Below are 72,089 nucleotides of genomic sequence, written 5' to 3'. Positions count from 1 at the left end.
TTCAACTTCTTTAGTAAACCACGGCTCCCTCGCTCGACAACTTCCTCCCTGCCTCACAGGTACATACTTATCAAGGACACGCAGTAGCTGCTCCTTGAATAAGCTCCACATTTCGATTGTGCCCATCCCCTGCAGTTTCCTTCCCCATCCTACGCATCCTAAATCTTGCCTAATCGCATCATAATTTCATTTCCCCCCGCTATAATTCTTGCCCTGCCATATATACCTGTCCCTGCCCATCGCTAAGGTAAACCTAACCGAATTGTGATCACTATCACCAAAGTGCTCACCTACATCTAAATCTAACACCTGGCCGGGTTCATTACCCAGTACCAAATCCAATGTGGCATCGCCCCTGGTTGGCCTGTCTACATGCTGTGTCAGAAAACCCTCCTGTACACACTGGACAAAAACTGACCCATCTAAAGTACTCGAACTGTAGTATTTCCAGTCAATATTTGGAAAGTTAAAGTCCCCCATAACAACTACCCTGTTATTCTCGCCCCTGTCGAGAATCATCTTCGCTATCCTTTCCTCTACATCTCTGGAATTATTCGGAGGTCTACAGAAGACTCCCAGCAGGGTGACCTCTCCTCTCCTGTTTCTAACCTCGGTCCATACTACCTCAGTAGACGAGTCCTCAAACGTCCTTTCTGCCGCTGTAATACTCTCCTTGATTAACAATGCCACACCCCCTCCTCTTTTACACTCTTCTCTGTTCTTACTGAAACATCTAAATCCCGGAACCTGCAACATCCATTCCTGACCCTGCTCTACCCATGTCTCCGAAATGGCCACAACATCGAAATCCCAGGTACCAACCCATGCTGCAAGCTCACCCACCTTATTCCGGATGCTCCTGGCGTTGAAGTTGACACACTTTAAACCAAGTTCTTGCTTGCCAGTGCCCTCTTGCGTCCTTGTAACCTTATCCCTGACCTCACTACTCTCAACATCCTGTACACTGGAACTACAATTTAGGTTCCCATTCCCCTGCTGAATGAGTTTAAATTCCCCCGAAGAGCACCAGCAAATCTCCCCCCCAGAATATTGGTACCCCTCTGGTTCAGGTGACGACCATCCTGTTTGTAGAGGTCCCACCTACCCCAGAATGAGCCCCATTGTCTCAGCTTCCACAGCAGCACAGACGGCAGACACCCAGCGTCTCAGTGATCCGGTAGGTTACATGGATTGCTGAGGTGTCATCAAGTGGGATTTACAGTCGCTCCGTGGAGCATGAACCTGCTGTCCTCTCTCAGGATGACAGTATTTGTTCTCCCTTCACTGTCACTCCACCAATGTCCTTGCTGTTGCTCATCAGCCATCCCAGGCTGCTGCTGCCCATATTGAGGTGGTGCAGTCTGAATCCGAGCCCTCAGTGCCCAGAGCCGCTCGAGGACGTTCTCCAAGGCAATCTGCAGTCACCCCCCCAGTGAAAGTCAGCAGCCTTTCACCAGCCATGCTGCAGTCACTGGAGAAACACTGTGTAGGAGCACAAGGCAGGTCGAGGGAACTCATAAGACAGGCATCAAGGGAATACACAAGTGTGAATAGTTCAGTTTTGTTTGTTTAATTGGTGATAGATAGAGATGTTAATGAAAAGGTTTTTGTTGGTGGCTTTTATTGCAGGATGGTGACCAAGGGGACGCTGTCACGGGGCGTTCAGATGGGTGTAATGGTGGAGAATAGGGGGGATACATGGTGGGACAGGGAAGTTGTCCTGTGGGATCTGGAATCTTGGCAGGGACTCTCCAACAGCCTGTCCGGGTCGAAGGCAACCAGGAAATATCCTCCCTGCCTCCTCCTCTTCCTCCTGAGGGAGCCTCCGGATTCCTGGTGCCAATGACTGTGTCCTCATGATGGTGATGATATGAAGGGTGCAGCAGAACACCATGAACTTGGACACCTGCTCCAGTGTGTACTGGAGGGCTCCCCCCGAGCGGTTCAGACATTGTAAGCATTGCTTCATCACACCGATGGTCTGTTCCACTGTGTTCCTGCTGGAGTGTTTGTTTGACTGGCAGTGGAAAGTGGGTTTGGGGGTGTAGGAGGTATAGCCATGTCTGGGGTGCGGGGGAGGGTCCATTGTCTCTGAGGAACCGCATTCCGGTTTTCCATGGAGCTCCGAAATATTGGGACTGGCTGACTGCTTCAGAATGAAGGTATCCTGGCTGATACCAGGATAGTGGACATTCACCAACATGATGCACTGGGCATGCTCACACACCAACTGTACATTAATGGAGTGAGAGTTCCACCAGTTCCTGTATCTCTCCCCGTTGTCAAGGGGACCCCACAGAGCCACCGACACCATCACGAATCCCGATATCCTGACAAAGCCACAGGACCTTTCATCCTGCTTCTCTCTGCTGAGGATTGGACACAGGGCAGTCTTTGAGGTGGACAGGGGTAGACACTGAATGAGGGTCCACTGATACCCCACAAGCCTGAGGATTGGACACCGGGCAGTCTTTATAGATCCAACAGTTGGATACAGAGACTTACCAGGTACACCAAAAATAGCGAGGATGGGTTCGTAAATCGTTTCAATCATCTTCAGTGCAAAATAGATCCGCCATTTTAATGTTATCCAAAAATAATCTGCAGTAATTTCGCCAAGCCAATAGGAGAAACTCCTGCTGCCCATTGTTGTAACATTCCAATCTATTGTTCTCAGATTCTGACCCATTGTTGCAACATTCCAATCTATTGTTCTCAGATTCTGACCCATTGTTGTAACATTCCAATCTATTGTTCTCAGATTCTGACCCATTGTTGTAAAATTCCAATCTATTGTTCTCAGATTCTGACCCATTGTTGTAACATTCCAATCTATTGTTCTCAGATTCTGACCCATTGTTGCAACATTCCAATCTATTGTTCTCAGATTCTGATCTATCCTCTCCATCTCACTGCAGCCACGGATCCCTGTTCATGTCAGGGTTGATGCTCCAACTGAAACTATGGGATAGCACTTTGAATGGAGCCCATTATTAATAGAAGAGGGAAACCCTCCAGTGACGCAATTAGTGTCCATAGTGACTGACATTAATTACAGTCACTGAACAAACAGGTTCAGTCAACCCCTTTCAATCCAACACTTTTTGTACCACAATAAAGTAAAAGATTTACCCGGTTTAGATAGGATATATGATGTTTGTTGAGGGAAAGAATGGTGGACATAGCAGGGGCACTGGCCAGAATCGTACAATCCTCCTTAGATATGAAAGAGTTGTCAGAGGACTGGAAGGCTATAAATGTCACACCCTGTTTCCAAAAGGAGAGATTCGATAAACCCTATAACTACCGACCAGTCAGTGTATTTTGGTGTTTGGTAATTTCTAGACGCCGTAGCCCAGTGCAAATAGATATCTTGCTTGGGAAAACAGGGTATAATAAATAACACGTGCCAGTGAGGATAGAAATAGGAATATGGTGCAGTTAAACACGTGGCTGAACGGCTGGTGTAGAAGGGAGGGTTTCTGATATCGAGACGATTGGGATCTCTTCTGGGACAGATGGGACCTTTACAAGAAGGACGGGTTGCATCTAAACTGGAGGGGCACAAATATCCTGGCTGCGAGGTTTGCTAGCGTCATTCGGGAGGGTTTAAACTAGTGTGGCAGGGGGTGGGAAGCAGAGCAGAAGGACAGAAAGTGAAATAAATGAGGGGGAACAAGTAAATAAGGCCTGTAAGACGAAGAGGAAGAGCAGGCAGGAAGATGTTGCGGAGCACAGCGGGACTGGCAGTCTGAAGTACATTTGTTTCAATGCAAGAAGTATAACAGGTAAGGCAGATGAACTTCGAGCTTGGATTATTACTTGTAAATCTGATGTTGTTGCTATTACAGAGAATTGGTTGAGGGAAGGGCAGGATTGGCAGCTAAATGTTCCAGGCTTTAGAAGCGTTAGGCGGGATATACGGGGTGTAAAAGGGGTGGGTGAGTTGCATTACTGGTTAAGGAGAATATCACAGCTGTACTGCGGGAGGACACCTCGGAGGGGGCATGCTGCGAGGCAATATGGGTGGAGCTCAGGAATAAAAAGGGTACAGTCACGATGTTGGAGGTTTACTACAGGCCTCCCAACAGCCAGTTGAAGGTAGAGGAGCAGATATGTAGACAGATTTTGGAAAGATGTAAAGGTAACAGGGTTGCAGTGGTGGGTGATTTTAACTTCCCCAATATTGACTGGGACTCACTTAGTGCTCGGGGCTTGGATGGGGCAGAATTTGTGAGGAGCATCCAGGAGGGCTTCTTGAAACAATACGTAGATAGTCCAACTAGGGATGGGGCCGTACTGGACCTGGTATTGGAGAATGAGCCCGGCCAGGTGGTCGAAGTTTCAGTCAGGGAGCATTTCCGGAACAGTGACCATAATTCCATAAGTTTTAAGGTACTTGTGGATCAGGATAAGAGTAGTCCTCGGGTGAAGGTGCTAAATTAGGGGAAGGCTAATTATAACAATATTAGGCAGGAACTGAAGAATTTAGATTGGGGGCGGCTTTTTGAGGGTAAATCAACATCTGACATGTGGGAGTCTTTCAAACGTCAGCTGATTAGAATCCAGAACCAGCATGTTCCTGTGAAGAAGAGCGATAAGTTTGGCAAGTTTCGGGAAGCTTGGATGACAGGGGATATTGTGAGTCTAGTCAAAAAGAAAAAGGAAGCATTTGTAAGGGCTGGAAGGCTAGGAACAGACGAATCGTTTGAGGAATATAAAGACAGTAGGAAAGAACTTAAGCAAGGATGCAGGAGGGCGAAAAGGGTTTATATGAAGTCATTGGCAAACAGGATTAAGGAAAATCCCAAGGCTTTTTATACGTATATAAAGGGCAAGAGGGTAACCAGGGAAAGGGTTGGCCCGCTCAAGGACAGAGAAGGGAATTCTACGTATGGAGCCAGAGGAAATGGGCGAGGTACGAAATCAGTACTTTGCATCAGTATTCACCAAGGAGAAGGACTTGCTGGATGATGAGCCTAGGGAAGGGAGTGCACATAGTCTCAGTCATCTCATTATCAAAAAGGAGGAGGCGTTGGGTGTCTTGCAAAGCATTAAGGTAGATATGTCCCCAGGGCCTGATGGGATCAGGCCCATAATACTGAGGGAGGCAAGGGAAGAAATTGCTGGGGCCTTGACAGTAATCTTTGCATCCTCATTGGTGGCAGGTGAGGTCCCAGAGAACTGGAGAATAGCCACTGTTGTTCCTTTGTTTAAGAAGGGTAGCAAGGATAATCCAGGAAATTATCGGCCGGTGAGCCTTACGTCAGTGGTAGGGAAATTATTAGAGAGGGTCTTCGGGGCAGGATTTACTCCCATTTGGAAACTAATGGACGTGTTAGCGAGAGGCAGCATGGTTCTGTGAAGGGGAGGTCGGATCTCACTAATTTGATTGAGTTCTTGAGGAAGTGACGAAGATATTTGATGAAGGAAGGGCATTGGGTGTTATCTATATGGACTTCAGTAAAGCCTTTGACAAGATGGCAGACTGATACAAAATGTGAAGTCACATGGGATCAGAGGGGAGCTGGCAAGATGGATACAGATCTGGCTCAGTCATAGAAGACAGAGGGTAGCAGTGGAAGGGTGCTTTTCTGAATGGAGGGATGTGACTAGTGGTGTTCCACAGGGATCAGTGCTGGGACCTTTGCTCTTTGTAGTATATATAAATGATTTGGAGGAAAATGTAGCTAGTCTGATAAGTGCGACACAAAGGTTTGTGGAGTTGCGGACAGTGATGAGGATTGTCAGAGGATACAACAGGATATAGATCGGTTGGCGACTTGGGTGGCGAAATGACAGATGGAGTTTAATCCGGAAAAATGTGAGGTAATGCATTTTGGAAGGTCTAATGCAGTTGGGAAGTTTACAGTAAATGGCAGAACGCTTAGGAGTATTGACAGGCAGAGAGATCTGGGCGTACAGATCCACAGGTGACTGAATGTGGCAACGCAGGTGGATAAGGTAGTCAAGAAGGCATACGGCATGCTTACCTTCATTGGTCGCGGCATAGAGTATAAAAATAGGCAAGTCATGCTGCAGCTGTACAGAAATATAGTTAGGCCACACTTACAATATTGCATGCAATTCTGGTCGCCACACCACCAGAAGCACGTGGAGGCTTTGGAGAGGGTACAGAAGAGGTTTACCAGGATGTTGCCTGGTCTGGAGGGTATTAGCTATGAGAGGAGGTTGGATAAACTTGGAATGTTTTCACTGGAACGAAGGAGGTGGAGGGGCGACATGATAGAGGTTTACAATGTTATGAGCGGCATGGACAGAGTGGATAGTTACAAGCTTTTTCCCAGGGTGGAAGAGTCAGTTTTTGGGGACATAGGTTTAAGGTGAGAGGGGCAACGTTCAGAGGGGATGTGCGAGGCAAGTTCTTTACGTAGAGGGTGGTGACTGCCTGGAACCTGTTGCCGGGGGAGGTGTTGGAAGCAGTTACCGTAGAGACGTTTAAGAGGCATCTAGACAAATACGTGAATAAGATGGGTATAGAGGGATCTGGACCCCGGAAGTGCAGAAGGTTTTAGTTTAGGCAGGCATCGTGATCGGAGCAGGCTTGGAGGGTTGAATGGCCTATTCCTGTGCTGTACTGTTATTTGTTTGTTCTTTGACATTCAGCACTGATAGGGTAATGGAAAATCATGTCTGATAATCTTAATCAAGTTAGTTGATGACATAACTGTGAGTGTTGATGAGGATAATGTGTTTTGTCTTATGTATATGGACTTTCAAAAGGCCTGTGATCAAATGACATTTCGTTGACTTGTTATGAAAAATGGAAGACATGGATTAATGTGACAGTGATATTGTGGATATGACACTGACTCAGGGACAGAAAGCAGAGAGAAGTGGTGAACAGACATTGTTCAGACTGGGGGAGGGGGAGTATACAGTATTGTGTCTCAGGGGTCCGTATTGGAACTAGCGCTGTTCCTGACATACAAATAGATATATGAATGACATAGACCTTTATGTAAAGAAAAACATAATTTCATGTCTTTCAGATGACATGAAACTCATAACTAAGGGTGGCAAACGCACAGACCACAGAATCATCCAATCTCACAGACCTTGTTTTTGAAAGAATTATTCCGGATTCATATCCAACCACAATTTATTTCTCATTCTAATTTATTTGTGTGTGGTTCTCGTGTCAGTGTCTGCGTGAATGCAGTATATTTTAATTATTTTATTTAGATTCAATTAGAATTTTGAAATGTAATAAACTTACTTCTAGTTTAATCTCAAGAAAACCTGTCTGATTGGTTCTTTCACGATCACAACAAACACTCACTGAGGTGTTAAGCACGTCCACTGTTAAAAATGAATAAACCTTGTTGTGATCAAATAAACACGAAGACAAATGGGGAGACTGGGACCCATCCTCATCTGCTTTCGACAGACATCTGGAAGTTCCAGTGACCATAACCCAACAACAAACGAGAAATTGGAGTCACAGGGTTACACATCATAGAAACTGTCCCATTGGCCCACCGTGTCCACGCCCGCCATCAGGCCTATCTATTCTAATCCCATTTTCCAGCACTTGGCCCGTAATCTTGTACGGTATGGCGTTTTAAATGCTCATCTAAATACATCTTAAACGTTGTTGTGAGGCTTCCTGACCTTCACCCCTTCAGGCATGTGTTCCAGATTCCAACCACCCTCTGGGTGAAAATAATTTTTCCTCAAATTTTCTTTATACCTCCTGCCCCTTAATTTCAGTCTTTTCCCCCCTAGTTATTGACACTTCTGATAAGGGAAAAGGTTTCTTCCTATCTCAGTCCTTATAATTGTGTGCACCTCAGTCAGGTCCCCAGTCAGCCATCTCTGCGCTAAGGAAAACAACTCTAGCCTATCCAGTCTCTCTTCATAGCTGAAATTCTCCAGCCCAGGCAACATCCTGGTGAATCTCCTCTGCAGCCTCCCCAGTGCAATCACATCCTTCCTATAGTGTACTGACCAGATGTGTACACAGTACTCCAGCTGTGCCCTCACTAGCGATTTATACAGCTCCATCATAGCCTCCCTGCTCTTACATTCTATAACTTGGCCAATCAAGGCACGTGTCCCATATGCCTTCCTAACCACCTTATCTCCTTGTACTGCTGCTTTCAGTAATCTATAGACAAGTACACCATGGTCCTTCTGACCCTCTGTACTTCCAGGGGTCCTCCCTTGCATTGTATATTCCCTTGCCCTGCTATTCCTCCCAAAATACATCATCTCACATTTCTCAGGATTAAATTCCATTTGCCACTGTTTGCCCATCTTAATAGCCCATCTATATCGTCCTGTTATCTAAGGCTTCCCTCCTCACTATTTTCAACACCGTCAATTTTCGTGTCATCTGCGAACTTACTGATCATGCCTCCTATATTCACGTCTAAATCATTGATGCATACTACAAACAGCAAGGGTCCCAGCACCGATCCCGGTGGTACACCACTGATCACAGGCTTCCACTTGCAAAAACAGCGCTCAACCATCACCCTCTGCCTCTAGCCACGAAGCCAATTTTGGATCCAATTTGCCAAATTACCCTGGATCCCATGGTCTCTTACCTTCTTAACCAATCTCCCATGCAGGACGTTATCAAAAGCCTTACTGAGGTTCATGTAGACTACATGAACTGCTTTATCCTCATTGACACATCTAGTCACCTCCTCGAAAATTCAAGCAAGTTTTTTAGACACGATCTCCCCCTGACAAAGCCATGCTGACTATCCCTGATTAATCTCTGCCTCTCCAAGTGGAGATTAATCCTGTCCTTCAGATTTTTTTCCAATAGTTTCCCAACCACTGATGTTAGACTCACTGGCCAGTAATTACCTGGTATATCCCTGCTACCCTTCTTGAATATGGTACCACATTCGCTGTCCACCAGTCCTCTGGTACCCCTCCTTTGGCCAGAGAAGTGGCAAAAACAACTGATCCTGAGAAAACAATTACAAATTTCAAAGCAGTTTTATTGTGTTTCCACTGCTAGAGCACTAAAATATCCACATTCGAAGCCAGTACCCTCCGAAGCCAGCGCAAACGAACACGTGAACATACGAATTAAGAGCAGGAGTAGGCCACTCGGCCCCTCAAGCCTGCCTTGCCATTTAATAAGATCATCGCTAATCAGATTTTAACCTCAACTTTAACTTCTCACCTACCTCCGATAACCTGTTACCCCCTTGTTTATCAAAAATCTATCTACCTCTGCTTTAAAATATTTAAAGACTCTGCTTCTACTGCCTTTTGAGGAAGAGAATTCCAAAATCTCACAACCCTTTGACAGAAAGAAATTCTCCTCTTTCCTGTTTTAAATGGGCGACCCCTTATTTTTAAATAGTGACCCCTAGCTCTAGATTCTCTCACAATGGGTAACATCCTTTTCCACATGCACCCTGTCAAGACCCCTCATGATCGTATATGTTCCAGTCAAGTCGCCTCTTACTCTTCTAAACTGCAGCGGATACAATCCTAGCCTGTCCAATCCTTCCTCCTAAGACAATCCACCCAATCCAAGTATTAGTCTCGTCAACCTTTTCTGAACTGCTTACAATGCAGTTACATCATTCCTTAAATAAGGAGACCAGTACTGTACACAGTACTCCAGATGTGGTCTCACCAATGCCCTGGACAGCTAAAGCATAATCTCCCTACTTCTGTATTCAATTCCCCTCATGATAATCAATAACATTCTATTAGCTTTCCTAATAACGTGCTGTTCCTGCATACTAACCTCTTGCGATTCATGCAGTAGAACACCCAGATCCCTCTGCATCTCAGAGCTCTGCAATCTCTCACCATTTAGATAATATGATTCTTTTTTATTCTTCCTGCCAAAATGGACAATTTCACATTTTTCCACATTGTAGTCCATTTGCCAGATCTTTGCCCACTGACTTCACATATCTATATTCCATTTTTAACCTCCTGATGTCCTCTTCACAACTTACTTTACTGCCTAACTTTGTGTCATCAGCAATTTTAGCAACTATACCTTTGGTCCATTCATCCAAGTCATTTCTATAAATTGTAAAATGTTGAGGCCCCAACATTGATTCCTGTGTCACACCAATCATTTCACCTTGCCAACCAGAACATTACCCATTTATGCCTACCTTCTGTTTCCTGTGAGCTAGCAAATCTTCTATCCATGCCAATATGTTACCCCCTACACCATGAGCAATACCGTTTGATGTGACACCTTATCAAATGCATTCTTGAACTCTAAGTACAGTACATCCACCTGGTTCCCTTTCTCCACAGCACATGCTACTTCTTCAAAGAAATCGAATAACTTTTGTTAAACATGATTTCCTTTTCAGAAAACCATGTTGACTCTGCCTGATTATCTGTCTGCTATTACGTCTTTAATAATAACGTCTCACATTTTCTGCAAGACAGATATAAAGCTAACTAGCCTGGAGCTTCCTGCTTTCTGTCTCCCTGTCTTTTTGAATAAAGGAGTTCCATTTGCAATAAAGGAGTTACATACAGAGTAAAGTAACTCGGTACAGGTTAACATCCTATCAGTTGAAAAGTTGAGTAACAAATTAAAAGCAAAATACTGCGGATGCTGGAAATCTGAAACAAAAACAAGAAATGCTGGATTCACTCAGCAGGTCTGGCAGCATCTGTGGAAAGTTGAGTAATGTGGCTGGACAGTTAGGGGTTACTCTCCGTCCAAAAGCTCGGAAACCCGAAATCCTAAGACCCGTGTGCAACCATTTTTCACTTGAAGCTGAAGACTCACACAGGGTTAGAATTACTAACAGATAGAGTAATGTTAGCTATGGTAAAACTAGAACAGAAGAGACGAGAATTAGAATTCCAGAGAGGGCGAGAAAGAGCAAAGTGAAAGGGAAAAAGTAAGAGTATTCCAGAAGGAGAATGAAGAAAGGGAGTTGAGGTGGCTCAAACAACTAGAGAAGACCCAATACGCCCAGTGAAGGCACAGCTAGTGAGGGAGCTACCCCGAGATCAGAACCATGCGCCGAGCTCTTAAAGTTCTCCCAGTTCATGAGAAAGTTCAATGAGGAGGATGGCAGAATATTTTGTCACTTTTGAAAAACTTGCAAAGCAGCTGAAATAGCCCGCAGAGAGATGGACACTGTTTTTGCAAAATAAAATAACAGGAAAAGCCCATGAGGTTTATTCACTGTTGCCAGATGAAAGTTCATCAGATTTTGTGATGACTAAAAATGCTATCCTGGGTACATACGAGATAGTACCAGAGGTGTACCAGCAAAAATTCTGAACCCTTCGAAATCGGCTTGACTAAACTTACCTCGAGTTTGAAAGAGGTAAGCAGCTTCGGAACATAAGAGCTGGAGTAGGCCATTCAGCCCATCGAGCCTGGCCCGCCATTCAATATCATAATTGCTGATCATCCACTTCAATGCCTTTTTCCCTCACTATCCCCATATCCTATTATGTCACTGGTATTTAGAAAACTGTCAATCTCCACTTTAAACATACACAATGACTGAGATTCCACAGCCCTCTGGGGTAGAGAATTCCAAAGATCACAACCTTCTGAGTGAAGAAATTTCCCCTCATCCCTGTCCTAAGTGGCTTCTCTGTTATTTTAAAATTGTGTCTGCTGGTTCTAGACTCCCCAACCAGAGGAAACATTTTACCAGCATCTACCCGGTCTAGCCGTTTCAGTATAATGTATGTTTCAATGAGATCATGGTGGGTGTGTGGAATGCGCTGCTAGCGGTGGTAGTAGAAGCAGATACATTAGTGGCATTTAAGCGACTCTTGGCTAGGTACATGGACGATAGTAGAATGAAGCGTCGGTAGTTACTTAGATCTTGAGTAGATTAAAGGTTCGGCACAACACCGTGGGTCGAAGGGCCTGTACTGTGCTGTACTGTTCTATGTTCTATGACCTCTCGTTCTTTGAAACTCGAGAGAATACAGGCCCAGTTTCCCCACTCTCTCTTCACAGGACAGTCCCGCCATCCCAGGAACAAGTCTGGTGAATCTTCATTGCACTCCCTCTATGGCAATAATATCCTTCCTGAGGTAAGGGGACCAAAACTGCACACAGCACTCCAGGTGTGGTCAAACCAAGGTTCTATACAATTGAAGCAAGGCTTCACTACTCTTGTACACAAGTCCTCTTGTGATAAAGGCTAACAGACCATTAGCCTTCCTAATTGCTTGCTGCACCTGCATGTTAGCTTTCAGTGACTTATTGACAAGGACACCCAGATCCCTTTGTACATCTACACTTTCTAATCTCTTACCATTTAAGAAATGCTCTGCGCATCTGTTCCTCCTACCAAAGTGGATAACCTCACATTTGTCCACTTTATATTGCCTCTGCCATGTTCTTGCCCACTCACTAAGTCTGTCCAAATTCCCTTGAAACCGCTTTGCATATTCCTCACAGCATGCATTCGCACTTATTTTGGTATCATCTGTGAACTTGGAAATATTACGTTTGTCCTCATATCCAAATCATTGATATATATTGTAAACAGCTTGGGCCCAAGCACTGATCCCTGCAGCACCCCACTAGTCGCAGCTGGCTAACGCAAGAATGCGCCATTTATTCCTACTCTCTGCTTTCTGCCTGTTAACCAATCCTTAAAGCATACACATATATTATCTCCTATTCCATGTGCTTTAATTTTGTTAACCGATCTCTTGTGGGAGACTTTATCGAAAGCCTTCGGAAAATCCAAGCATACCACGTCTACCGACTCCCCTTTACCAATTCGGTTAGTAACATCCTCAATAAAAACTCCAACAGGTTCGTCAAGAATGATTTCCCATTCATAAATCCATGTTGACTATGCCCAAACAGATCATTATTATCCAAGTGTCCATTTATCACATCCTTTGGAATAGATTCCAGATTTTTACCAACGACTGATGTAAGGCTAACAGATCCTTAATTTCCGGTTTTCTCTCTCCCTCCCTTCGTAAATAGTGGAGTGACATTTGCTACCTTCCAATCTGCAGGAACCGCTGTGGACTCTAGAATTTTGAAAGATGATCATCAATGAACCCACTATCTCCATAGTTATCTCTTTCAACACTCTGAGATGCAGGATATCATATCCTGGGGCCTTGTCAACCTTCAGCCCCATTATTTTCTCCAATGCAACTTTCTTACTAATACTAATTTCCTTCACGTCCTCATTCTCCCGAGTCCCTTGGATCTCTAATTCTGGGAGATTTCGTGTATCTCCCTCATTTAGGACAGACACAAGATAATCATTTAGCTTCTCTGCCATTTCTCTGTTCCCCATTATAAATTCTCCTGACTTTGCCGCAATGGACCCACATTTGTCTTAACCAAACGTTTCCTTTTTATGTATCTCTAGAAGATTTTACAGTCTGTTTTTATGTTTTCTTTTGACCAGTAGATATTGACACTCAAGATAGAGCCCACATATGTAAACCTCAGATCGTTCCCGAGGAGTTCAAAAACTCGCTCTCCCTCCCATTAAAACCCACAAAGAGGGGCAAGAGGTTCAAAGAGCCAGGCTGGTTGCTTTGCAGGCTGATGAATTTCCTCTTGTACACAAGGCCTTAACACCAAAGGGAAACACGTCCCTTGTATCCCCGAATACCAGAGAATAAAAGGAGGATGATTGGATCCCGGCTAGCCATGGGCTAGAAGGAAAAGCTGGACACACGAGGGCCCATCCTCAAGCCAAATAGGACGGTACTGAGAGCTGGAGTAATGGCCGACGATCTGTATGTTTCCACTGTAATAAGGCAGATCACCATCGAGCTGAATGATGGAAATGACGGGGAAAACCTGTAGGATTAATCAGAGTCCACTAGATCAGTGCAGGAAAACGGGCCCCGATGGAAAGCACGGCAGATCAGGCTGTGCCTCTAACTGCGGCAGTCAGACCCAGTACACCTACCACAGAGAGTGCGGGAAAACTTAACAAAATCACCGAGAGTTACCTGGAATTTGTATCCCAAGAAAAAGTGCTCCCACACTCCTCCAATGAGGCAAGCAAGCCCGTAGTCAGACTGAGGGATAGAGCGGCCACCCAATCCCTTCTGCTGGGAAAAGTCATGACCTTCCTCCGAGCGTGCAGTGAATGCTCGAGTGTTAGTGAATGGTATCGGAAGATGGTATATGTCCATACTTTTATATCGGGTGCAGTTGGAGTGTGACCTAGTTTCAGGACCGCTAACCATGGGGATTGTACCTAGTTTACCGGTGGATGGGTCGACCTACTCCCAGGTAATAATCTGACAGGGGAAAAGGTGCAGCTTCCCAAGTAGTTCTCGAGAAATCAAAAGAGGTCAGGGAGAAAGAGCAGTTACAGGGGAAGGTCCCTGACATTCTCCCTGATTGTGTGGTGACTCGGTCCATGGCCAAACAATCCTTTGAACTGACACTGCAGATGGATTATTCTACTGGCTGGTTGTCTGAAACCTTCTTTCGGAAGGTAATGGACCCAAAGGATGTGTTAAACAGATCTTCCTTAGTTGAGGCTCAGCAACAGGACCCAGTGTTAAAAATATATCACAGACTGTCCAAACCAAAACTGAAGCAGAGGGAGTTTCAGAGTGCTACTATTTAAAGAATGAGGTGCTGATGAGGAAGTGGAGACCTCCTCGCAGTCCTGCATATGAAGAGTGGACAGTGGTTCACCAGATAGTGGTGCCGCTGAGGTCCACTTGAAGAAATATTAAGAATGGCCCACGAACTTCCAATGGCTGTACATGTCGGTGTATGAAAAATCGAAGACCACATAAGACAGCATTTTGACTGGCCACAACTCCACAAAGATGTGGTGGAGTTCTGTAAAACTGGTCACACGTACCAGGTTGTGGGGAAGCCTCAATTTGCAGTTAAACCTACACCCCTAATTCCCATACCAGCTTTTGGGGAACCCTTCAGCAGAGTGTTGGTGGATTGTGCAGGACAACCGCTGAAAACAATAGATGGATTACCAGTATCTTCTCACCATTTTGGATGTGGTGACCCGATTCCGAGAGACCATTCTCCGGAACAACTATCTCTGCCAAGGTAGTTGTGGAGGGGCTAACCCAATACTTTACCCGATATGGGCTGCCTGCTGAGATCCAGATGGACCAGGGTAAGCATTTTATGTCTAATCTTTTTGAAACGGTCATGGGTAATCTGGACATAACCCAAATAAAGTCCAAGGCTTACCAACCACAGTCACAAGGGGCTTTGGAGCGGTACCACCAGAACCTAAAAACAATGATCAGGCCATACTGCTATGAGAAACCCCATGACTGGGACAGAGGGCTGGGATTTCTCCTGTTGCCTATCAGGGACTTAACCAATGATTCCACTGGCTCTCGTCTCTTTGAATTAGTTTTTGGACACGAGGTGGGAGGTTCTCTTAAACTAATCAAGGAGAAGTTTTTGGGAAAGAGGAATGAGTCTTCCGTGTTAGACTACATTTCCATGCTCTGGGAGCGGCTCAGGGGAGCCTGTGCAATGGCTCAGGAACACCTACAGATCTCCCAGGCAGCTGTGAAAATGTAAACATAAAGAAATGTCAAGGTTAGAACATTTCAGCCCAGAGACCATGTATTGTTACTACTCCCAATGCAGGGGGAATCCCTGAAATCCCGGTTCAGTGGTCCATATCGAGTGGCAAAAGGAACAGTCAGGTGAATTATTTAATTGACACCCCAGACCAAAGGAAAAAAAAAGTAAAGGCTGTGGAGGGGACAGACAACTACAGATCTGTCAGACAGTCAGGAGGGAAGGATTGAAAAGAATCGTGAGGACAGGTTAGAGGAGGGCCAGGAGGAATACCAACTGGAATTTCCGATTCTCCGATTAGTCAACCCTGAAATGTTAGATAAATTAATCCCTACACTCTCCTCCTTAAATGCAGGTCCAAGAGGCACCCTAAATAGGCAAACAGCATTTATATAAACATGCAATGGCAAGGAAAGGTCCCAAACATGCAAGCCAATGGTGAGGGTGATGCCTTACTTAGTCGAAGTGCCGCAGGAGAGTGCAGTGAAAGCTGGACAGACATCTGCGAACACTAATATCCCAGAGAATATAGGGCAGATTAGAAAAAAGGATCCTCCCCATAGTAAAGGGAAAAGTGAAGGGAAAATACCCTCAAGTAACCAGCACTTGTGTACCTCACCAGAAAGCTAAAAGTGTGCTCAGTGTGGATCTACCCACTGAAGAACCCAATGATCAGATCCCAAACCCAAATCTAATCAAACCCAACAATTTCAAAGCAGAACTCAGTAAGAACAAAGGCCCAGAGGAAATCTCAGCCACCTCACTGGGGTTAAAGAAACTACTTATTACTCACTGTCGGTTTAGGGAGAAAGATTATCAAGGTGCAGGAACCTGAATGGTTAACGCTTCATTGCAGGAGAGAGAAAAAAATATATAGTAGCTGTTGATACTTTGTCCAGGGTCGAACCCGACACATAACCATCCCAGAAAAAAACTCCAACTCAATTAAATCAGCACAACTGTAACAGAAAATGTCAGCTGCAGTAATTCTAAGGTTAATGTGTGAATTTGAGAAGTGATTATTGGGAATAAATGTGTGTTTCCATCTATTTCTTCCCACAATTCTGCAATGAAATGCTCCTATTATCACATTTGCAGTGTCAAGGTAACACAATATGCCAAATGATGAATTTTAATTCATAGATTGGAAACTTACACTAAATATTTAATGGAAAAATCCGACAGTTAAACTTGAAAAAACAGGCAGCCAAGATGGCCACCGCAATTGGCATCTGAAATACTTTTTCACATTCCAAGGCCTACAACAGGAGACACGTCTGATGAGCCTGGACCCAAATCACTGGCTTGTTCCAGCGATTGAATTACCTAAGCTTACAATCATTAACATTGCATACAAGGCCACCCTGACACACGGACTTTGAAAGAGCAAACTCCTCCAAGTGTAAATACTGGTATCCTGAACCCTGGGGAGATACAAGTTTCCAACCTTGAATCTCATTATAAGGGTCTAGAGAATACAATGAGGCAGTCATGAGACCGTCTGCACATCTCTGTGAAAGCTGTTAGTTTCCGCTGGACAAAGACAGACAAGCCAGTGTTTCAAATTGTGCAGAAGCAGAAGGGTTGTGTCCCTTCTTTCTCTTCAGATAACATCACAAGTTTGAAAACCACATCCGACTGCGGTCCCTCCAAGTCTATATATTACTACAGACAGAGACATCAGGGAAAGGAAGACACCTACAAGTCTGCCTCCAAGAAATCCCTGAGCCATGTGGGCCAGCCACAAAGGACACTTCAAATAGCCAAAGACTTCAAGAATACAACTTCAGCCAGAAGACCTCCGAATCGTCCAACCTCACAGAATGAGTATTTTATTTTTATATTTATTCTGGACTCCAATCCACCCAATAATTTACTTCTCACTCTGTAATCTATTTCTGTGTGATTCTCGTGTGGATGTGTTTTATATTGTTAAGTATAATAAACTCACCTCTTTCGTGTTTCAACTTTCTGAACTCCTCTCAACTTTCTGTAGTATTGAGTTCTCAGTGTCGGATGTATGCTTTCCTTTTCTGTCTTATCTTACCATATAGGATCCTTGACATCCATGGGACTCGAGATTTGGCCGCCTCACCCTTTTTCTTTGTGGGAACATGTTTACCCTGAACCTCTTGAATCTCCACTTTGAATGCCTCCCAGTGCTCTGAGACTGATTTACCTTCAAGTCGCTGTTTCCAGTCCACTTTCGCTCCTCGGTTTAGTAAAATTGGCCTTGCACCAATTGAGAACTCTAACTCCTATTCTATGTCTGTACGTTTCCATAGTTATGTTATAACTGACTGAATTATGATCACTCCCACCAAAATGCTCTCCCCTGACATTCCATACACCTGCCCATCGTCATTTCCTAAAACAAAGTCTAAAACTGCACCCTCTCCTGTTGGACTTTCTGCATGCTGGACAAAAATGTTGTCCTGAATGCACCTCAAGAATTCTGCTCCCTCAATTCTTTTCATACTAAAATTATCCTCGTTAACATCGGGGTGATTAAAATACCCTACTGTTACTGCCCTATTGTTCTTGCACTTCTCAGAGACTTGCCTACGTATCTGCTCCTCGATTAACCTCTGACTATTTGGCTGTCGAGATCACAGTCCCAGCAGTGGTTCCTCAGCTGAATCCATATGGCCTCACTTGATGAACCTTCCAACATATCATCCCTCCTCACAGCTGCAAAAGATTCCTTGACCAGAATTGCCAATCCTCTCCTTTCTTAACCCCCTCCCTATTGCGTCTGAAAACCCGGTAACCAGGAACGTTGAGTTGCCATTCCTGTCCCACCTTAAGCTATGTTTCTGTAATAACTATGATATCATACTGCCACATGTCTATCTTTGCCCTCCGCTCATCTGCTTTATTTGCAACACTCCATATATTGAAATAGATACTCTTGAGCACTGCCAAACCTTTTTTTCATTTTCTCACCCTCATTTCCTCTGTCTTCCAGACTCATCCATTAATTTGCCACCTTCCATTTTCATTTCTGATTTTGTCCCAGCTGAGTCTACCCTCAGGTCCCGCACCTCCCTGCTAAACTAGTTTAAACCCTCCCCAACAATACTAGCAAAACGTTCCGCAAGGAGCCCAGTCCTGGCTCTGTTCACGTGCAACCCGTCCGGCCTGTAAAGGTCCAATCTCCCCCAGAGCCGGTCCCAGTATCACAGGAATATGAATCCCTCCCTCCTGCATCATCTTTCCAGCCACACATTCGTCTGCCTTATCTTTCCATTTCTATACTAAGTTGCACCTGGCACTGGGAGTAATCTTGCGAATTCTACTTTTTGACTATGTTTGAGGTCCTGCTTGCTAATTTCTTCCCTAGCTCCCTAAATTCTGACTGCAAGACCACATCCCTCTTTCTACCTATGTCGTTGGTTCCCATGTGGACCACGACTTCTGGCTGTTCCCCTCCTCCTTCAAGATGCTCTGCAGTCGCTGAGTGACATCCTTGACCCTGGCACCTGGGAGACAACACACCATCCTCGATTCACGTCTGTGGCCACAGAAACGCCAGTCTGTTCCCCTGACTATTGACTTACCTATCACTATGATTCTTCCAGTCATCCCTGTATGCCGCTCTGCAGCTTAGCCACCCATGTTGACATGGACTTGCTGTGGCTGCACTCCCCAGGAGAAGCATCACTTCCCTCAGTATACAGAACTGAATACCTGTTGGAGAGTGAGATGCACTCAGGCGTCTCCGGCACTACCTGCCTGATAATTTTTGAATGGCTGCTGATCACCCATTCCCACTCTCCCTGCATGCTCTTCAGCAGTGTGGTGACCACATCTATGAACATGCTAAAGCTGAATAAACTGGTATATGAGAAGGAAGAACGTGCAGGGTTCCGGGAAGAAGACAGGGAATGGGATTAGGTGAATTGTGCATTCGGAGAGCCGGTGCAGACACGACTGGCTGAATAATTCCATCTGTGCTGAAAAAACACTGTGATGGGGCATCTCAGATGGGTGTAATGGTGGAGAATGGGGGATCCATGGCGGGAAAGAGAAGTTGTTGTATGGGAACCGGTATCTTAGCAGGGACTCTCCGACAACCTGTCCGGCTGGAAGGCATACAGGAAATATCCTCCCTGTCTCCTCCTCCTGAGGTCGCCTCCGGATTCCTGGTGCCAATGCCTGTGTCCTCATGATGGTGATGATATGAAGGATGCAAAAGAACACCATGAACTTGGACACCTGCTTCAGTGTGCACTGGAGGACTCCACCTGGGCGGTTCAGACATCGGAAGCATTGCTTCATCACATTGATGGTCTGTTCCACCATGTTCCTGGTGATTCCATTGCTCACATTATACCCATGTTAATTTTGTGAGGTTGGTTGGTGGTGGGATGTGGTTTGGGGGTGTAGAAACATGAGCTGTGTCTAGAGGAGTTTCCTTTGCCTCCGAGAAGCCATATTCTGGTTCTGCAAGGAGCCCCGGAGTATTGGGACCGACTGACTGCTTCAAATTGAAGGTATCCTTGCTGCTGCCAGGATAGTGGACATTCACCAACATGATGTACTGGGCAGGCACACACACCAACTGTCCATTAATGGAATGAGAGTGCTTTAGGTTCCTGTACCTCTCCCCGTTGACATGGGGGCCCCGCAGAGCTACCTACACCATTAGGAATCCCGCTATCCTGACAAAGCCACGGGATCACTCATCCTGCTTCTCCCTGCTGAGGAAGAAAATGATGACATAGATGGTCACCCTCACCTCCCTGAATTATCAATGGACAACACACAGGCCTCGTAACTACTGGTCAGTTAGTTTAACATAATTGGTGAGTTAAGTTTTAGAAGCAATTATCAGGGAAAAATCAACACACACTTGGAGAGGTTTGAGTTATTTAAGGATTGTCAGCACGGATTTCTAAAAAGGCAGATCATGCTTGACTGAACTAATTGAATTTATTTCGATGATCTGAGAAGGTTGATGAAGGGAATGTGGTGGATGTTGTATGCATGGATTTTATGAAATTGTTTGATGAACAACCACACAAAAGCTTGGTTAACAAAATTGAAGCTCAGGAATAGCATCCATTTGGATCAAAAATTGTCCAAATGACAGAAAAAAGAGAAATGTGTTAAATGGTTGTTTTTCAGACTGGAGGATGGTAGACAGTGAAGTTCCCGAATGGTCAGTGCGAGGAACACTGTGCTTTTTCTTTGCTATATATAAATGACAAAGATCTTGGAATAATGAGTAGAATTTACATTTTTTTCTGATGATTGCAATCTTGGAGGCGTGGTAAACAGTGAGGATGTCACAAACCACCTACAACATGATGTAGATCGGCTAGCAGAATGGACAGAGAAGTGGCAGGTAGAAGTTAATACAGAGGAGTGTGAGGTGATGCATTTTATCAGATGGACGAGGAAGGCAATATAGACATAATGACACAGTTCTAAAGATTGTGCAGGAACAGAGGGACCTGGGGCTCCATATGCATTGATCTTTGAAGGTGCGAGGACATATTAGGAGGGTGCTTAGTCAATCATATCAGATCTTGGGCTTCATCATTGGAGGCAAAGATACAAAATAAGGGAAGATATGCAGAAACTTCATAAAGCTTTGGTTGGACCCCAACTAGAGAACTGTGTACAGTTCTGGTCACCACACTGTAGGAAGGATGTGACAGTCCCTGAAAGGGTGCAGAGGAGATTTACCAGAATGATTCCAGGGATGGGAGTTTAGTTACAAAGTGAGTTCGGAGAAGATGGAGTTGTTCTCCCTGGTGTAAAGGAGATTGAGAGAGATTTGATAGAGGTGTACATGATTATGATAGACTTAGAAAAGATAGACAAGGAAAAACTGTTCCCATTAACTGATGAAACAAGGACTAGGGGACACAGATGGAAGGTTTCGGGAAAGAGATACAGGGGGAATATGAGGAAGAACCTTTTTACACAGTGGATGGTAATGAGCTGGAACTCGCTACGCATGAGGGTGGTGGAAGCCAAGACAATCAATGATTTCAAAAGGAAACTGGATGGACACCTGAAGGAAATGAACTTGCAGGGATACGGGAATTGAGCGGGGGAGTGGAACTGACTGGATTGTTCCACAGAGAGCCGGCATAGAGTGGCTGAATGGCCTCCTTCAGTGTTGTAAATGACTCCATCGATTTCTACCACTCTATGTTGGATATGTCACCTGCTCCTGCCTGGAACCATCCAGATACATAGAAGTTCAATTAAACTGTGACCTGAACGGCCACTGACAGCTCCGTCTTCACCCTGGTGTGAGGCTCCAGGTTGTGTTACAGGAGGTGACACAGCTCTGTGACCACCTCCTTATTGAATCAGAGTCACCTCACACACTGCTCCTGGGTTAAGTGTAGGTAGGAAAAGAGCTCTTGGAACACCCGGGGTGGGTAGGGCAGAGCCCCCTGCTCCTCTATATTTACAGAGCTTCCCTCTCTGCAGCCTCTGCTCCATTTGTTGGTCATGTGACAGACCCAGGGACACTGTAACCACAGTCCCAATACCTCTTCCAGAGTTGGGTCACCAAATCTTCTGTCCTCCCTGAATGTCTGCAGCAGCTCCCAACACAACCTCCAGAAAACCATCCACAGCACCTCCACTAACTTTACAATAGCAGAAGTAAGTCAAAAGCCCCTCACCTGTATGTTGGATGCCTGGTCCTTTTAAATAACACTAGAGGGGGTTCCTCCTGCTGCTGAATGTATTTTCAGCTGTGAGTGACTAACACAGGCGGTCAGTGGACATGCACAGACCAAGTTTCAGAGAAGTACATCAAAGCTGCTGCTATGGTACATTGACATCACTTTCAAATCCTCCCTCAAAGGAACAACACATACAAGGTACAATTGAGCTAGAGCTCTGCCCAGCTTGGGACAGTGTGCAGGCCACAGTAGAAGTGGCCGGCTGTGAAGACCACGCGAACAGCACATAGATGATACGACTGGGCTGGAGCCCCGTCCAGCATGGGATATTGTGCAGACCGCACTGGAAGTGGCCGGCTGTGCGATTCACATCTCTTTATGAATCCCAGCTTCTGTACCGTCAGCAGCAGTCTTGCTGCGGAGTCTATAATCCTGTCTCGGGACACATACAGATAAAGAAATTCACTTTACAAGGAGAACTGAAAAAAGAGTGAAGTCGAAAGATTTGCAGGAATATATGAATTGGAGAGGGGAAAATGAATAAATGGAGGGCTGAGGCCATGGAGAGATTCAAACATAAGAATGAGAATATTAAAATTAAGGTGCTGCCAGACCGGTAGCCAATGTAGATCAGTGAGCACAGGGGTGATGGGTGATCGGGATTTGGAATGAGTTAAAATACAGGCAGCAGAGTTCTGGATGGGCTGTGGTTTATGGAGGTTTATAACGAGAAGGGTGACCAAGATGGAATTGGAATAGTCAAGTGTGGATTTATCAGTGATGCGGATGAGGGTTTACGCAGCAGATGGGCTGAGGCAGAGGTGGAGATGGGTGAAATCACAGAGGTGGTATTAGGCAGGGTTGGTGATGGAGAGAATATGAAGATGAACTCAGCTCAGGTTTAAATATAACTCAGAAGTTGTAAACTGTCCGGTTGAGCCTCAGATATTGGGCAGGGTGGAGTATGTGCTTCCCAGATAGGGGATGGAGTTTGTGATGGAGACCAATGACACTGGCTTCAGTCTTCCCAAAATTTACATAACAGAACAGTATTTCAGTGAAACAGGGTTTACAGATCTCCGAGCCTGAAATAGAGACAGCAACAGCAGCAAAGAACAAGAACAAAGAACAAAGAAAAGTACAGCACAGGAACAGGCCATTCGGCCCTCCAAGCCTGCGCCGATCTTGATGCCTGCCGAACCTAACACCGTCTGCACTTCCGGGGTCCGTATCCCTCTATTCCCATCCTATTCATGTATTTGTCAAGATGCCTCTTAAACATCTTTATGGTATCCGCTTCCACCACCTCCCCCGGCAACACGTTCCAGGCACTCACCACCCTCTGTGTAAAGAGCTTGCCTCTCACATCCCCTCTAAACTTTGCCCCTCTCTCCTTAAACCTATGTCCCCTAGTAACTGACTCTTCCACCCTGGGAAAAAGCTTCTGACTATCCACTCTGTCCATGCCGCTTATAACTTTGTAAACCTCTATCATGTCGCCCCTCCACCTCTGTCGTTCCTGTGAAAACAATCCGAGTTTATCCAACCTCTACTCATAGCTAATGCCCTCCAGACGAGGCAACATTCTGGTAAACCTCCTCTGTACCCTCTCCAAAGCCTCCACGTCCTTCGGGTAGTGTGGCGACCAGAATTGCACGCAATATTCTAAGTGTGGCCTAACTAAAGTTCTGTATAGCTGCAGCATGACATGCCAATTTTTATACTCTACGCCCCGACCCATGAAGATAAGCATGCCGTATGCCTTCTTGACTACCTTATCCACCTGCGTTGCACTTTCAATGATCTGTGGACCTGGACGCCCAGATCGCTATGCCTGTCAGTACTCCTAAGGGTTCTGCCATTTACTGCAAACCTCCCACCTGGATTAGACCTTCCAAAATGCATTACCTCACATTTGTCCGAATTAAACTCCATCTGTCATTTCTCCTTCCAAGTCTCCTACTGATCTATATCTTGCTGTATATTCTCACAATCCTCATGACTATCCGCAACTCCACCAAACTTTGTGTCGTCCGCAAACTTACTAATCAGACCAGCTACATGTTCCTCCAAATCATTTATATATACTACAAGCAGCAAAGGCCCCAGCACTGATCCCTGCGGAACACCATTAGTCACATCCCTCCATTCAGAAAAGCACCATTCCACTGCTACCCTCTGTCTTCTATGACCGAGCCAGTTCTGTATCCATCTTGCAAGCTCCCCTCTGTTCTCATGTGACTTCACCTTTTGTACCAGTCTGCCATGAGGGACCTTGTCAAAGGCTTTACTGAAGTCCATATAGATAACATCCACTGCCCTTCCTTCATCAATCATCTTTGTCACTTCCTCAAAAAACTCAATCAAATTAGTGACACACGACCTCCCCATCACAGAACCATGCTGCCTGTCGCTAATAAGTTCATTTGTTTCCAAATGGGAGTAAATCCTGTCCCGAAGAATCCTCTCTAATAATTTCCCTATCACGAACGTAAGGCTCACTGGCCTATAATTTCCTGGATTATCCTTGCTAACCTTCTTAAACAAAGGAACAACATTGGCTATTCTCCAGTCCTCTGGGACCGCACCTGGAGCCAATGAGGATGCAAATATTTCTGTCAAGGCCCCAGCAATTTCTTCCCTTGCCTCCCTCAGTATTCTGGGGTAGATCTCATCAGGCCCTGGGGACTTATCTACCTTAAAGTTTTGCAAGACACCCAACACCTCCTCCTTTTTGATAATGGGATGACTGAGGCTATCTGCACTCCCTTCCCTAGGCTCATCATGTACCAAGTCCTTCTCTTCGGTGAATACTGATGCAACGTACTCATTTAGTACCATTTCCTCTGGCTCCACACATAGATTCCCTTCTCGGTCCTTGAGTGGGCCAACCCTTTCCCCGGTTACCCTCTTGCTCTTTATATACGTATAAAAAGCTATGGGATTTTCCTTAATCCTGTTTGCCAATGACTTTTCATGACCCCTTTTAGCCCTCCTGACTCCTTGCTTAAGTTCCTTCCGACTGTCTTTATATTCCTCAAGGGATTCGTCTGTTCCTAGCCTTCCAGCCCTTATGAATGCTTCCTTTTTCTTTTTGATGAGGCTCACAATATCCCGCGTTATCCAAAGTTCCCGAAACTTGCCAAACTTATCCTTCTTCCTCACAGGAACATGCTGGTCCTGGATTCTAATCAACTGACGTTTGAAAGACTCCCACATGTCAGATATTGATTTACCATCAAACAGCCGCCCCCAATCTAAATTCTTCAGTTCCTGCCTAATATTGCTATAATTAGCCTTCCCCCAATTTAGCACTGTCACCCGAGGACTACTCTTATCCTTATCCACAAGTACCTTAAAACTCATGGAATTATGGTCAATGTTCGCGAAATGCTCCCCTACTGAAACGTAGACCACCTGGCCAGGCTCATTCCCCAATACCAGGTCCAGTACGGCCCCATCCCTTGTTGGACTATCTCCGTATTGTTTCAAGAAGCCCTCCTGGATGCTCCTTACAAATACTGCCCCATCCAAACCCCTAACACTAAGTGAGTCCCAGTCAATACAGGGGAAGTTAAAATCACCCACCACTACAACCCTGCTACCTGTACACCTTTCCAAAATGTGTCCACATTTCTGCTCCTCTACCTCCCACCGGCTGTTGGGAGGCCTGTAGTAAAGCCCCAACATCGTGACTGTACCCTTCCTATTCCTGAGCTCCACCCATATTGCCTCGCTGTATGACCCCTCCGAGGTGTCCTCCCGCAGTCCAGCTGGGATATTCTCCTTCACCAGTAATGCAACTACCCCACCCCTTTTATATCCCCCTCTATCCCTTCTGAAGCTTCCGAAGCCTGGAACATTTAGCTGCCAATCCTGTCCTTCCCTCAACCAAGTCTCTGTAATAGCAAAAACATCATAGTTCCAAGTACTAATCCAAGCTCTCAGTTCATCTGCCTTACCCGTTATACTTCTCGCATTGAAACAAATGCACTTCACACCACCAGTCCCGCTGTTCTCCGCAACATCTCCCTGCCTGTCTTACTGGCCTTATTTACTAGTTCCCCTTCATTTATTTCACTTGCTGTCCTACTGCTCTGGTTACCACCCCCCTGCCACATTAGTTTAAACCCTCCCGAGTGACGCTAGCAAACCTCGCAGCCAGGATATTTGTGCCCCTCCAGTTTAGATGCAACCCGTCCTTCTTGTACAGGTCCCATCTGTCCCTGAAGAGATCCCAATGGTCCAGATATCTGAAACCCTCCCTTCTACACCAGTTGCTCAGCCACGTGTTTAGCTGCACTGTCTTCCTATTTCTAGCCTCACTGGCATGTGGCACAGGAAGTAATCCGGAGATTACAACCCTCGAGGTCCTGTTTTTTAACTTTCTACCTAACTCCCTAAACTCCCCCTGAAGGACCTCATCACTCTTCCTGCCTATGTCGTTGATACCGATGTGTATCACAACCTCTGGCTGTTCACCCTCCCCCTTCAGAATTCCCCCTGTCCATTCAGAGACATCTTTGACCCTGGCACCAGGGAGGCAACATACCATCCCGGAGTCTCTTTCACGTCCACAGAAGCGCCGATCTGTGCCCCTGACTATAGAGTCCCCGATAACTATTGCTCTTCTGTGTTTTGTCCCTCCATGCTGAACAACAGTGCCAGCCGTGGTGCCACTGCTCTGGCTGCTTCTGTTTTCCCCTGATAGACCATCCCCCCCAACAGTATCCAAAACGGTATACTTGTTAGAGAGGGGGATAGCCACAGGGGATTCCTGCACTGACTGCCTGCCCCTTCTAGCGGTCACCCATCTATCCTCTGCACCTTGGGTGTAACCACTTCTCTGAAACTCCTGACTATGACGTTTTCCGCCACTTGCATGCTCCTAACTGCATCCAGTTGCCGCTCCAACCGATCCATGCGGTCTATGAGGAGCTGCAACTGGATACACGTCCTGCAGATGTAGTCCTCCAGAACGCTGGAAGCGTCACGGGCTTCCCACATCTCACAGGTGAAGCACTTCACCACTCCAACTGACATTTCTAACACTAATTAGTTAATTATTATTAAATAAATAAAATGAGAGAGTAAATGACAAGAACTGTAATACAGTTGACAATGGTTTATGGAGCTAATATCTGGAGATATTCACCAGGCAGACAACGGCAGCAAGAAGGACAGAGTAAATTACACGAACAGTAATGCAGTTAAACATGTTTTTAGAATTAATAGCTAGATAGAGAGACTTACCAGGGACCCCAATAATAGCCAGGATGGGATAGTAAATGTATTGAATAATCTTCTGTGCGAGATAGATACGAGTGTTAATTGAGTACCGATCATAATATGTAGAAAGAGAGAAAAGATCCGAAGATAAACTCCTGTCCATTGTTGTAACATTCCAATCTATTGTTCTCAGACTCTGACCCATTGTTGTAACATTCCAATCTATTGTTCTCATATTCTGACCCATTGTTGTAACATTCCAGTCTTTTGTTCTCAGATTCTAACCTATCCTCTCTCCATCTCTCTGGAGCAGCTGATCTCTGAAAGTGCCGGAGCTGATGTTCCCACTGACACTGTGGGATAACACATTGAAAGAAGCCCCTTATTAATAGAAGATGGAAAACACAATTCGGGTCCATGGAGACTGACATTATGTACAGTCACGGAATTAACAGATTCAGTTAACTCTTTTCAATCCAACACTTTTTGTACCGCAATAAAGTTGAACATTTACCCAGTCTGGATGGGATGTATGAGGGTTGCTGAGGGAAGGAATGGTGGAAATAGCCGAGGCACTGGCAGAATCTTCCAATCCCCCTTGGATATGGGCGTGATGACAGATTTTCACAGGCTCGCCACTCTCTGGGTGAAGAAATTTCTCCTCATGTCAGTCCTGAAAGTTTTACCCCGTATCCTTAGACTATGATAAATTAGATGTCATCACTAATACACAGGTGATAATATTCCAGTTAATTGTTAAATTAGATATCATCACTAATACACAGGTGATAATATTCCAATTAATTGTTAAATTAGATGTCATCACTAATACACAGGTGATAATATTCCAGTTAATTGTTAAATTAGATGTCATCACTAATACACAGGTGATAATATTCCAGTTAATTGTTAAATTAGATGTCATCACTAATACACAGGTGATAATATTCCAGTTAATTGTTAAATTAGATGTCATCACTAATACACAGGTGATAATATTCCAGTTAATTGTTAAATTAGATGTCATCACTAATACACAGGTGATAATATTCCAGTTTATTGTTAAGTTAGATATCATCACTAATACACAGGTGATAATATTCCAGTTAATTGTTAAATTAGATATCATCACTAATACACAGGTGATAATATTCCAGTTAATTGTTAAATTAGATGTCATCACTAATACACAGGTGATAATATTCCAGTTAATTGTTAAATTAGATGTCATCACTAATACACAGGGGATAATATTCCAGTTAATTGTTAAATTAGATGTCATCACTAATACACAGGTGATAATATTCCAGTTAATTGTTAAATTAGATGTCATCACTAATACACAGGTGATAATATTCCAGTTAATTGTTAAATTAGATATCATCACTAATACACAGGTGATAATATTCCAGTTTATTGTTAAGTTAGATATCATCACTAATACACAGGTGATAATATTCCAGTTAATTGTTAAATTAGATATCATCACTAATACACAGGTGATAATATTCCAGTTAATTGTTAAATTAGATATCATCACTAATACACAGGGGATAATATTCCAGTTAATTGTTAAATTAGATATCATCACTAATACACAGGTGATAATATTCCAGTTAATTGTTAAATTAGATATCATCACTAATACACAGGTGATAATATTCCAGTTAATTGTTAAATTAGATATCATCACTAATACACAGGGGATAATATTCCAGTTAATTGTTAAATTAGATATCATCACTAATACACAGGTGATAATATTCCAGTTAATTGTTAAATTAGATGTCATCACTAATACACAGGTGATAATATTCCAGTTAATTGTTAAATTAGATGTCATCACTAATACACAGGTGATAATATTCCAGTTAATTGTTAAATTAGATGTCATCACTAATACACAGGTGATAATATTCCAGTTAATTGTTAAATTAGATATCATCACTAATACACAGGTGATAATATTCCAGTTAATTGTTAAATTAGATATCATCACTAATACACAGGGGATAATATTCCAGTTAATTGTTAAATTAAATATCATCACTAATACACAGGTGATAATATTCGAGTTAATTGTTAAATTAGATATCATCACTAATACACAGGTGATAATATTCCAGTTAATTGTTAAATTAGATGTCATCACTAATACACAGGTGATAATATTCCAGTTAATTGTTAAATTAGATGTCATCACTAATACACAGGTGATAATATTCCAGTTAATTGTTAAATTAGATGTCATCACTAATACACAGGTGATAATATTCCAGTTAATTGTTAAATTAGATATCATCACTAATACACAGGTGATAATATTCCAGTTAATTGTTAAATTAGATATCATCACTAATACACAGGTGATAATATTCCAGTTAATTGTTAAATTAGATATCATCACTAATACACAGGTGATAATATTCCAGTTAATTGTTAAATTAGATATCATCACTAATACACAGGTGATAATATTCCAGTTAATTGTTAAATTAGATATCATCACTAATACACAGGTGATAATATTCGAGTTAATTGTTAAATTAGATGTCATCACTAATACACAGCTGATAATATTCCAGTTAATTGTTAAATTAGATGTCATCACTAATACACAGGGGATAATATTCCAGTTAATTGTTAAATTAGATGTCATCACTAATACACAGGTGATAATATTCCAGTTAATTGTTAAATTAGATGTCATCACTAATACACAGGTGATAATATTCCAGTTAATTGTTAAATTAGATGTCATCACTAATACACAGGTGATAATATTCCAGTTAATTGTTAAATTAGATGTCATCACTAATACACAGGTGATAATATTCCAGTTAATTGTTAAATTAGATGTCATCACTAATACATAGGTGATAATATTCCAGTTAATTGTTAAATTAGATATCGTCACTAATACACATGTGATAATATTCCAGTTAATTGTTAAATTAGATGTCATCACTAATACACAGGTGATAATATTCCAGTTAATTGTTAAATTAGATATCATCACTAATACACAGGTGATAATATTCCAGTTAATTGTTAAATTAGATGTCATCACTAATACACAGGTGATAATATTCCAGTTAATTGTTAAATTAGATGTCATCACTAATACACAGGTGATAATATTCCAGTTAATTGTTAAATTAGATGTCATCACTAATACATAGTTGATAATATTCCAGTTAATTGTTAAATTAGATGTCATCACTAATACACAGGTGATAATATTCCAGTTAATTGTTAAATTAGATGTCATCACTAATACACAGGTGATAATATTCCAGTTAATTGTTAAATTAGATGTCATCACTAATACACAGGTGATAATATTCCAGTTAATTGTTAAATTAGATGTCATCACTAATACACAGGTGATAATATTCCAGTTAATTGTTAAATTAGATGTCATCACTAATACATAGGTGATAATATTCCAGTTAATTGTTAAATTAGATATCGTCACTAATACACAGGTGATAATATTCCAGTTAATTGTTAAATTAGATATCATCACTAATACACAGGTGATAATATTCCAGTTAATTGTTAAATTAGATATCATCACTAATACACAGGTGATAATATTCCAGTTAATTGTTAAATTAGATATCATCACTAATACACAGGTGATAATATTCCAGTTAATTGTTAAATTAGACATCATCACTAATACACAGGGGATAATATTCCAGTTAATTGTTAAATTAGGTATCATCACTAATACACAGGTGATAATATTCCAGTTAATTGTTAAGTTAGATGTCATCACTAATACACAGGTGATAATATTCCAGTTAATTGTTAAATTAGATATCATCACTAATACACAGGTGATAATATTCCAGTTAATTGTTAAATTAGATGTCATCACTAATACACAGGTGATAATATTCCAGTTAATTGTTAAATTAGATGTCATCACTAATACACAGGTGATAATATTCCAGTTAATTGTTAAATTAGATGTCATCACTAATACACAGGTGATAATATTCCAGTTAATTGTTAAATTAGATGTCATCACTAATACACAGGTGATAATATTCCAGTTAATTGTTAAATTAGATGTCATCACTAATACACAGGTGATAATATTCCAGTTAATTGTTAAATTAGATGTCATCACTAATACACAGGTGATAATATTCCAGTTAATTGTTAAATTAGATGTCATCACTAATACACAGGTGATAATATTCCAGTTTATTGTTAAGTTAGATATCATCACTAATACACAGGTGATAATATTCCAGTTAATTGTTAAATTAGATGTCATCACTAATACACAGGTGATAATATTCCAGTTAATTGTTAAATTAGATGTCATCACTAATACACAGGTGATAATATTCCAGTTAATTGTTAAATTAGATGTCATCACTAATACACAGGTGATAATATTCCAGTTAATTGTTAAATTAGATGTCATCACTAATACACAGGTGATAATATTCCAGTTAATTGTTAAATTAGATATCATCACTAATACACAGGTGATAATATTCCAGTTAATTGTTAAATTAGATATCATCACTAATACACAGGTGATAATATTCCAGTTAATTGTTAAATTAGATATCATCAGTAATACACAGGTGATAATATTCCAGTTAATTGTTAAATTAGATGTCATCACTAATACACAGGTGATAATATTCCAGTTAATTGTTAAATTAGATGTCATCACTAATACACAGGTGATAATATTCCAGTTAATTGTTAAATTAGATGTCATCACTAATACACAGGTGATAATATTCCAGTTAATTGTTAAATTAGATATCATCACTAATACACAGGTGATAATATTCCAGTTAATTGTTAAATTCGATGTCATCACTAATACACAGGTGATAATATTCCAGTTAATTGTTAAATTAGATGTCATCACTAATACACAGGTGATAATATTCCAGTTAATTGTTAAATTAGATGTCATCACTAATACACAGGTGATAATATTCCAGTTAATTGTTAAATTAGATGTCATCACTAATACACAGGTGATAATATTCCAGTTAATTGTTAAATTAGATGTCATCACTAATACACAGGTGATAATATTCCAGTTAATTGTTAAATTAGATGTCATCACTAATACACAGGTGATAATATTCCAGTTAATTGTTAAATTAGATGTCATCACTAATACACAGGTGATAATATTCCAGTTTATTGTTAAGTTAGATATCATCACTAATACACAGGTGATAATATTCCAGTTAATTGTTAAATTAGATGTCATCACTAATACACAGGTGATAATATTCCAGTTAATTGTTAAATTAGATATCATCACTAATACACAGGTGATAATATTCCAGTTGATTGTTAAATTAGATGTCATCACTAATACACAGGTGATAATATTCCAGTTAATTGTTAAATTAGATGTCATCACTAATACACAGGTGATAATATTCCAGTTAATTGTTAAATTAGATATCATCACTAATACACAGGTGATAATATTCCAGTTAATTGTTAAATTAGATGTCATCACTAATACACAGGTGATAATATTCCAGTTAATTGTTAAATTAGATGTCATCACTAATACACAGGTGATAATATTCCAGTTAATTGTTAAATTAGATGTCATCACTAATACACAGGTGATAATATTCCAGTTAATTGTTAAATTAGATCTCATCACTAATACACAGGTGATAATATTCCAGTTTATTGTTAAGTTGGATATCATCACTAATACACAGGTGATAATATTCCAGTTAATTGTTAAATTAGATGTCATCACTAATACACAGGTGATAATATTCCAGTTAATTGTTAAATTAGATGTCATCACTAATACACAGGTGATAATCTTCCAGTTAATTGTTAAATTAGATGTCATCACTAATACACAGGTGATAATATTCCAGTTAATTGTTAAATTAGATATCATCACTAATACACAGGTGATAATATTCCAGTTAATTGCTAAATTAGATATCATCACTAATACACAGGTGATAATATTCGAGTTAATTGTTAAATTAGATGTCATCACTAATACACAGGTGATAATATTCCAGTTAATTGTTAAATTAGATGTCATCACTAATACACAGGTGATAATATTCCAGTTAATTGTTAAATTAGATGTCATCACTAATACACAGGTGATAATATTCCAGTTAATTGTTAAATTAGATATCATCACTAATACACAGGTGATAATATTCCAGTTAATTGTTAAATTAGATATCATCACTAATACACAGGTGATAATATTCGAGTTAATTGTTAAATTAGATGTCATCACTAATACACAGGTGATAATATTCCAGTTAATTGTTAAATTAGATATCATCACTAATACACAGGTGATAATATTCCAGTTAATTGTTAAATTAGATATCATCACTAATACACAGGTGATAATATTCGAGTTAATTGTTAAATTAGATGTCATCACTAATACACAGGTGATAATATTCCAGTTAATTGTTAAATTAGATGTCATCACTAATACACAGGTGATAATATTCCAGTTAATTGTTAAATTAGATGTCATCACTAATACACAGGTGATAATATTCCAGTTTATTGTTAAGTTAGATATCATCACTAATACACAGGTGATAATATTCCAGTTAATTGTTAAATTAGATGTCATCACTAATACACAGGTGATAATATTCCAGTTAATTGTTAAATTAGATGTCATCACTAATACACAGGTGATAATATTCCAGTTAATTGTTAAATTAGATGTCATCACTAATACACAGGTGATAATATTCCAGTTAATTGTTAAATTAGATATCATCACTAGTACACAGGTGATAATATTCCAGTTAATTGTTAAATTAGATATCATCACTAATACACAGGTGATAATATTCGAGTTAATTGTTAAATTAGATGTCATCACTAATACACAGGTGATAATATTCCAGTTAATTGTTAAATTAGATATCATCACTAATACACAGGTGATAATATTCCATTTAATTGTTAAATTAGATATCATCACTAATACACAGGTGATAATATTCCAGTTAATTGTTAAATTAGATGTCATCACTAATACACAGGGGATAATATTCCAGTTAATTGTTAAATTAGATGTCATCACTAATACACAGGTGATAATATTCCAGTTAATTGTTAAATTAGATGTCATCACTAATACACAGGTGATAATATTCCAGTTAATTGTTAAATTAGATGTCATCACTAATACACAGGTGATAATATTCCAGTTAATTGTTAAATTAGATGTCATCACTAATACACAGGTGATAATATTCCAGTTAATTGTTAAATTAGATGTCATCACTAATACACAGGTGATAATATTCCAGTTAATTGTTAAATTAGATATCGTCACTAATACACATGTGATAATATTTCAGTTAATTGTTAAATTAGATGTCATCACTAATACACAGGTGATAATATTCCAGTTAATTGTTAAATTAGATGTCATCACTAATACACAGGTGATAATATTCCAGTTAATTGTTAAATTTGATATCATCACTAATACACAGGGGATAATATTCCAGTTAATTGTTAAATTAGATGTCATCACTAATACACAGGTGATAATAATCCAGTTAATTGTTAAATTAGATATCATCACTAATACACAGGTGATAATATTCCAGTTAATTGTTAAATTAGATATCATCACTAATACACAGGTGATAATATTCCAGTTAATTGTTAAATTAGATATCATCACTAATACACAGGTGATAATATTCCAGTTAATTGTTAAATTAGATGTCATCACTAATACACAGGTGATAATATTCCAGTTAATTGTTAAATTAGATATCATCACTAATACACAGGTGATAAGCCAGTTAATTGTTAAATTAGATATCATCACTAATGCACAGGTGATAAGCCAGTTAATTGTTAAATTAGATGTCATCACTAATACACTGGTGATAAGCCAGTTAATTGTTAAATTAGATATCATCACTAATACACAGGTGATAATATTCCAGTTAATTGTTAAATTAGATGTCATCACTAATACACAGGTGATAATATTCCAGTTAATTGTTAAATTCGATATCATCACTATACACAGGTGATAATATTCCAGTTAATTGTTAAATTAGATATCATCACTATACACAGGTGATAATATTCCAGTTAATTGTTAAATTAGATATCATCACTGATACACAGGTGATAATATTCCAGTTAATTGTTAAATTAGATATCATCACTAATACACAGGTGATAATATTCCAGTTAATTGTTAAATTAGATATCATCACTAATACACAGGTGATAATATTCCAGTTAATTGTTAAATTAGATGTCATCACTAATACACAGGTGATAATATTCCAGTTAATTGTTAAATTAGATATCATCACTATACACAGGTGATAATATTCCAGTTAATTGTTAAATTAGATATCATCACTAATACACAGGTGATAATATTCCAGTTAATTGTTAAATTAGATATCATCAGTAATACACAGGGGATAATATTCCAGTTAATTGTTAAATTAGATATCATCACTAATACACAGGTGATAATATTCCAGTTAATTGTTAAATTAGATATCATCACTAATACACAGGGGATAATATTCCAGTTAATTGTTAAATTAGATATCATCACTAATACACAGGTGATAATATTCCAGTTAATTGTTAAATTAGATGTCATCACTAATGCACAGGTGATATTATTCCAGTTAATTGTTAAATTAGATATCATCACTAATACACAGGTGATAATATTCCAGTTAATTGTTAAATTAGATATCATCACTATACACAGGTGATAATATTCCAGTTAATTGTTAAATTAGATATCATCACTATACACAGGTGATAATATGCCAGTTAATTGTTAAATTAGATATCATCACTAATACACAGGTGATAATATTCCAGTTAATTGTTAAATTAGATATCATCACTAATACACAGGTGATAATATTCCAGTTTATTGTTAAATTAGATATCATCACTAATACACAGCTGATAATATTCCAGTTAATTGTTAAATTAGATATCATCACTAATACACAGGTGATAATATTCCAGTTAATTGTTAAATTAGATATCATCACTAATACACAGGTGATAATATTCGAGTTAATTGTTAAATTAGATATCATCACTAATACACAGGTGATAATATTCCAGTTAATTGTTAAATTAGATATCATCACTAATACACAGGTGATAATATTCCAGTTAATTGTTAAATTAGATATCATCACTAATACACAGGTGATAATATTCGAGTTAATTGTTAAATTAGATATCATCACTAATACACAGGTGATAATATTCCAGTTAATTGTTAAATTAGATATCATCACTAATACACAGCTGATAATATTCCAGTTAATTGTTAAATTAGATATCATCACTAATACACAGGTGATAATATTCCAGTTAATTGTTAAATTAGATATCATCACTAATACACAGGGGATAATATTCCAGTTAATTGTTAAATTAGATGTCATCACTAATACACAGGTGATAATATTCCAGTTAATTGTTAAATTAGATGTCATCACTAATACACAGGTGATAATATTCCAGTTAATTGTTAAATTAGATGTCATCACTAATACACAGGTGATAATATTCCAGTTAATTGTTAAATTAGATGTCATCACTAATACACAGGTGATAATATTCCAGTTAATTGTTAAATTAGATGTCATCACTAATACATAGGTGATAATATTCCAGTTAATTGTTAAATTAGATATCGTCACTAATACACATGTGATAATATTCCAGTTAATTGTTAAATTAGATGTCATCACTAATACACAGGTGATAATATTCCAGTTAATTGTTAAATTAGATGTCATCACTAATACACAGGTGATAATATTCCAGTTAATTGTTAAATTAGATATCATCACTAATACACAGGGGATAATATTCCAGTTAATTGTTAAATTAGATATCATCACTAATACACAGGTGATAATATTCCAGTTAATTGTTAAATTAGATATAATCACTAATACACAGGGGATAATATTCCAGTTAATTGTTAAATTAGATGTCATCACTAATACACAGCTGATAATATTCAGTTAATTGTTAAATTAGATGTCATCACTAATGCACAGGTGATATTATTCCAGTTAATTGTTAAATTAGATATCATCACTAATACACAGGTGATAATATTCCAGTTAATTGTTAAATTAGATATCATCACTAATACACAGGTGATAATATTCCAGTTAATTGTTAAATTAGATATCATCACTAATACACAGGTGATAATATTCCAGTTAATTGTTAAATTAGATATCATCACTAATACACAGGTGATAATATTCCAGTTAATTGTTAAATTAGATATCATCACTAATACACAGGGGATAATATTCCAGTTAATTGTTAAATTAGATATCATCACTAATACACAGGTGATAATATTCCAGTTAATTGTTAAATTAGATATCATCACTAATACACAGGTGATAATATTCCAGTTAATTGTTAAATTGGATATCATCACTAATACACAGGTGATAATATTCCAGTTAATTGTTAAATTAGATATCATCACTAATACACAGGGGATAATATTCCAGTTAATTGTTAAATTAGATATCATCACTAATACACAGGTGATAATATTCCAGTTAATTGTTAAATTAGATATCATCACTAATACACAGGTGATAATATTCCAAATAATTGTTAAATTAGATATCATCACTAATACACAGGGGATAATATTCCAGTTAATTGTTAAATTAGATATCATCACTAATACACAGGTGATAATATTCCAGTTAATTGTTAAATTAGATGTCATCACTAATACACAGGTGATAATATTCCAGTTAATTGTTAAATTAGATGTCATCACTAATACACAGGTGATAATATTCCAGTTAATTGTTAAATTAGATATCATCACTAATACACAGGTGATAAGCCAGTTAATTGTTAAATTAGATATCATCACTAATGCACAGGTGATAAGCCAGTTAATTGTTAAATTAGATGTCATCACTAATACACAGGTGATAAGCCAGTTAATTGTTAAATTAGATATCATCACTAATACACAGGTGATAATATTCCAGTTAATTGTTAAATTAGATGTCATCACTAATACACAGGTGATAATATTCCAGTTAATTGTTAAATTCGATATCATCACTATACACAGGTGATAATATTCCAGTTAATTGTTAAATTAGATATCATCACTATACACAGGTGATAATATTCCAGTTAATTGTTAAATTAGATATCGTCACTAATACACATGTGATAATATTTCAGTTAATTGTTAAATTAGATGTCATCACTAATACACAGGTGATAATATTCCAGTTAATTGTTAAATTAGATGTCATCACTAATACACAGGTGATAATATTCCAGTTAATTGTTAAATTTGATATCATCACTAATACACAGGGGATAATATTCCAGTTAATTGTTAAATTAGATGTCATCACTAATACACAGGTGATAATAATCCAGTTAATTGTTAAATTAGATATCATCACTAATACACAGGTGATAATATTCCAGTTAATTGTTAAATTAGATATCATCACTAATACACAGGTGATAATATTCCAGTTAATTGTTAAATTAGATATCATCACTAATACACAGGTGATAATATTCCAGTTAATTGTTAAATTAGATGTCATCACTAATACACAGGTGATAATATTCCAGTTAATTGTTAAATTGGATATCATCACTAATACACAGGTGATAAGCCAGTTAATTGTTAAATTAGATATCATCACTAATGCACAGGTGATAAGTCAGTTAATTGTTAAATTAGATGTCATCACTAATACACAGGTGATAAGCCAGTTAATTGTTAAATTAGATATCAACACTAATACACAGGTGATAATATTCCAGTTAATTGTTAAATTAGATGTCATCACTAATACACAGGTGATAATATTCCAGTTAATTGTTAAATTCGATATCATCACTATACACAGGTGATAATATTCCAGTTAATTGTTAAATTAGATATCATCACTGATACACAGGTGATAATATTCCAGTTAATTGTTAAATTAGATATCATCACTAATACACAGGTGATAATATTCCAGTTAATTGTTAAATTAGATATCATCACTAATACACAGGTGATAATATTCCAGTTAATTGTTAAATTAGATGTCATCACTAATACACAGGTGATAATATTCCAGTTAATTGTTAAATTAGATATCATCACTATACACAGGTGATAATATTCCAGTTAATTGTTAAATTAGATATCATCACTATACACAGGTGATAATATTCCAGTTAATTGTTAAATTAGATATCATCACTAATACACAGGTGATAATATTCCAGTTAATTGTTAAATTAGATATCATCACTAATACACAGGTGATAATATTCCAGTTAATTGTTAAATTAGATATCATCACTAATACACAGCTGATAATATTCCAGTTAATTGTTAAATTAGATATCATCACTAATACACAGGTGATAATATTCCAGTTAATTGTTAAATTAGATGTCATCACTAATACACAGGTGATAATATTCCAGTTAATTGTTAAATTAGATATCATCACTAATACACAGGGGATAATATTCCAGTTAATTGTTAAATTAGATATCATCACTAATACACAGGGGATAATATTCCAGTTAATTGTTAAATTAGATATCATCACTAATACACAGGGGATAATATTCCAGTTAATTGTTAAATTAGATATCATCACTAATACACAGGTGATAATATTCCAGTTAATTGTTAAATTAGATATCATCACTAATACACAGCTGATAATATTCCAGTTAATTGTTAAATTAGATATCATCACTAATACACAGGTGATAATATTCCAGTTAATTGTTAAATTAGATGTCATCACTAATACACAGGTGATAATATTCCAGTTAATTGTTAAATTAGATATCATCACTAATACACAGGGGATAATATTCCAGTTAATTGTTAAATTAGATATCATCACTAATACACAGGTGATAATATTCCAGTTAATTGTTAAATTAGATATCATCACTAATACACAGGGGATAATATTCCAGTTAATTGTTAAATTAGATGTCATCACTAATACACAGGTGATAATATTCCAGTTAATTGTTAAATTAGATATCATCACTAATACACAGGGGATAATATTCCAGTTAATTGTTAAATTAGATATCATCACTAATACACAGGTGATAATATTCCAGTTAATTGTTAAATTAGATATCATCACTAATACACAGGTGATAATATTCCAGTTAATTGTTAAATTAGATGTCATCACTAATGCACAGGTGATATTATTCCAGTTAATTGTTAAATTAGATATCATCACTAATACACAGGTGATAATATTCCAGTTAATTGTTAAATTAGATATCATCACTATACACAGGTGATAATATTCCAGTTAATTGTTAAATTAGATATCATCACTATACACAGGTGATAATATTCCAGTTAATTGTTAAATTAGATATCATCACTAATACACAGGTGATAATATTCCAGTTAATTGTTAAATTAGATATCATCAGTAATACACAGGGGATAATATTCCAGTTAATTGTTAAATTAGATATCATCACTAATACACAGGTGATAATATTCCAGTTAATTGTTAAATTAGATATCATCACTAATACACAGGGGATAATATTCCAGTTAATTGTTAAATTAGATATCATCACTAATACACAGGTGATAATATTCCAGTTAATTGTTAAATTAGATGTCATCACTAATGCACAGGTGATATTATTCCAGTTAATTGTTAAATTAGATATCATCACTAATACACAGGTGATAATATTCCAGTTAATTGTTAAATTAGATATCATCACTATACACAGGTGATAATATTCCAGTTAATTGTTAAATTAGACATCATCACTATACACAGGTGATAATATGCCAGTTAATTGTTAAATTAGATATCATCACTAATACACAGGTGATAATATTCCAATTAATTGTTAAATTAGATATCATCACTAATACACAGGTGATAATATTCCAGTTAATTGTTAAATTAGATATCATCACTAATACACAGCTGATAATATTCCAGTTAATTGTTAAATTAGATATCATCACTAATACACAGGTGATAATATTCCAGTTAATTGTTAAATTAGATATCATCACTAATACACAGGTGATAATATTCGAGTTAATTGTTAAATTAGATATCATCACTAATACACAGGTGATAATATTCCAGTTAATTGTTAAATTAGATATCATCACTAATACACAGGTGATAATATTCCAGTTAATTGTTAAATTAGATATCATCACTAATACACAGGTGATAATATTCGAGTTAATTGTTAAATTAGATATCATCACTAATACACAGGTGATAATATTCCAGTTAATTGTTAAATTAGATATCATCACTAATACACAGCTGATAATATTCCAGTTAATTGTTAAATTAGATATCATCACTAATACACAGGGGATAATATTCCAGTTAATTGTTAAATTAGATGTCATCACTAATACACAGGTGATAATATTCCAGTTAATTGTTAAATTAGATGTCATCACTAATACACAGGTGATAATATTCCAGTTAATTGTTAAATTAGATGTCATCACTAATACACAGGTGATAATATTCCAGTTAATTGTTAAATTAGATGTCATCACTAATACACAGGTGATAATATTCCAGTTAATTGTTAAATTAGATGTCATCACTAATACATAGGTGATAATATTCCAGTAAATTGTTAAATTAGATATCATCACTAATACACAGGGGATAATATTCCAGTTAATTGTTAAATTAGATGTCATCACTAATACACAGGTGATAATATTCCAGTTAATTGTTAAATTAGATGTCATCACTAATACACAGGTGATAATATTCCAGTTAATTGTTAAATTAGATGTCATCACTAATACACAGGTGATAATATTCCAGTTAATTGTTAAATTAGATATCATCACTAATACACAGGGGATAATATTCCAGTTAATTGTTAAATTAGATATCATCACTAATACACAGGTGATAATATTCCAGTTAATTGTTAAATTAGATATAATCACTAATACACAGGGGATAATATTCCAGTTAATTGTTAAATTAGATGTCATCACTAATACACAGCTGATAATATTCAGTTAATTGTTAAATTAGATGTCATCACTAATGCACAGGTGATATTATTCCAGTTAATTGTTAAATTAGATATCATCACTAATACACAGGTGATAATATTCCAGTTAATTGTTAAATTAGATATCATCACTAATACACAGGTGATAATATTCCAGTTAATTGTTAAATTAGATATCATCACTAATACACAGGTGATAATATTCCAGTTAATTGTTAAATTAGATATCATCACTAATACACAGGTGATAATATTCCAGTTAATTGTTAAATTAGATATCATCACTAATACACAGGGGATAATATTCCAGTTAATTGTTAAATTAGATATCATCACTAATACACAGGTGATAATATTCCAGTTAATTGTTAAATTAGATATCATCACTAATACACAGGTGATAATATTCCAGTTAATTGTTAAATTGGATATCATCACTAATACACAGGTGATAATATTCCCGTTAATTGTTAAATTAGATATCATCACTAATACACAGGGGATAATATTCCAGTTAATTGTTAAATTAGATATCATCACTAATACACAGGTGATAATATTCCAGTTAATTGTTAAATTAGATATCATCACTAATACACAGGTGATAATATTCCAGTTAATTGTTAAATTAGATGTCATCACTAATACACAGGTGATAATATTCCAGTTAATTGTTAAATTAGATGTCATCACTAATACACAGGTGATAATATTCCAGTTAATTGTTAAATTAGATGTCATCACTAATACACAGGTGATAATATTCCAGTTAATTGTTAAATTAGATATCATCACTAATACACAGGGGATAATATTCCAGTTAATTGTTAAATTAGATATCATCACTAATACACAGGTGATAATATTCCAGTTAATTGTTAAATTAGATATCATCACTAATACACAGGTGATAATATTCCAGTTAATTGTTAAATTAGATATCATCACTAATACACAGGTGATAATATTCCAAATAATTGTTAAATTAGATATCATCACTAATACACAGGGGATAATATTCCAGTTAATTGTTAAATTAGATATCATCACTAATACACAGGTGATAATATTCCAGTTAATTGTTAAATTAGATGTCATCACTAATACACAGCTGATAATATTCCAGTTAATTGTTAAATTAGATATCATCACTAATACACAGGTGATAATATTCCAGTTAATTGTTAAATTAGATGTCATCACTAATACACAGGTGATAATATTCCAGTTAATTGTTAAATTAGATGTCATCACTAATACACAGGGGATAATATTCCAGTTAATTGTTAAATTAGATATCATCACTAATACACAGGTGATAATATTCCAGTTAATTGTTAAATTAGATATCATCACTAATACACAGGTGATAATATTCTATTTAATTGTTAAATTATATGTCATCACTAATACACAGGTGATAATATTCCAGTTAATTGTTAAATTAAATATCATCACTAATACACAGGTGATAATATTCCAGTTAATTGTTAAATTAGATGTCATCACTAATACACAGGTGATAATATTCCAGTTAATTGTTAAATTAGATATCATCACTAATACACAGGGGATAATATTCCAGTAAATTGTTAAATTAGATATCATCACTAATACACAGGTGATAATATTCCAGTTAATTGTTAAATTAGATATCATCACTAATACACAGGTGATAATATTCCAGTTAATTGTTAAATTAGATATCAACACTAATACACAGGGGATAATATTCCAGTTAATTGTTAAATTAGATATCATCACTAATACACAGGTGATAATATTCCAGTTAATTGTTAAATTAGATATCATCACTAATACACAGGTGATAATATTCCAGTTAATTGTTAAATTAGATGTCATCACTAATACACAGGTGATAATATTCCAGTTAATTGTTAAATTAGATGTCATCACTAATACACAGGGGATAATATTCCAGTTAATTGTTAAATTAGATATCATCACTAATACACAGGTGATAATATTCCAGTTAATTGTTAAATTAGATGTCATCACTAATACACAGGTGATAATATTCCAGTTAATTGTTAAATTAGATATCATCACTAATACACAGGTGATAATATTCCAGTTAATAGTTAAATTAGATATCATCACTAATACACAGGGGATAATATTCCAGTTAATTGTTAAATTAGATATCATCACTGATACACAGGTGATAATATTCCAGTTAATTGTTAAATTAGATGTCATCACTAATACACAGGGGATAATATTCCAGTTAATTGTTAAATTAGATATCATCACTAATACACAGGTGATAATATTCCAGTTAATTGTTAAATTAGATATCATCACTAATACACAGGTGATAATATTCCAGTTAATTGTTAAATTAGATGTCATCACTAATACACAGGGGATAATATTCCAGTTAATTGTTACATTAGATGTCATCACTAATACACAGGTGATAATATTCCAGTTAATTGTTCAATTAGATATCATCACTAATACACAGGGGATAATATTCCAGTTAATTGTTAAATTAGATATCATCACTAATACACAGGTGATAATATTCCAGTTAATTGTTAAATTAGATATCATCACTAATACACAGGTGATAATATTCCAGTTAATTGTTAAATTAGATATCATCACTAATACACAGGTGATAATATTCCTGTTAATTGTTAAATTAGATATCATCACTAATACACAATGGATAATATTACAGTTAATTGTTAAATTAGATATCATCACTAATACACAGGTGATAATATTCCAGTTAATTGTTAAATTAGATGTCATCACTAATACACAGGTGATAATATTCCAGTTAATTGTTAAATTAGATATCATCACTAATACACAGGTGATAATATTCCAGTTAATTGTTAAATTAGATATCATCACTAATACACAGGTGATAATATTCCAGTTAATTGTTAAATTAGATGTCATCACTAATACACAGGTGATAATATTCCAGTTAATTGTTAAATTAGATATCATCACTAATACACAGGGGATAATATTCCAGGTAATTGTTAAATTAAATATCATCACTAATACACAGGTGATAATATTCCAGTTAATTGTTAAATTAGATGTCATCACTAATACACAGGTGATAATATTCCAGTTAATTGTTAAATTAGATATCATCACTAATACACAGGGGATAATATTCCAGTAAATTATTAAATTAGATATCATCACTAATACACAGGTGATAATATTCCAGTTAATTGTCAAATTAGATATCATCACTAATACACAGGTGATAATATTCCAGTTAATTGTTAAATTAGATATCATCACTAATACACAGGGGATAATATTCCAGTTAATCGTTAAATTAGATATCATCACTAATACACAGGTGATAATATTCCAGTTAATTGTTAAATTAGATGTCATCACTAATACACAGGTGATAATATTATAGTTAATTGTTAAATTAGATATCATCACTAATAGACAGGGGATAATATTCCAGTTAATTGTTAAATTAGATATCATCACTAATACACAGGGGATAATATTCCAGTTAATGGTTAAATTAGATATCATCAATAATACACAGGTGATAATATTCCAGTTAATTGTTAAATTAGATATCATCACTAATACACAGGTGATAATATTCCAGTTAATTGTTAAATTAGATATCATCACTAATACACAGGGGATAATATTCCAGTTAATTGTTAAATTAGATGTCATCACTAATACACAGGTGATAATATTCCAGTTAATTGTTAAATTAGATGTCATCACTAATACACAGGTGATAATATTCCAGTTAATTGTTAAATTAGATGTCATCACTAATACACAGGTGATAATATTCCAGTTAATTGTTAAATTAGATATCATCACTAATACACAGGTGATAATATTCCTGTTAATTGTTAAATTAGATATCATCACTAATACACAGGTGATAATATTCCTGTTAATTGTTAAATTTGATATCATCACTAATACACAGGTGATAATATTCCAGTTAATTGTTAAATTAGATATCATCAATAATACACAGGGGATAATATTCCAGTTAATTGTTAAATTAGATATCATCACTAATACACAGGTGATAATATTCCAGTTAATTGTTAAATTAGATATCATCACTAATACACAGGTGATAATATTCCAGTTAATTGTTAAATTAGATATCATCACTAATACACAGGGGATAATATTCCAGTTAATTGTTAAATTAGATGTCATCACTAATACACAGGGGATAATATTCCAGTTAATTGTTAAATTAGATGTCATCACTAATACACAGGTGATAATATTCCAGTAAATTGTTAAATTAGATATCATCACTAATGCACAGGGGATAATATTCCAGTTAATTGTTAAATTAGATATCATCACTAATACACAGGTGATAATATTCCAGTTAATTGTTAAATTAGATATCATCACTAATACACAGGTGATAATATTCCAGTTAATTGTTAAATTAGATATCATCACTAATACACAGGTGATAATATTCCAGTTAATTGTTAAATTAGATATCATCACTGATACACAGGTGATAACATTCCAGTTAATTGTTAAATTAGATATCATCACTGATACACAGGTGATAATATTCCAGTTAATTGTTAAATTAGATATCATCACTGATACACAGGTGATAATATTCCAGTTAATTGTTAAATTAGATATCATCACTGATACACAGGTGATAATATTCCAGTTAATTGTTAAATTAGATATCATCACTAATACACAGGTGATAATATTCCAGTTAATTGTTAAATTAGATGTCATCACTAATACACAGGTGATAATATTCCAGTTAATTGTTAAATTAGATGTCATCACTAATACACAGGTGATAATATTCCAGTTAATTGTTAAATTAGATATCATCACTAATACACAGGTGATAATATTCCAGTTAATTGTTAAATTAGATATCATCACTAATACACAGGTGATAATATTCCAGTTAATTGTTAAATTAGATATCATCACTAATACACAGGTTATAATATTCCAGTTAATTGTTAAATTAGATATCATCACTAATACACAGGTGATAATATTCCAGTTAATTGTTAAATTAGATATCATCACTAATACACAGGTGATAATATTCCAGTTAATTGTTAAATTAGATGTCATCACTAATACACAGGGGATAATATTCCAGTTAATTGTTAAATTAGATATCATCACTAATACACAGGTGATAATATTCCTGTTAATTGTTAAATTAGATATCATCACTAATACACAGGGGATAATATTACAGTTAATTGTTAAATTAGATATCATCACTAATACACAGGTGATAATATTCCAGTTAATTGTTAAATTAGATGTCATCACTAATACACAGGTGATAATATTCCAGTTAATTGTTAAATTAGATATCATCACTAATACACAGGTGATAATATTCCAGTTAATTGTTAAATTAGATATCATCACTAATACACAGGTGATAATATTCCAGTTAATTGTTAAATTAGATGTCATCACTAATACACAGGTGATAATATTCCAGTTAATTGTTAAATTAGATATCATCACTAATACACAGGGGATAATATTCCAGTTAATTGTTAAATTAAATATCATCACTAATACACAGGTGATAATATTCCAGTTAATTGTTAAATTAGATGTCATCACTAATACACAGGTGATAATATTCCAGTTAATTGTTAAATTAGATATCATCACTAATACACAGGGGATAATATTCCAGTAAATTGTTAAATTAGATATCATCACTAATACACAGGTGATAATATTCCAGTTAATTGTTAAATTAGATATCATCACTAATACACAGGTGATAATATTCCAGTTAATTGTTAAATTAGATATCATCACTAATACACAGGTGATAATATTCCAGTTAATTGTTAAATTAGATATCATCACTAATACACAGGTGATAACATTCCAGTTAATTGTTAAATTAGATGTCATCACTAATACACAGGTGATAATATTATAGTTAATTGTTAAATTAGATATCATCACTAATACACAGGGGATAATATTCCAGTTAATTGTTAAATTAGATATCATCACTAATACACAGGGGATAATATTCCAGTTAATGGTTAAATTAGATATCATCAATAATACACAGGTGATAATATTCCAGTTAATTGTTAAATTAGATATCATCACTAATACACAGGTGATAATATTCCAGTTAATTGTTAAATTAGATATCATCACTAATACACAGGGGATACTATTCCAGTTAATTGTTAAATTAGATGTCATCACTAATACACAGGTGATAATATTCCACTTAATTGTTAAATTAGATATCATCACTAATACACAGGTGATAATATTCCAGTTAATTGTTAAATTAGATATCATCACTGATACACAGGTGATAATATTCCAGTTAATTGTTAAATTAGATATCATCACTGATACACAGGTGATAATATTCCAGTTAATTGTTAAATTAGATATCATCACTGATACACAGGTGATAATATTCCAGTTAATTGTTAAATTAGATATCATCACTAATACACAGGTGATAATATTCCAGTTAATTGTAAAATTAGATGTCATCACTAATACACAGGTGATAATATTCCAGTTAATTGTTAAATTAGATATCATCACTAATACACAGGTGATAATATTCCAGTTAATTGTTAAATTAGATATCATCACTGATACACAGGTGATAATATTCCAGTTAATTGTTAAATTAGATATCATCACTAATACACAGGTGATAATATTCCAGTTAATTGTTAAATTAGATGTCATCACTAATACACAGGTGATAATATTCCAGTTAATTGTTAAATTAGATGTCATCACTAATACACAGGTGATAATATTCCAGTTAATTGTTAAATTAGATATCATCACTAATACACAGGTGATAATATTCCAGTTAATTGTTAAATTAGATATCATCACTAATACACAGGTGATAATATTCCAGTTAATTGTTAAATTAGATATCATCACTAATACACAGGTGATAATATTCCAGTTAATTGTTAAATTAGATATCATCACTAATACACAGGTGATAATATTCCAGTTAATTGTTAAATTAGATATCATCACTAATGCACAGGTGATAATAATCCAGTTAATTGTTAAATTAGATGTCATCACTAATACACAGGTGATAATATTCCAGTTAATTGTTAAATTAGATATCATCACTAATACACAGGTGATAATATTCCAGTTAATTGTTAAATTAGATATCATCACTAATACACAGGTGATAATATTCCAGTTAATTGTTAAATTAGATATCATCACTAATACACAGGTGATAATATTCCAGTTAATTGTTAAATTAGATGTCATCACTAATACACAGGTGATAATATTCCAGTTAATTGTTAAATTAGATGTCATCACTAATACACAGGTGATAATATTCCAGTTAATTGTTAAATTAGATATCATCACTGATACACAGGTGATAATATTCCAGTTAATTGTTAAATTAGATGTCATCACTAATACACAGGTGATAATATTCCAGTTAATTGTTAAATTAGATGTCATCACTAATACACAGGTGATAATATTCCAGTTAATTGTTAAATTAGATGTCATCACTAATACACAGGTGATAATATTCCAGTTAATTGTTAAATTAGATGTCATCACTAATACACAGGTGATAATATTCCAGTTAATTGTTAAATTAGATGTCATCACTAATACACAGGTGATAATATTCCAGTTAATTGTTAAATTAGATGTCATCACTAATACACAGGTGATAATATTCCAGTTAATTGTTAAATTAGATATCATCACTAATACACAGGTGATAATATTCCAGTTAATTGTTAAATTAGATATCATCACTAATACACAGGTGATAATATTCCAGTTAATTGTTAAATTAGATATCATCACTAATACACAGGTGATAATATTCCAGTTAATTGTTAAATTAGATATCATCACTAATACACAGGTGATAATATTCCAGTTAATTGTTAAATTAGATATCATCACTAATGCACAGGTGATAATAATCCAGTTAATTGTTAAATTAGATGTCATCACTAATACACAGGTGATAATATTCCAGTTAATTGTTAAATTAGATATCATCACTAATACACAGGTGATAATATTCCAGTTAATTGTTAAATTAGATATCATCACTAATACACAGGTGATAATATTCCAGTTAATTGTTAAATTAGATATCATCACTAATACACAGGTGATAATATTCCAGTTAATTGTTAAATTAGATATCATCACTAATACACAGGTGATAATATTCCAGTTAATTGTTAAATTAGATATCATCACTAATGCACAGGTGATAATAATCCAGTTAATTGTTAAATTAGATGTCATCACTAATACACAGGTGATAATATTCCAGTTAATTGTTAAATTAGATATCATCACTAATACACAGGTGATAATATTCCAGTTAATTGTTAAATTAGATATCATCACTAATACACAGGTGATAATATTCCAGTTAATTGTTAAATTAGATATCATCACTAATACACAGGTGATAATATTCCAGTTAATTGTTAAATTAGATGTCATCACTAATACACAGGTGATAATATTCCAGTTAATTGTTAAATTAGATGTCATCACTAATACACAGGTGATAATATTCCAGTTAATTGTTAAATTAGATATCATCACTGATACACAGGTGATAATATTCCAGTTAATTGTTAAATTAGATGTCATCACTAATACACAGGTGATAATATTCCAGTTAATTGTTAAATTAGATGTCATCACTAATACACAGGTGATAATATTCCAGTTAATTGTTAAATTAGATGTCATCACTAATACACAGGTGATAATATTCCAGTTAATTGTTAAATTAGATGTCATCACTAATACACAGGTGATAATATTCCAGTTAATTGTTAAATTAGATATCATCACTAATACACAGGTGATAATATTCCAGTTAATTGTTAAATTAGATATCATCACTAATACACAGGTGATAATATTCCAGTTAATTGTTAAATTAGATATCATCACTAATACACAGGTGATAATATTCCAGTTAATTGTTAAATTAGATATCATCACTAATGCACAGGTGATAATAATCCAGTTAATTGTTAAATTAGATGTCATCACTAATACACAGGTGATAATATTCCAGTTAATTGTTAAATTAGATATCATCACTAATACACAGGTGATAATATTCCAGTTAATTGTTAAATTAGATATCATCACTAATACACAGGGGATAATATTCCAGTTAATGGTTAAATTAGATATCATCAATAATACACAGGTGATAATATTCCAGTTAATTGTTAAATTAGATATCATCACTAATACACAGGTGATAATATTCCAGTTAATTGTTAAATTAGATATCATCACTAATACACAGGGGATACTATTCCAGTTAATTGTTAAATTAGATGTCATCACTAATACACAGGTGATAATATTCCAGTTAATTGTTAAATTAGATGTCATCACTAATACACATGTGATAATATTCCAGCTAATTGTTAAATTAGATGTCATCACTAATACACAGGTGATAATATTCCAGTTAATTGTTAAATTAGATATCATCACTAATACACAGGTGATAATATTCCAGTTATTTGTTAAAATAGATATCATCACTAATACACAGGTGATAATATTCCTGTTAATTGTTAAATTAGATATCATCACTAATACACAGGGGATAATATTCCAGTTAATTGTTAAATTAGATATCATCACTAATACACAGGTGATAATATTCCAGTTAATTGTTAAATTAGATATCATCACTAATACACAGGTGATAATATTCCAGTTAATTGTTAAATTAGATATCATCACTAATACACAGGGGATAATATTCCAGTTAATTGTTAAATTAGATATCATCACTAATACACAGGTGATAATATTGAAGTTAATTGTTAAATTAGATGTCATCACTAATACACAGGTGATAATATTCAAGTTAATTGTTAAATTAGATATCATCACTAATACACAGGTGATAATATTCCAGTTAATTGTTAAATTAGATATCATCACTAATACACAGGTGATAATATTCCAGTTAATTGTTAAATTAGATATCATCACTAATACACAGGTGATAATATTCCAGTTAATTGTTAAATTAGATATCATCACTAATACACAGGTGATAATATTCCAGTTATTTGTTAAATTAGATATCATCACTAATACACAGGTGATAATATTCCTGTTAATTGTTAAATTAGATATCATCACTAATACACAGGGGATAATATTCCAGTTAATTGTTAAATTAGATATCATCACTAATACACAGGTGATAATATTCCAGTTAATTGTTAAATTAGATATCATCACTAATACACAGGTGATAATATTCCAGTTAATTGTTAAATTAGATATCATCACTAATACACAGGGGATAATATTCCAGTTAATTGTTAAATTAGATATCATCACTAATACACAGGTGATAATATTGAAGTTAATTGTTAAATTAGATGTCATCACTAATACACAGGTGATAATATTCAAGTTAATTGTTAAATTAGATATCATCACTAATACACAGGTGATAATATTCCAGTTAATTGTTAAATTAGATATCATCACTAATACACAGGTGATAATATTCCAGTTAATTGTTAAATTAGATATCATCACTAATACACAGGTGATAATATTCCAGTTAATTGTTAAATTAGATATCATCACTAATACACAGGTGATAATATTCCAGTTAATTGTTAAATTAGATGTCATCACTAATACACAGGTGATAATATTCCAGTTAATTGTTAAATTAGATGTCATCACTAATACACAGGTGATAATATTCCAGTTAATTGTTAAATTAGATATCATCACTGATACACAGGTGATAATATTCCAGTTAATTGTTAAATTAGATGTCATCACTAATACACAGGTGATAATATTCCAGTTAATTGTTAAATTAGATGTCATCACTAATACACAGGTGATAATATTCCAGTTAATTGTTAAATTAGATGTCATCACTAATACACAGGTGATAATATTCCAGTTAATTGTTAAATTAGATGTCATCACTAATACACAGGTGATAATATTCCAGTTAATTGTTAAATTAGATGTCATCACTAATACACAGGTGATAATATTCCAGTTAATTGTTAAATTAGATGTCATCACTAATACACAGGTGATAATATTCCAGTTAATTGTTAAATTAGATATCATCACTAATACACAGGTGATAATATTCCAGTTAATTGTTAAATTAGATATCATCACTAATACACAGGTGATAATATTCCAGTTAATTGTTAAATTAGATATCATCACTAATACACAGGTGATAATATTCCAGTTAATTGTTAAATTAGATATCATCACTAATACACAGGTGATAATATTCCAGTTAATTGTTAAATTAGATATCATCACTAATGCACAGGTGATAATAATCCAGTTAATTGTTAAATTAGATGTCATCACTAATACACAGGTGATAATATTCCAGTTAATTGTTAAATTAGATATCATCACTAATACACAGGTGATAATATTCCAGTTAATTGTTAAATTAGATATCATCACTAATACACAGGTGATAATATTCCAGTTAATTGTTAAATTAGATATCATCACTAATACACAGGTGATAATATTCCAGTTAATTGTTAAATTAGATATCATCACTAATACACAGGTGATAATATTCCAGTTAATTGTTAAATTAGATATCATCACTAATGCACAGGTGATAATAATCCAGTTAATTGTTAAATTAGATGTCATCACTAATACACAGGTGATAATATTCCAGTTAATTGTTAAATTAGATATCATCACTAATACACAGGTGATAATATTCCAGTTAATTGTTAAATTAGATATCATCACTAATACACAGGTGATAATATTCCAGTTAATTGTTAAATTAGATATCATCACTAATACACAGGTGATAATATTCCAGTTAATTGTTAAATTAGATGTCATCACTAATACACAGGTGATAATATTCCAGTTAATTGTTAAATTAGATGTCATCACTAATACACAGGTGATAATATTCCAGTTAATTGTTAAATTAGATATCATCACTGATACACAGGTGATAATATTCCAGTTAATTGTTAAATTAGATGTCATCACTAATACACAGGTGATAATATTCCAGTTAATTGTTAAATTAGATGTCATCACTAATACACAGGTGATAATATTCCAGTTAATTGTTAAATTAGATGTCATCACTAATACACAGGTGATAATATTCCAGTTAATTGTTAAATTAGATGTCATCACTAATACACAGGTGATAATATTCCAGTTAATTGTTAAATTAGATATCATCACTAATACACAGGTGATAATATTCCAGTTAATTGTTAAATTAGATATCATCACTAATACACAGGTGATAATATTCCAGTTAATTGTTAAATTAGATATCATCACTAATACACAGGTGATAATATTCCAGTTAATTGTTAAATTAGATATCATCACTAATGCACAGGTGATAATAATCCAGTTAATTGTTAAATTAGATGTCATCACTAATACACAGGTGATAATATTCCAGTTAATTGTTAAATTAGATATCATCACTAATACACAGGTGATAATATTCCAGTTAATTGTTAAATTAGATATCATCACTAATACACAGGGGATAATATTCCAGTTAATGGTTAAATTAGATATCATCAATAATACACAGGTGATAATATTCCAGTTAATTGTTAAATTAGATATCATCACTAATACACAGGTGATAATATTCCAGTTAATTGTTAAATTAGATATCATCACTAATACACAGGGGATACTATTCCAGTTAATTGTTAAATTAGATGTCATCACTAATACACAGGTGATAATATTCCAGTTAATTGTTAAATTAGATGTCATCACTAATACACATGTGATAATATTCCAGCTAATTGTTAAATTAGATGTCATCACTAATACACAGGTGATAATATTCCAGTTAATTGTTAAATTAGATATCATCACTAATACACAGGTGATAATATTCCAGTTATTTGTTAAATTAGATATCATCACTAATACACAGGTGATAATATTCCTGTTAATTGTTAAATTAGATATCATCACTAATACACAGGGGATAATATTCCAGTTAATTGTTAAATTAGATATCATCACTAATACACAGGTGATAATATTCCAGTTAATTGTTAAATTAGATATCATCACTAATACACAGGTGATAATATTCCAGTTAATTGTTAAATTAGATATCATCACTAATACACAGGGGATAATATTCCAGTTAATTGTTAAATTAGATATCATCACTAATACACAGGTGATAATATTGAAGTTAATTGTTAAATTAGATGTCATCACTAATACACAGGTGATAATATTCAAGTTAATTGTTAAATTAGATATCATCACTAATACACAGGGGATAATATTCCAGTTAATTGTTAAATTAGATATCATCACTAATACACAGGTGATAATATTCCAGTTAATTGTTAAATTAGATATCATCACTAATACACAGGTGATAATATTCCAGTTAATTGTTAAATTAGATATCATCACTAATACACAGGGGATAATATTCCAGTTAATTGTTAAATTAGATATCATCACTAATACACAGGTGATAATATTCCAGTTAATTGTTAAATTAGATGTCATCACTAATACACAGGTGATAATATTCCAGTTAATTGTTAAATTAGATGTCATCACTAATACACAGGTGATAATATTCCAGTTAATTGTTAAATTAGATATCATCACTAACACACAGGTGATAATATTCCAGTTAATTGTTAAATTAGATATCATCACTAATACACAGGGGATAATATTCCAGTTAATTGTTAAATTAGATGTCATCACTAATACACAGGTGATAATATTCCAGTTAATTGTTAAATTAGATATCATCACTAATACACAGGGGATAATATTCCAGTTAATTGTTAAATTAGATATCATCACTAATACACAGGTGATAATATTCCAGTTAATTGTTAAATTAGATATCATCACTAATACACAGGTGATAATATTCCAGTTAATTGTTAAATTAGATATCATCACTAATACACAGGTGATAATATTCCAGTTAATTGTTAAATTAGATATCATCACTAATACACAGGTGATAATATTCCAGTTAATTGTTAAATTAGATGTCATCACTAATACACAGGTGATAATATTCCAGTTAATTGTTAAATTAGATATCATCACTGATACACAGGTGATAATATTCCAGTTAATTGTTAAATTAGATATCATCACTGATACACAGGTGATAATATTCCAGTTAATTGTTAAATTAGATATCATCACTGATACACAGGTGATAAAATTCCAGTTAATTGTTAAATTAGATATCATCACTGATACACAGGTGATAATATTCCAGTTAATTGTTAAATTAGATATCATCACTGATACACAGGTGATAAAATTCCAGTTAATTGTTAAATTAGATGTCATCACTAATACACAGGTGATAATATACCAGTTAATTGTTAAATTAGATGTCATCACTAATACACAGGTGATAATATTCCAGTTAATTGTTAAATTACATGTCATCACTAATACAATGGTGATAATATTCCAGTTAATTGTTAAATTAGATATCATCACTAATACACAGGTGATAATATTCCAGTTAATTGTTAAATTAGATATCATCACTAATACACAGGTGATAATATTCCAGTTAATTGTTAAATTAGATATCATCACTAATACACAGGTGATAATATTCCAGTTAATTGTTAAATTAGATATCATCACTAAGACACAGGTGATAATATTCCAGTTAATTGTTAAATTAGATATCATCACTAATACACAGGTGATAATATTCCAGTTAATTGTTAAATTAGATGTCATCACTAATACGCAGGGGATAATATTCCAGTTAATTGTTAAATTAGATATCATCACTAATACACAGGTGATAATATTCCAGTTAATTGTTAAATTAGATATCATCACTAATACACAGGTGATAATATTCCAGTTAATTGTTAAATTAGATATCATCACTAATACACAGGTGATAATATTCCAGTTAATTGTTAAATTTGATATCATCACTAATACACAGGTGATAATATGCCAGTTAATTGTTAAATTAGATATCATCACTAATACACAGGTGATAATATTCCAGTTAATTGTTAAATTAGATATCATCACTAATACACAGGTGATAATATTCCAGTTAATTGTTAAATTAGATGTCATCACTAATACACAGGTGATAATATTCCAGTTAATTGTTAAATTAGATGTCATCACTAATACACAGGTGATAATATTCCAGTTAATTGTTAAATTAGATATCATCACTAATACACAGGTGATAATATTCCAGTTAATTGTTAAATTAGATATCATCACTAATACACAGGTGATAATATTCCAGTTAATTGTTAAATTAGATGTCATCACTAATACACAGGTGATAATATTCCAGTTAATTGTTAAATTAGATGTCATCACTAATACACAGGGGATAATATTCCAGTTAATTGTTAAATTAGATGTCATCACTAATACACAGGGGATAATATTCCAGTTCATTGTTAAATTAGATATCATCACTAATACACAGGTGATAATATTCCAGTTAATTGTTAAATTAGATGTCATCACTAATACACAGGTGATAATATTCCAGTTAATTGTTAAATTAGATGTCATCACTAATACACAGGTGATAATATTCCAGTTAATTGTTAAATTAGATATCATCACTAATACACAGATGATAATATTCCAGTTAATTGTTAAATTAGATATCATCACTAATACACAGGTGATAATATTCCAGTTAATTGTTAAATTAGATGTCATCACTAATACACAGGTGATAATATTCCAGTTAATTGTTAAATTAGATATCATCACTAATACACAGGTGATAATATTCCAGTTAATTGTTAAATTAGATATCATCACTAATACACAGGTGATAATATTCCAGTTAATTGTTAAATTAGATGTCATCACTAATACACAGGGGATAATATTCCAGTTAATTGTTAAATTAGATGTCATCACTAATACACAGGTGATAATATTCCAGTTAATTGTTAAATTAGATATCATCACTAATACACAGGTGATAATATTCCAGTTAATTGTTAAATTAGATGTCATCACTAATACACAGGTGATAATATTCCAGTTAATTGTTAAATTAGATGTCATCACTAATACACAGGTGATAATATTCCTGTTAATTGTTAAATTAGATATCATCACTAGTACACAGGTGATAATATTCCAGTTAATTGTTAAATTAGATATCATCACTAATACACAGGGGATAATATTCCAGTTAATTGTTAAATTAGATATCATCACTAATACACAGGTGATAATATTCCAGTTAATTGTTAAATTAGATGTCATCACTAATACTCAGGTGATAATATTCCAGTTAATTGTTAAATTAGATATCATCACTAATACACAGGGGATAATATTCCAGTTAATTGTTAAATTAGATGTCATCACTAATACACAGGTGATAATATTCCGTTTAATTGTTAAATTAGATGTCATCACTAATACACAGGTGATAATATTCCAGTTAATTGTTAAATTAGATGTCATCACTAATACACAGGTGATAATATTCCAGTTAATTGTTAAATTAGATATCATCACTAATACACAGGTGATAATATTCCAGTTAATTGTTAAATTAGATATCATCACTAATACACAGGTGATAATATTCCAGTTAATTGTTAAATTAGATATCATCACTGATACACAGGTGATAATATTCCGTTTAATTGTTAAATTAGATATCATCACTAATACACAGGTGATAATATTCCAGTTAATTGTTAAATTAGATATCATCACTAATACACAGGGGATAATATTCCTGTTAATTGTTAAATTAGATATCATCACTAATACACAGGTGATAATATTCCAGTTAATTGTTAAATTAGATGTAATCACTAATACACAGGTGATAATATTCCGTTTAATTGTTAAATTAGATGTCATCACTAATACACAGGTGATAATATTCCAGTTAATTGTTAAATTAGATGTCATCACTAATACACAGGTGATAATATTCCAGTTAATTGTTAAATTAGATATCATCACTAATACACAGGTGATAATATTCCAGTTAATTGTTAAATTAGATATCATCACTAATACACAGGTGATAATATTCCAGTTAATTGTTAAATTAGATATCATCACTAATACACAGGGGATAATATTCCTGTTAATTGTTAAATTAGATATCATCACTAATACACAGGTGATAATATTCCAGTTAATTGTTAAATTAGATGTAATCACTAATACACAGGTGATAATATTCCGTTTAATTGTTAAATTAGATGTCATCACTAATACACAGGTGATAATATTCCAGTTAATTGTTAAATTAGATGTCATCACTAATACACAGGTGATAATATTCCAGTTAATTGTTAAATTAGATATCATCACTAATACACAGGTGATAATATTCCAGTTAATTGTTAAATTAGATATCATCACAGATACACAGGTGATAATATTCCAGTTAATTGTTAAATTAGATATCATCACTAATACACAGGGGATACTATTCCAGTTAATTGTTAAATTAGATGTCATCACTAATACACAGGTGATAATATTCCAGTTAATTGTTAAATTAGATGTCATCACTAATACACATGTGATAATATTCCAGTTAATTGTTAAATTAGATGTCATCACTAATACACAGGTGATAATATTCCAGTTAATTGTTAAATTAGATATCATCACTAATACACAGGTGATAATATTCCTGTTATTTGTTAAATTAGATATCATCACTAATACACAGGTGATAATATTCCTGTTAATTGTTAAATTAGATATCATCACTAATGCACAGGTGATAATATTGAAGTTAATTGTTAAATTAGATGTCATCACTAATACACAGGTGATAATATTCAAGTTAATTGTTAAATTAGATATCATCACTAATACACAGGGGATAATATTCCAGTTAATTGTTAAATTAGATGTCATCACTAATACACAGGTGATAATATTCCAGTTAATTGTTAAATTAGATATCATCACTAATACACAGGGGATAATATTCCAGTTAATTGTTAAATTAGATATCATCACTAATACACAGGGGATAATATTCCATTTAATTGTTAAATTAGATATCATCACTAATACACAGGTGATAATATTCCAGTTAATTGTTAAATTAGATATCATCACTAATACACAGGTGATAATATTCCAGTTAATTGTTAAACTAGATATCATCACTAATACACAGGTGATAATATTCCAGTTAATTGTTTAATTAGATATCATCACTAATACACAGGTGATAATATTCCAGTTAATTGTTAAATTAGATATCATCACTAATACACAGGTGATAATATTCCAGTTAATTGTTAAATTAGATATCATCACTAATACACAGGTGATAATATTCCAGTTAATTGTTAAATTAGATATCATCACTAATACACAGGTGATAATATTCCAGTTAATTGTTAAATTAGATGTCATCACTAATACTCAGGTGATAATATTCCAGTTAATTGTTAAATTAGATATCATCACTAATACACAGGGGATAATATTCCAGTTAATTGTTAAATTAGATGTCATCACTAATACACAGGTGATAATATTCCGTTTAATTGTTAAATTAGATGTCATCACTAATACACAGGTGATAATATTCCAGTTAATTGTTAAATTAGATGTCATCACTAATACACAGGTGATAATATTCCAGTTAATTGTTAAATTAGATATCATCACTAATACACAGGTGATAATATTCCAGTTAATTGTTAAATTAGATATCATCACTAATACACAGGTGATAATATTCCAGTTAATTGTTAAATTAGATATCATCACTGATACACAGGTGATAATATTCCGTTTAATTGTTAAATTAGATATCATCACTAATACACAGGTGATAATATTCCAGTTAATTGTTAAATTAGATATCATCACTAATACACAGGGGATAATATTCCTGTTAATTGTTAAATTAGATATCATCACTAATACACAGGTGATAATATTCCAGTTAATTGTTAAATTAGATGTAATCACTAATACACAGGTGATAATATTCCGTTTAATTGTTAAATTAGATGTCATCACTAATACACAGGTGATAATATTCCAGTTAATTGTTAAATTAGATGTCATCACTAATACACAGGTGATAATATTCCAGTTAATTGTTAAATTAGATATCATCACTAATACACAGGTGATAATATTCCAGTTAATTGTTAAATTAGATATCATCACTAATACACAGGTGATAATATTCCAGTTAATTGTTAAATTAGATATCATCACTAATACACAGGGGATAATATTCCTGTTAATTGTTAAATTAGATATCATCACTAATACACAGGTGATAATATTCCAGTTAATTGTTAAATTAGATGTAATCACTAATACACAGGTGATAATATTCCGTTTAATTGTTAAATTAGATGTCATCACTAATACACAGGTGATAATATTCCAGTTAATTGTTAAATTAGATGTCATCACTAATACACAGGTGATAATATTCCAGTTAATTGTTAAATTAGATATCATCACTAATACACAGGTGATAATATTCCAGTTAATTGTTAAATTAGATATCATCACAGATACACAGGTGATAATATTCCAGTTAATTGTTAAATTAGATATCATCACTAATACACAGGGGATACTATTCCAGTTAATTGTTAAATTAGATGTCATCACTAATACACAGGTGATAATATTCCAGTTAATTGTTAAATTAGATGTCATCACTAATACACATGTGATAATATTCCAGTTAATTGTTAAATTAGATGTCATCACTAATACACAGGTGATAATATTCCAGTTAATTGTTAAATTAGATATCATCACTAATACACAGGTGATAATATTCCTGTTATTTGTTAAATTAGATATCATCACTAATACACAGGTGATAATATTCCTGTTAATTGTTAAATTAGATATCATCACTAATGCACAGGTGATAATATTGAAGTTAATTGTTAAATTAGATGTCATCACTAATACACAGGTGATAATATTCAAGTTAATTGTTAAATTAGATATCATCACTAATACACAGGGGATAATATTCCAGTTAATTGTTAAATTAGATGTCATCACTAATACACAGGTGATAATATTCCAGTTAATTGTTAAATTAGATATCATCACTAATACACAGGGGATAATATTCCAGTTAATTGTTAAATTAGATATCATCACTAATACACAGGTGATAATATTCCAGTTAATTGTTAAATTAGATATCATCACTAATACACAGGTGATAATATTCCAGTTAATTGTTAAATTAGATATCATCACTAATACACAGGTGATAATATTCCAGTTAATTGTTAAATTAGATATCATCACTAATACACAGGTGATAATATTCCAGTTAATTGTTAAATTAGATATCATCACTGATACACAGGTGATAATATTCCAGTTAATTGTTAAATTAGATATCATCACTGATACACAGGTGATAATATTCCAGTTAATTGTTAAATTAGATATCATCACTGATACACAGGTGATAATATTCCAGTTAATTGTTAAATTAGATGTCATCACTAATACACAGGTGATAATATACCAGTTAATTGTTAAATTAGATGTCATCACTAATACACAGGTGATAATATTCCAGTTAATTGTTAAATTAGATGTCATCACTAATACAATGGTGATAATATTCCAGTTAATTGTTAAATTAGATATCATCACTAATACACAGGTGATAATATTACAGTTAATTGTTAAATTAGATATCATCACTAATACACAGGTGATAATATTCCAGTTAATTGTTAAATTAGATATCATCACTAATACACAGGTGATAATATTCCAGTTAATTGTTAAATTAGATATCATCACTAAGACACAGGTGATAATATTCCAGTTAATTGTTAAATTAGATATCATCACTAATACACAGGTGATAATATTCCAGTTAATTGTTAAATTAGATGTCATCACTAATACAATGGTGATAATATTCCAGTTAATTGTTAAATTAGATATCATCACTAAGACACAGGTGATAATATTCCAGTTAATTGTTAAATTAGATATCATCACTAATACACAGGTGATAATATTCCAGTTAATTGTTAAATTAGATGTCATCACTAATACACAGGTGATAATATTCCAGTTAATTGTTAAATTAGATGTCATCACTAATACACAGGTGATAATATTCCAGTTAATTGTTAAATTAGATATCATCACTAATACACAGGTGATAATATTCCAGTTAATTGTTAAATTAGATGTCATCACTAATACACAGGTGATAATATTCCAGTTAATTGTTAAATTAGATATCGTCACTAATACACATGTGATAATATTTCAGTTAATTGTTAAATTAGATGTCATCACTAATACACAGGTGATAATATTCCAGTTAATTGTTAAATTAGATGTCATCACTAATACACAGGTGATAATATTCCAGTTAATTGTTAAATTAGATATCATCACTAATACACAGGTGATAATATTCCAGTTAATTGTTAAATTAGATATCATCACTAATACACAGGTGATAATATTCCAGTTAATTGTTAAATTAGATATCATCACTAATACACAGGTGATAATATTCCAGTTAATTGTTAAATTTGATATCATCACTAATACACAGGTGATAATATGCCAGTTAATTGTTAAATTAGATATCATCACTAATACACAGGTGATAATATTCCAGTTAATTGTTAAATTAGATATCATCACTAATACACAGGTGATAATATTCCAGTTAATTGTTAAATTAGATATCATCACTAATACACAGGTGATAATATTCCAGTTAATTGTTAAATTAGATATCATCACTAATACACAGGGGATAATATTCCAGTTATTTGTTAAATTAGATGTCATCACTAATACACAGGTGATAATATTCCAGTTAATTGTTAAATTAGATGTCATCACTAATACACACGTGATAATATTCCAGTTAATTGTTAAATTAGATATCATCACTAATACACAGGTGATAATATTCCAGTTAATTGTTAAATTAGATGTCATCACTAATACACAGGTGATAATATTCCAGTTAATTGTTAAATTAGATGTCATCACTAATACACAGGTGATAATATTCCAGTTAATTGTTAAATTAGATGTCATCACTAATACACAGGGGATAATATTCCAGTTAATTGTTAAATTAGATGTCATCACTAATACACAGGTGATAATATTCCAGTTAATTGTTAAATTAGATATCATCACTAATACACAGGTGATAATATTCCAGTTAATTGTTAAATTAGATGTCATCACTAATACACAGGTGATAATATTCCAGTTAATTGTTAAATTAGATATCATCACTAATAAACAGGGGATAATATTCCGGTTAATTGTTAAATTAGATATCATCACTAATACACAGGTGATAATATTCCAGTTAATTGTTAAATTAGATATCATCACTAATACACAGGTGATAACATTCCAGTTAATTGTTAAATTAGATATCATCACTAATACACAGGTGATAATATTCCAGTTAATTGTTAAATTAGATATCATCACTAATACACAGGTGATAATATTCCAGTTAATTGTTAAATTAGATATCATCACTAATACACAGGTGATAATATTCCAGTTAATTGTTAAATTAGATGTCATCACTAATACACAGGTGATAATATTCCAGTTAATTGTTAAATTAGATATCATCACTAATACACAGGTGATAATATTCCAGTTAATTGTTAAATTAGATGTCATCACTAATACACAGGTGATAATATTCCAGTTAATTGTTAAATTAGATGTCATCACTAATACACAGGTGATAATATTCCAGTTAATTGTTAAATTAGATATCATCACTAATACACAGGTGATAATATTCCAGTTAATTGTTAAATTAGATGTCATCACTAATACACAGGTGATAATATTCCAGTTAATTGTTAAATTAGATGTCATCACTAATACACAGGTGATAATATTCCAGTTAATTGTTAAATTAGATATCATCACTAATACACAGGTGATAATATTCCAGTTAATTGTTAAATTAGATATCATCACTAATACACAGGTGATAATATTCCAGTTAATTGTTAAATTAGATGTCATCACTAATACACAGGTGATAATATTCCAGTTAATTGTTAAATTAGATGTCATCACTAATACACAGGGGATAATATTCCAGTTAATTGTTAAATTAGATGTCATCACTAATACACAGGTGATAATATTCCAGTTAATTGTTAAATTAGATATCATCACTAATACACAGGTGATAATATTCCAGTTAATTGTTAAATTAGATGTCATCACTAATACACAGGTGATAATATTCCAGTTAATTGTTAAATTAGATATCATCACTAATACACAGGGGATAATATTCCAGTTAATTGTTAAATTAGATATCATCACTAATACACAGGTGATAATATTCCAGTTAATTGTTAAGTTAGATATCATCACTAATACACAGGTGATAATATTCCAGTTAATTGTTAAATTAGATATCATCACTAATACACAGGTGATAATATTCCAGTTAATTGTTAAATTAGATGTCATCACTAATACACAGGTGATAATATTCCAGTTAATTGTTAAATTAGATGTCATCACTAATACACAGGTGATAATATTCCAGTTAATTGTTAAATTAGATATCATCACTAATACACAGGTGATAATATTCCAGTTAATTGTTAAATTAGATGTCATCACTAATACACAGGTGATAATATTCCAGTTAATTGTTAAATTAGATGTCATCACTAATACACAGTTGATAATATTCCAGTTAATTGTTAAATTAGATATCATCACTAATACACAGGGGATAATATTCCAGTTCATTGTTAAGTTAGATATCATCACTAATACACAGGTGATAATATTCCAGTTAATTGTTAAATTAGATGTCATCACTAATACACAGGTGATAATATTCCAGTTAATTGTTAAGTTAGATGTCATCACTAATACACAGGTGATAATATTCCAGTTAATTGTTAAATTAGATATCATCACTAATACACAGATGATAATATTCCAGTTAATTGTTAAATTAGATATCATCACTAATACACAGGTGATAATATTCCAGTTAATTGTTAAATTAGATGTCATCACTAATACACAGGTGATAATATTCCAGTTAATTGTTAAATTAGATATCATCACTAATACACAGGTGATAATATTCCAGTTAATTGTTAAATTAGATATCATCACTAATACACAGGTGATAATATTCCAGTTAATTGTTAAATTAGATGTCATCACTAATACACAGGGGATAATATTCCAGTTAATTGTTAAATTAGATGTCATCACTAATACTCAGGTGATAATATTCCAGTTAATTGTTAAATTAGATATCATCACTAATACACAGGTGATAATATTCCAGTTAATTGTTAAATTAGATGTCATCACTAATACACAGGTGATAATATTCCAGTTAATTGTTAAATTAGATGTCATCACTAATACACAGGTGATAATATTCCTGTTAATTGTTAAATTAGATATCATCACTAGTACACAGGTGATAATATTCCAGTTAATTGTTAAATTAGATATCATCACTAATACACAGGGGATAATATTCCAGTTAATTGTTAAATTAGATATCATCACTAATACACAGGTGATAATATTCCAGTTAATTGTTAAATTAGATGTCATCACTAATACTCAGGTGATAATATTCCAGTTAATTGTTAAATTAGATATCATCACTAATACACAGGGGATAATATTCCAGTTAATTGTTAAATTAGATGTCATCACTAATACACAGGTGATAATATTCCGTTTAATTGTTAAATTAGATGTCATCACTAATACACAGGTGATAATATTCCAGTTAATTGTTAAATTAGATGTCATCACTAATATACAGGTGATAATATTCCAGTTAATTGTTAAATTAGATATCATCACTAATACACAGGTGATAATATTCCAGTTAATTGTTAAATTAGATATCATCACTAATACACAGGTGATAATATTCCAGTTAATTGTTAAATTAGATATCATCAATAATACACAGGGGATAATGTTCCAGTTAATTGTTAAATTAGATATCATCACTGATACACAGGTGATAATATTCCGTTTAATTGTTAAATTAGATATCATCACTAATACACAGGTGATAATATTCCAGTTAATTGTTAAATTAGATATCATCACTAATACACAGGGGATAATATTCCTGTTAATTGTTAAATTAGATATCATCACTAATACACAGGTGATAATATTCCAGTTAATTGTTAAATTAGATGTAATCACTAATACACAGGTGATAATATTCCGTTTAATTGTTAAATTAGATGTCATCACTAATACACAGGTGATAATATTCCAGTTAATTGTTAAATTAGATGTCATCACTAATACACAGGTGATAATATTCCAGTTAATTGTTAAATTAGATATCATCACTAATACACAGGTGATAATATTCCAGTTAATTGTTAAATTAGATATCATCACTAATACACAGGTGATAATATTCCAGTTAATTGTTAAATTAGATATCATCACAGATACACAGGTGATAATATTCCGTTTAATTGTTAAATTAGATATCATCACTAATACACAGGTGATAATATTCCAGTTAATTGTTAAGTTAGATATCATCACTAATACACAGGTGATAATATTCCAGTTAATTGTTAAATTAGATATCATCACTGATACACAGGTGATAATATTCCAGTTAATTGTTAAATTAGATATCATCACTGATACACAGGTGATAATATTCCAGTTAATTGTTAAAATAGATGTCATCACTAATACACAGGTGATAATATTCCAGTTAATTGTTAAATTAGATATCATCACTAATACACAGGTGATAATATCCCAGTTAATTGTTGAATTAGATGTCATCACTAATACACAGGTGATAATATTCCAGTTAATTGTTAAATTTGATATCATCACTAATACACAGGGGATAATATTCCAGTTAATTGTTAAATTAGATATCATCACTAATACACAGGTGATAATATTCCAGTTAATTGTTAAATTAGATATCATCACTAATACACAGGGGATAATATTCCAGTTAATTGTTAAATTAGATATCATCACTAATACACAGGTGATAATATTCCAGTTAATTGTTAAATTAGATATCATCACTAATACACAGGTGATAATATTCCAGTTAATTGTTAAATTAGATATCATCACTAATACACAGGTGATAATATTCCAGTTAATTGTTAAATTAGATATCATCACTAATACACAGGTGATAATATTCCAGTTAATTGTTAAATTAGATATCATCACTAATACACAGGTGATAATATTCCAGTTAATTGTTAAATTAGATATCATCACTAATACACAGGTGATAATATTCCAGTTAATTGTTTAATTAGATGTCATCACTAATACACAGGTGATAATATTCCAGTTAATTGTTAAATTAGATATCATCACTAATACACAGGTGATAATATTCCAGTTAATTGTTAAATTAGATATCATCACTAATACACAGGGGATAATATTCCAGTTAATTGTTAAATTAGATGACATCACTAATACACAGGTGATAATATTCCAGTTAATTGTTAAATTAGATATCATCACTAATACACAGGGGATAATATTCCAGTTAATTGTTAAATTAGATATCATCACTGATACACAGGTGATAATATTCCGTTTAATTGTTAAATTAGATATCATCACTAATACACAGGTGATAATATTCCAGTTAATTGTTAAATTAGATATCATCACTAATACACAGGTGATAATATTCCAGTTAATTGTTAAATTAGATATCATCACTAATACACAGGGGATAATATTCCAGTTAATTGTTAAATTAGATATCATCACTAATACACAGGGGATAATATTCCAGTTAATTGTTAAATTAGATATCATCACTAATACACAGGTGATAATATTCCAGTTAATTGTTAAATTAGATATCATCACTAATACACAGGTGATAATATTCCAGTTAATTGTTAAATTAGATATCATCACTGATACACAGGTGATAATATTCCAGTTAATTGTTAAATTAGATGTCATCACTAATACACAGGTGATAATATTCCAGTTAATTGTTAAATTAGATATCATCACTAATACACAGTGGATAATATTCCAGTTAATTGTTTAATTAGATATCATCACTAATACACAGGTGATAATATTCCAGTTAATTGTTAAATTAGATATCATCACTAATACACAGGGGATAATATTACTGTTAATTGTTAAATTAGATATCATCACTAATACACAGGTGATAATATTCCAGTTAATTGTTAAATTAGATGTAATCACTAATACACAGGTGATAATATTCCGTTTAATTGTTAAATTAGATGTCATCACTAATACACAGGTGATAATATTCCAGTTAATTGTTAAATTAGATGTCATCACTAATACACAGGTGATAATATTCCAGTTAATTGTTAAATTAGATATCATCACTAATACACAGGTGATAATATTCCAGTTAATTGTTAAATTAGATATCATCACTAATACACAGGTGATAATATTCCAGTTAATTGTTAAATTAGATATCATCGCAGATACACAGGTGATAATATTCCGTTTAATTGTTAAATTAGATATCATCACTAATACACAGGTGATAATATTCCAGTTAATTGTTAAATTAGATATCATCACTCATACACAGGTGATAATATTCCAGTTAATTGTTAAATTAGATATCATCACTGATACACAGGTGATAATATTCCAGTTAATTGTTAAATTTGATATCATCACTAATACACAGGGGATAATATTCCAGTTAATTGTTAAATTAGATATCATCACTAATACACAGGTGATAATATTCCAGTTAATTGTTAAATTAGATATCATCACTAATACACAGGGGATAATATTCCAGTTATTTGTTAAATTAGATATCATGACTAATACACAGGTGATAATATTCCAGTTAATTGTTAAATTAGATATCATCACTAATACACAGGTGATAATATTCCAGTTAATTGTTAAATTAGATATCATCACTAATACACAGGTGATAATATTCCAGTTAATTGTTAAATTAGATATCATCACTAATACACAGGTGATAATATTCCAGTTAATTGTTAAATTAGATATCATCACTAATACACAGGTGATAATATTCCAGTTAATTGTTAAATTAGATATCATCACTAATACACAGGTGATAATATTCCAGTTAATTGTTTAATTAGATGTCATCACTAATACACAGGTGATAATATTCCAGTTAATTGTTAAATTAGATATCATCACTAATACACAGGTGATAATATTCCAGTTAATTGTTAAATTAGATATCATCACTAATACACAGGGGATAATATTCCAGTTAATTGTTAAATTAGATGACATCACTAATACACAGGTGATAATATTCCAGTTAATTGTTAAATTAGATATCATCACTAATACACAGGGGATAATATTCCAGTTAATTGTTAAATTAGATATCATCACTGATACACAGGTGATAATATTCCGTTTAATTGTTAAATTAGATATCATCACTAATACACAGGTGATAATATTCCAGTTAATTGTTAAATTAGATATCATCACTAATACACAGGGGATAATATTCCTGTTAATTGTTAAATTAGATATCATCACTAATACACAGGTGATAATATTCCAGTTAATTGTTAAATTAGATGTAATCACTAATACACAGGTGATAATATTCCGTTTAATTGTTAAATTAGATGTCATCACTAATACACAGGTGATAATATTCCAGTTAATTGTTAAATTAGATGTCATCACTAATACACAGGTGATAATATTCCAGTTAATTGTTAAATTAGATATCATCACTAATACACAGGTGATAATATTCCAGTTAATTGTTAAATTAGATATCATCACTAATACACAGGTGATAATATTCCAGTTAATTGTTAAATTAGATATCATCGCAGATACACAGGTGATAATATTCCGTTTAATTGTTAAATTAGATATCATCACTAATACACAGGTGATAATATTCCAGTTAATTGTTAAATTAGATATCATCACTCATACACAGGTGATAATATTCCAGTTAATTGTTAAATTAGATATCATCACTGATACACAGGTGATAATATTCCAGTTAATTGTTAAATTAGATATCATCACTGATACACAGGTGATAATATTCCAGTTAATTGTTAAAATAGATGTCATCACTAATACACAGGTGATAATATTCCAGTTAATTGTTAAATTAGATATCATCACTAATACACAGGTGATAATATCCCAGTTAATTGTTGAATTAGATGTCATCACTAATACACAGGTGATAATATTCCAGTTAATTGTTAAATTTGATATCATCACTAATACACAGGGGATAATATTCCAGTTAATTGTTAAATTAGATATCATCACTAATACACAGGTGATAATATTCCAGTTAATTGTTAAATTAGATATCATCACTA

Source organism: Heterodontus francisci, unplaced genomic scaffold (genome assembly GCF_036365525.1).
Source record: "Heterodontus francisci isolate sHetFra1 unplaced genomic scaffold, sHetFra1.hap1 HAP1_SCAFFOLD_87, whole genome shotgun sequence".
Taxonomy (NCBI): Eukaryota; Metazoa; Chordata; class Chondrichthyes; order Heterodontiformes; family Heterodontidae; genus Heterodontus; species Heterodontus francisci.
Note: the sequence above shows the minus strand (reverse complement) of the source record.